We start from the raw sequence: 70,203 nt of genomic DNA on the forward strand, positions 1-70,203 counted from the left end.
ATTTTGGATTTCCTCTAATTGCCTAGGGTGGTCATAGATCAGCTAAAGTTAGGCTTACCAGTTTCTGGCCTATGGTTTGTCCTGGTCATGGATAGGGGAGTCAACCTCTTCGAGTGGCTAGGTTTACAGAGAACTTCAGACAAGACTCATGGGCTTAACAGCACCACTCACAAGTTTCGAGATAGGCTTTTGGGTCTCTTCAGTTAGTAGCTTGTGGGGCTTCAGAAAAAAAAAAAAAGTAACGTAAAATATTAGCAAAAGAATCAAACCTGAAAAGAGATCTGAAGGATTTCAATTAAGGTTGTGTTTGATATGCATTCCAATAATAGATTCTAGGTTTAGAGTCTATTCTGAAATGAAAAAAATAGAAAGCCCCATATACTTCTTTAATTAATTAAAGAAGATAAGACACAACATTATGTCAGGGTTAACGGAGTTAATGTAGAACCTATTGTTTATAGCCCTTTTGTCTAAGCTGTGCATATATCTTAGCGGCCCATGTTGCATACACACAAGAAATACAAAACCATAGATCTTATAAAGCCAATATTTCTTTTTGGCCATCAAAACCTTTAACTGATAGCTCACCTGCTCTACATTTGGAATTCTCCACCTTGACACCAAATTGTTAGTGCACCAACTGTAACTGCTGTTGCTCACATTCCCTTCTGGATCCAGTTGAGTATTTGGACTTGAAAGTTGAAACTCTGGGCAGATGAGAATGGTTATGCTCAATAAGCAGGTAAGCTTCCAACTATAGTTGGTTGAGGATTGAACCCCGATTAGTCCTCAAAGTTGAATATGATATAGGATGCCAGAACTTTGCAGATGTGGATCATCTTATTTTACAAGTATTTAACTGAAAGCTCTCCTCCCTCTGTGCCCTTATTGAAGTTCAAACCCAGGAAACCTGGAGCTTTCCACTGAGAATCCAAGACCACATTAAACTAGAGGGAAGCTGCTCCAGCAAGCCCTTCAAAGAGGGAATAGGCATGCTCAGCTCCACAGAGAGAGAGAGAGAGAGAGAGAGCTGTGTATTCTTACTTCATCTGCAAGCCCAAACCTTTATGAGCAATATGCTCTTCCACACTTCCCCTGCTTCTATACAGCATCACAATAAATGTGTCACCAGGTAGTAAAACCTTCAGAATGCAAGAAAAAGAAGTCAGCCAATTGCGTTGTAGGAACTGGAATGGGACAATTTAGTTAGTCAACTCACACTCAAAAACACTAAAATTCATGCACCACAATACATGCTAGATGAATTTTCATCTACAATAGCCTTCCAAGCCTGGTTACCTACCCCTAAAGGACCAAGACCATTATGCTTATCGGGTTTACAGGGACATTGTAATGATGGAAGATGCATACACTTTCATGGTTGTAGAAAAAATTCAGGAAACAAACATGGCCAGAGTTCCAAATGTAAAGTCCAAATGGAATTTCAAATTCACAGAGATCAATTCAAAGTGCAATTTGTCTTAGTGCATGAGATCTCCCAGGTTGGAGTCGATGAACGGTCCCCCCTGGCTGACCTGTTCAAATTGTAGCAGTTTATATAACCTTACCACTCCTTAGATATGCTTTCACTGCATAAAGCTAAATAAAAAGGTTCATTGTTAATGACCTCTTTTAGTTAATTTAACATATTATATGATCCTATGACAGACACTCACTTGATGCTTTATGACACTTGAGCAATATTGTCCATAGTTAACACCTACAGGATAAGAAATTATGCAAACACAACACCAGGGCTCCTGCAATATGACTCTTAAATTGCTGCCAATCAAAATGGTTTCTCTATCTATATCACCTAGTTTCTTCACCTAATTTATTTTACAGATATAAATTGCACTGTTTGAGGTGCTAACCCATGCTGCTTTGCATAGATTGATGGCTGTGCAAATGGCACCATGTGACCATTGCATCAATTTGTCCCTTGGATTCCCTTCACTCAATCGGTAATTGCCGCTGTGTGGGAACCTGTTCCTCATCCTATGCCTAACAGGCGCCCTGACATCCTCATAATCTTCCCTAGAGAATTGGAAGTGGAGTAGAATTTGAAGGATTCCAGCAAGACCATGGGCAGGAACCCAGCTGCCTTCTCCCATGCCACCGATACATTGGTGGGCTGGACATCCACACCCTAAGCCCTGCCAGGAAAGCTTCCATCATCATTCTAGAAGGTCCTTGGGAAAGGTCCTTGGGAAGTGTCTCTTGGCTAAGATGCTTATTTGTGATCAACGCCACCCATAGAAACTCAGTTCAACCATGGAGAGAGGCTCAAAGTGCATCCAAACCCATCAACCTCAGGTTCACTAGAAAGACTCCTTTATGCCACCTGAACATGGGTTCCAATATCATTAGGACACAAATATGGATATTTTTGAACAGGCAAGCAAGCAAATTAGATTAGCAAATCGACATTTCATTGTCAAGGCTGAAAAGAATTTTCCAAAAGGTAGCTAATGACAGAAGCAATACTTCTTTCATTGTAAATAGGAAACTAACAATTATGATCAGAATTGAACATAAAATTTACTTAACACATAGATGAACTGAACCTTTAGTTTTCAGGTCCATTTAGATTAAGCTTAAATCAAACCTTTTTTCTAATAAAATGCACAATTAGTTAACCTGTAAAGTAATAACCCCACCACCTACCAACAACTGGCAGGTCTCGGCAAGGACCTAAACACCAGTTGCTCATAGCTTTCTTCTCTCCTTCTATGTAGAGATCTTACGCAATACAGTACAAGTCCTCTCCTTACTCCTCTCATTTCCCTTCCCCCCCCCCCCCTTTTTTTTCTTACCATCCCAAGAATGTGAAAGATACAGATGTCAAAGAATTCCATATCAGATAATTATCTAAACTTGAAAGGATAAGCGAAAATCACCTGCCCCCAGCCTTGCTTCTAAGCTTGACATGATAACAGAAGTTTCCTTGAACCTACTATTGAACAACAAACCAGCCCCATCCATGGAATCACCATCAAAGCTACCATACATGGCAAAAAGGAAAATATTGAGAACAGCAAATTCTTCTAGTTGTTCAGAAAAAAGAGTAAACAAGATTGAGGATTTTCTATGAGGTGAAGCATAAGAAATCTCTTGATGAAGAAAAATCATATTGATGATCAGTTGAATGAGAATAGAGGTGGTGAAATATACAAGGAACCTTTGGGCCTATATAATGAAAATCTAGATTTGGTGCATTGTCCGGTCAGATTAACTTCTCCAATTATGAATTAATTTTGAGGCTGGACCTACTTTTCAGTTAAATGAATGGGCTGTCAAACAGCAATCTGCATCTCTTGAGGCTGGATGGTTGAACTCTTATGTTTAAGGGTGTAAAATTACATATAATAAAAATTAAATGTATATTATTTTGAAAACCCCATTTAGTTGGGATAAGGCTGAGTTGTTGTTAGTTTGGAAAATGTATTATAAGGAGTTTGTATTCATATTAGTAGTATAAGTATAAAATAGAGTAATAATATTATAATGCTACATATAGAAGACTAAGGGGACTTTAATCAAAAGTGAATACTGTCAGCATTATGATGAAGGACACTCTATTCAATACAATAGATGTTAAGATTATCTATGTCCATTCATATAAAATTGATACTTTGAACAATGTCAGAGTAGATTACATCTCCAATAGGACCTATACATGCTATTCTAAGAATGAACAAAGAGAAAGGAGCTCAAATAGTCTAAGAATTACCAAGGCTAAATCTAGACTATCGAAAGCCAAGGATATCAGGATAATAGAAGAATAATAATGCAGTCTTTCTTTTTCATTTTGCTTCATAATTTGACTTGGCAAAGTTCAGCATCAAAAGACCATCTTAATGGTGGAAACCTTCAAAAGCATGTGTTAGGACGTTTTTAGAAAGTAAGGAACTGCTGTGAACCACTAAGTGGATAAAATTTTGAGTTAATTCGGCAATCCAATGGCTTGCTAAGGGGATTAGAAAAGAAAGAACACTGCAATTGCATCCGGATACACTTGATTTATTAATGTTGTCACCAAGTAACATAAGTGCCTTAGTACTTACCAGGACATACTCCATCAGTTGTTCTCGATTTCTGTTTTATGCTGATTATTAATGCTGGATGTTTACGTCAAGTACGTGAGCTATTTTAGGCCAGTCTTCCCGACCTTTTTGGCACCGAATACTCAGATCAGGGCATCTAGTAATCGTTAAACGACGAAGGCTGGTGGGAAGCCCCATGTCTGGCAAGAACTTGATATTCCCACAATCATCGATTGCTAATTCTTGGAGGTTGTATAGGTCTTTCAGTCCCCTGGGAAGGAACCTGAAGTTCTCACATAGATGTATCGTTAAGCTTTTAATGGCCAAGGATGTGAGACTATTACAACAACTAATTCTTAGCCGTTCAAGAGAGATGAGCCTGTGCAGTCCCTTCGGCAAGGATGTGAGACCATTACATCCACTGATTATTAAATCCCGGACAGATACCAGTTCTTCTAACCCAGCATCTTCCAATGTCAAGAGCTTAGAAAAATTATCAATCTCAAGCCTCTGAAGTGTCGATGCTAGAGGATGGAACATTGCTTGAGGCAAATTAATTGCATTTTGAAACTCAGAAATAAGCAAAGAAGTCAGGGAGCTGCAGTGTTGCAAACAATTCAATATCCTCTCATCACAATTTGCTAATATTAGGTCTTGGATAAATGGAAGCCTCGGAAGAGAAGTTAAAGCATCACAGTGCTTTATTTCTAACTCTTTGAGAGTAGGAAGGAATGGGGGCAGTTTCCTTATTTTTGGACATTCTTTAATCACAAGTTTTTCAAGGCAAGGGAATTCACCTTCAAGTGATCCACACCATTCTCCTAAATTACTCATGTTTTTCAACTCTAGGTGCTTCAACTTTTGAAATCCCTTCTTACCACCATCTTTCACGTCGTCTCCATAGAACTCATGACTTAGACAACTCAATTCATTCATTCTACTGATACGAAGGGATTCTAGTGATGGGAGTTGCCAAAGAGTTGGAAGGACCTTGCATATCTTACAAGAAGATAGAGACAGTGCAACAAGCTTATTGTAAACACCCATTTCCATCATCCAATTCGGAAATATCAAATCATCATAACCTTCGATCTGAAGATGCTTTAGTGCTGTATGAGGTTCTAGGCCTTCAAGAATTACAACATCTCTCTCATTTCTCAAATCTCTAGTTCCCTCACCCCATTGCAAGTATATTTCGTCAAGCTTCTCCTTATTCTTCATATTGGCTTTCGTGGCCTCAAAAACATTGGGTACATTCTCCAGTCCCAAAATATGAAGCCTTCCTTGAAGGTTCCGTAACTCCTTAAGCTCACCGATCTTAAAACCATCCTTCTGACCCACCCATAAACGCGGCAATGTTTTAAGTGAACATAGTCTTCCAATACCGACTGGAATGTCAATCACATTCGTTTCAACGTTCATCAAGATGTGCTGGAGGCTGATTAGGTTTCCCAAGTTCTTTGGCAACCGAAGAAGAAATCTGCAATTGTTAAGAATCAATGTTTGCAAATTGAAAAGGTTACACACTGAATCAGGTAACTCCTTAATATAAGTGCAACTGAGATCAAGATATCGCAAATGCTTCAGCATGCCTATAGATTCAGGTAGCTTCAGGGTATTACAAAAACTCAAATCCAGCACACGCAAGAATCTAAAGTGTTCAAATAAATCAAAGGGGATCTGTCCACGAATACACTCAACAGAAGGGTTCAGAATTTTTAGTAAAAATGTGCATAACCTCTTACATCCATAGATCTCTTCACTAGTTGAATCCAAATCATCAATAAGTAACGACATGTGGCGAGCCATTTCCATAATTTCACATGATTTATCACTCTCTATTCTACAGAACACCTCCCTTGAAACTGATTGTGCTAAATCATGCATGAGGTCATGCATCACAAATGTCTCTCGGACCGATTGAGGAGTATTTTCCTTTTGAAAGAAAGATCTTTGTAACAAATCATCGAAGTACTGGTTGCCTATGCCTTCCATTCTTTCTACTTGTTTAGATGGAACAAATCCTTCTGCCATCCAAAGTAGAACTAATTCATCCTTTCTAAACGAATAGCCTTTTGGAAACAAAGAGCAATATACAAAGCATAGTTTCAAATGTGCTGGGAGGTTATGATAACTCAATCTTAGAGCTGGCAAAATATCATCTCCTTCCAAGTCCCATAAGTCACTTTTAAGGATGAACTCCCACTCCTTTTCATCGATCTTGTCACGCAAAAGGCCTCCTAATGACTTCAATGCCAAAGGCAACCCATTACATTTCTTAATAATTTTCTCACCAATTTCTATCAAGTTTAGATGTGTGTTGCAGTTTTCATCACTAAATGCCCATTTCTTGAATAACAACCAGCAATCTTCATCTGATAAACTTTGCAAGGTAAGAGTTTTGGCAGCCCCCATGATGGTTGAAACCCTTTGGCTCCGACTGGTTACCAAAATTCTGCTTCCCATCTTTGAGACTCTAAATGGAACTCGTAAGGATTCCCATTTGCTGCGGTTCACACTCCAAACATCATCCAAAACGAGTAAAAATCTTTTCCCATCTAGTCTATCTTGAAGTTCACATTGGAGTGACTCCAATTCATTGAGATCACATGCTTTCCTCGTCTGTATTTCTAGAATTGCACTAGTTAACCTACCAACATCAAAATCTTCAGGAACACAGACCCATAATTTAACATCGAAATGTTCTTTAAGTTGTGGATCATTGTAAGCAAGCTGGGCAAGTGTGGTCTTACCCATTCCTGCCATGCCAACAATGCAAGTAACAGGAACCTCTCTTTGATCATATTGACCCGACAACAGAAAATCTTTTATACAACCTAGATCATCTGCCCGACCCAGTACAGAGGATTCGTCAACCAAAGAGCTACTGATTTGCCTTAATAGATTAGTTTGAGGCTTTCTTGTCATTTGATGCAATTTAGTTTCACGTAATGCATTCAAGTAGTATAGTTCCAGCTTCTTTTCATTGAGAACCAGTTCATCCATGATTCCATTTATCAAATCCTTAACATCAGCAGGACGAACAATTTGGGTACATGAAGAATATAAGTAAAAAGTGCGCACCTGCTTGCCCCTTATGCCATGGAATCTTTCAGTCCTTGTTTTAAGAACTTCATAACTTAGCTCGTCTAGCACATCATCAATGTAATAAATCGCAGCTCTGAGATTTCTTAAGACAATCTTCAGCAACTGATGATTTCCTTGCGCCTCCTCTGCAAAGCCAAGCATAGCAAAGATTCTCTCCAGTGTATCTAAAAGTTCCTTCAGGTATTTTCCAACGCCCCATTCCGATCCAAATTCACGTAGCAGAGGGGAAGCTAATTTATGTAGCATCTCCTGCACCAGTGGGGAAACCACTACATCAGTTGTGTTCGCCATGATTTTTATGGAAACAAAACAAACCAACTCTGATGAAGATTTAAAAAGATATATCCGGCCTCCTTATGTGAGGAATTGAAGAAAAAAAAAATTGACATCTCCGGCTATTCTCTGTGAGGAATTGAAAGCGACATTGTTGAGCCCAAAAAAAGTCAAGAGGTTACGTCTTCGATTGAATATTTGAATCACTGCTTTGAAAGAGAGAGAGAGGGACGCTCAAACCGTGTTAGGTCGGGCTGGAGACTATAGGAGCGCTCGTTTGTCGCTTTGTAGATAGCTGAAAGGTTTTGCTGGATAAGATCCAGAACCAGAACGTTCGTTGGTCGGTTTTGTTTTGGGGTTGGTATACTCCAAACCGAAGTCGAACCAGTAAGGCAAGGCTTGATTCGGTTTTGTCTGGACTATAATCTGTGTTCGTCCAATTTGACCGATTCAATTTAGGGTTTGACACACTAGGGCATATGGAGGAGAGGAGAGGGCAGACGGGGCAGGGGATGGAGAGGCGTAGAAGGGAAAGAGATCACCAGCTTCATAGGACATTTATTTGGGAGAATTACATGATTACCCACTTTTGGGTTTCCCTTTACAAAATTACTCACAAAAAATTTTGGTCAACAAAAATACCCAAAATTAGGTTTGGGTTTACAAAACTACCCAAAACAGTGATTCTCCTTCCTCTGCCTATTTGTTTTGTCATTTTTACCCCTGTCCAAGGTTGTAGCATGGTCTGATGAAGGCCGAGGTAGCAGTCCGGCCTAATGGAAGCCGAGGTGATAGCGCGGCCTAATGGATGCCGAGGTGGAGCACGGCATTACGGTGGCGAGGTTTATCACGGCTTTACGAAGGCAGATGGGAGCGCGGCCTGATGGAGGCCGAGGTGCAAGCACGGCCTGATGGAGGCCGAGGTGGAGCACGGACTGATGGAGGCCTAGGTTCAGCACGGCTTTACGGAGGCAGAGGTGGAGCGCGGGCTACACCCTCGGCCTCTATCAGGCCTCGCTATCACCTCGGCTTCGATCAGGCCGGGCTGCCACCTCGGCCTCCATCAGGCCGTGCTACAACCTAAGCCAGGGGTTAAAATGACAAAACAAATAGGTAGAGGAAGGAGAATCACTATTTTGGGTAGTTTTGTAAATCCAAACCTAATTTTGGATATTTTTGTTGACCAAAACGTTTTGTGGGTAATTTTGTAAAGGGAAACCCAAAAGTGGGTAATCATGTAATTTTCCCCATTTATTTTAGGCATTGGAGTTGTAGAGATCACTGAGACCTTCCCTTCATGACCGTAACCGCCGGTAATAAGTTAATTCTGCGTAAAATAATGAACGATTACAATTGTCTTTATAAAAGATCAACCGCTGACAGAAATGAGGCTCTTAAAAGTTCTCAGTGCTCGTAGCCCCAACACCGGCGGAACCTTGGGGTATTGCACACTTGAACTCAGTTCTAATCTAATCTGGCTTAATCGGTGGCCATCAATTTAGGATAATCGGGCCATCAATTTAAGATAATCGGGCCTCATAGCTTGAGCATAGACATGTTTCTATTTAGTTAATCTGATCCATAATTGGGCTCAATTACTAATCAGGCTATGAATGATCCTTAAACAGGTTGTAACTGACTAATTGGACTATAAAAGATTGATTATTAGTGGTGATCACAGTATCTGGGCGACTGTCGAGTCACTACCTCGTATCAGGAGCGCTCGATTATTAATTGATGAGTACTCGAGCTCCATTCATTTAGTAATCAATCAGGCCAGTCTTGGGTTTTGACACTTAGGTTCAGGTCGGACCTACCAGTGTAGGCCAAGTTCGTCTGCATTCGAGAATCAGGATCAGGCGAAAGTCGCTCAAGCATGTGATATGCAAAACCTGCCATCAGTGACCTCATCCACCATGAGAAACAGATACCATGGTCCTCACTCAGCGAGTTATTGAACAAGTAGGTTCTAAAGTGGGAGTGATTTGAGTAAAACAGAATCCCATGATCATGACTAGTGAGATGGAAAACCCAAAACTGGAAAGGTTACCTAAGAAAGTCAACTTTCAATAGGAACCTATTCGCCATTGCAGCTCAACCCAGCTCAGCCTAAAGTGGGTTACGTGATGCCAACACCGTTCCTCTGCCACGCTGAAGCTTGAAAGCTTTGTGCTGTCTAACCCTGTGATTAGTGTTTTGACATAAAAATTACCTGCCAAAGAGATGCAACTGAACTCCACCCAAATAAGCATTGCTAGAAGGTTTAGCTAAGTTTTTACAATGCTGGTTGTCAACCTGATGCACCAACCCTCCTCCATCCAGAGGCTTGGGACCAGCAGCACATAGACACTGGCAGAGTAACCCAGCAAAAGAGATCAAATCAGTAATTTTACACAAAAAAATCAAGTTGTTAGTGCACCAATTGTAACTGCTGTTGCTCACATTCCTTTCTGGATCTACTTGAGCAGTTGGAATTGAAAGTTGAAACCCTTGGCAGATTAGAATAAGCAGTTACGGTTCTAACTATAGTTAGTTGATGAGGATTGAAATCCTATTAGTCCTCAAAGTTGAAAATGAGATAGGCTGCCATAAATTCCCAGATGCAGACCTTCTTAGTTTAACAAGCATTTATCTGAAAATCTCCTCCCTCTGTCCCCTTATTAAAGGTCAAAGCCAGGAAACTTGGAGCTTTCCACTGAGACCATATTAAACCAGAGGCAACCTGTTCCAGCAAGCCCTTCAAAGAGGGATTAGGCATGGCCAGCTCCACAGACATGACCAGCAAATTCCCCGGCTCTCTCTTCGTAAATTGTAAATGCTCTCTCCTCCCATTAAATAGAGTGAGGGAAATGGATGTGCATTCTCATTTCATCCACAAGCCCCAACCTTTCTCACCAATCTGCTCTCCCACACTTTCCCTGCTTTTATAACTGCATCACAAAGTCACCTGAGAAAACCTGCAAGAAAAAACAGCCAGTCATTTGTGTAGTAGGAATTGGAATGGGAAGTTTTAGCTAGATAACTCACACTCAAACACTAAAATTTATGCACCATAATCCATGCTAGATGAAACTGCATTTAGCAGTAGCCTTCCAAGCTTCGTTAGCTAACCCTGAATGGGCCAAGACCTTGACGATATATCAGGTGTTCAGGGACATTGTAATGATGGTAGACACATACACCTTCATGGTTGGAGTAAAACTCAGGAAACAAATATCGCCAGAGTTTCAAAATTAAGTCCTAATGGAATTTCAAATTCAAAGAAATCAATTCAAAATGCATTTGTCTTGGAGCAGGAGAACTCCATCATTAAGCGATCTCCCCTGGCATACCTGTTCAACTTGTAGCAGTTTATATAACCTTAACATACCCTGGATATGCTTTCACAGCATAAAGCTAGATAAAAAGATACCTCTATCAAATGGCACACCTCTAATGACCTATTTAATTAATTTAAAAGATTTATTATCCTGTGACACTCATTTAATGCTCTTTATGACCCTTTGGCAATGTTTTCCATAATTAGAAACCTACAGGATAAGCAATGGTGCAAAAACACCACCAGTCCCCTGCATTATGATTTTCAAAGCTGCTGCCAATCAACAGGGTTTCCCTGTCAAGATCACCCAGTTTCTTCATCCACTCTATGTTACAGATATAAATTGAACTGTTCGAGGTGCTTAGTCATGCTAGTTTGCATAGAGTGATGGCTATGCAAGTGGCACCATGTGACAATTGCAACAATTTGTCCTTGTATTCAGTTCACTCAATCAGTGATTGCCGCTGCGTGGGAACCTGTTTCTCATCATATGCCTTAAAGGCACTCTGACATCCTTGGCATCTTCCCCAGAGAAGGCAAAGTGGAGTAGAACTTGAAGGATTCCAATTACCTTGTCCCATGCCACTGATACATCATTGGGCAGGCTGTGCAGTTGGATACCCACAGCTTAAGCCCAGCCAGGAAAGCTTCCACCATCAGCACAATAAGGTTTTTGGGAATTGTCTCTTGGCCAAGATGTTTGCTTATGAATAATGCCACCTATAGGAAAACAGTTCAACCATGAAGAGAGGCTCATACTGCACCCAAACCTATTAACCTCAGGTTCACTAGAAGGTTCTCTCTCCCTTGTACCACCTGTACATGGATTCAGATATCATTAGCACACTAGTGTGGAGATTTTGAACAGCCAAGCAGAAAAAATAGATTAGGTAATCAGCATTCTACTGCCAAAGCTGCAAATTTATTTTCCCAGAAGTTACTAATGATAGAAGCAGTATTTCATTCATTGTAACCAGAAAACTAATAATTATGATTAGAATGAACATGAAAATACTCAATACATAGATGAACTGAACCTTTAGTTTTCAAGTCCATTTCGATTAACCTTGAATCAATTCTTCTTTTTTTTTTTTAATAAAAAGCACAATTAGTTAAACAGCAAAGAAGTAACCCCACCATGTACTGTGTCACATACTAATTTACTCACAACAACAGACAGGTCTTGGTAAGGACCTAAACGCCAGTTGTTCATAGCTTTCTTCTCCTACTTTGTACAAGCTACCTCCCAGGTATCAACATGGGTGGCCAATGGCCATGAAATTATTTGTGCTGTAACTTGCATCTTGAGCTTGAATCTGTAGACTCCAACAAGTGGAAGTACTACAACCACTAGAGAAGTGGGCTTTCCCTGACTGGACCCTCATCATCATTTTCTTCTTATAAATATCTGGGTTGGTTTAGACTGTTTAATAGCAAATAGGATTTCTTCTCAAGTTAATATGTCAATATCTCCCAAGGAAACAACGAAAGAGTAAAACATGCTCTATGCTTCTTTGAAGATGGATGCCTAAACCACTACAGACAGACCAAATGGCCTCAATAAACAAGTAGTGATGCCCACAAAACATAAATTTAGCTTTTTAAATAGGAAAAAGGTTCTCCACAAAAAGATTTTCCCAAATCCATGAAAACATGCAAAAGGGTCAGGAAATGCCAACTTATTGGTGCACATAAGAAATAGGAAAATTAACTTGTACCACCCCTATTTTTAAAATTTATCTGAGAAATCACCCTAAAAAATCAAAAATGGCAAACGTACCCCTAAAGTCTAACACCGTTAGTTTAGAAATTGAAATTAATTTTTTGACCCTAAAACCAAATATGAAAAAAAAAAACCACTTTTCATCATTTTCACCTCTTTTACTCTGTTTAAACCCTACAATCAGAATGCAGCAGCTATCCGGCTGAAAACGTTTTCATTCAACAATCTGGCCACATCATCCTCACTGACTTCAATCTCTGCCAAACTCGAACACAGATCGGCTGCATCCGTCTGCTGGTCTCCCGAACCTGCATTACAGGGGATAGCAGCGGGCCAGCGGCGGAGGGTAAAGGGAAGCACCGAAGGAACTTGACACGGATTTTCAACGTCGTGTCAGAAGTAAGCAGGAAGGATTTGCTGACGAACCTGTTCAGAATTCAAATCATGGTAAGGCATTCCCAATGAGCATTAGAACCAAATCGCAATTGGCAAAGCTGCAAAGTGCCTCACCTTGAGAGCATTTTATGATCTTCAAATTGGTTCATGAGAAAATTTGTGATTTTCCACCTGAAAAGCCCCATCCAGCTGCAACCCAACAGATCACAAACACAAAATCATGATGAGATTAAACATTAATAAAGAGAGAATCAAAATCTAACAGTTCTGAAAATGCTACCTGGTTGTGGGTTCTAGTTCTTCACAACTTAAACCCTCATCGAAGTTCCGGGCATAACTATCGGCATCGTAATTAAACGTTAATAGCTTGGGACTGTACCCATCATTCCATTTTCTAGCTAACCTCCTGATAAGGATTTGCCACTTGTTTAGGGTCTTCTGATGGACTCTGCTACAACCTTTGTATTCCAGTAGAGGAACGTGAGAATATTTTTTGTGAATCAGGAGACACGACGAGCACATCATGAAGCCAGAGGTGTGCATTAAATGTCGTCAGCGGTTCAGGTTGCTCTCCATTCAGGCTACTTTCAAATGGGTTTCTGAAGGCTTAATTTCTCTGAAGAGAACATATAGGTTAAGCAAGGAGAGGACAACGAAGGTTCGGAGATGTTTGCCGAGCAAAGGAGGACAGAGGTTGGGACAGACATTAGGGAGTACTGCCAGAATCTTAAGGCTCCGCCATCAGTTCCTCCATCTCCGTCGCTGGAATCAGCATGCCGGAACCAGGTAGAATTGTCGTTGATGGAGGTAAACAAGGGTAAACTTGTCATTTAAAATATACCAACAATGACACATCATCACTTGATGCTTGTGAGCTAACGGAATGGATTTAAGAGTAATTATTTTTTAAAAAAAGGATGTATACATGCCATTTTTTATTTTTTAGGGTGGTTTCTCAGATAAATTTTAAAAACATGGGTGATACAAGATAATTTTCCTAAAAAATATTGTAGCCGCAAGACAGATCCAATAGATAACCCAATAAATCCAGTACACTGATCCCTTACAGACTACTCAAGTAGTTCTCTCCCTTCTTCAATGTAGGGATTTTACAAAACGCAAAACAAGTTCTCTCTTTTTACCCCTTCATTTCCCTTCATTCCCCCCCACCCCCCATTTCTCTTCCTTATTTATTTTTTTTTTTCAATTTTTACCTTCCCAAGAATGTGAAAGATCGGATTTCAAAGAATTCCCAATCAGATTCAATTACCAAAGTAACCTTGAAAGGAATAAGGGAAAATTACCTGCCCCGGCCTTGCCTCTAAGCTTGACATGATGACAGAAGTCCCCTTGAACCTGCTCTTGCTCATTAAACCAGACACTCCACGGAGTCACCATCAAAGCTACCATACATAGCAAAAAGTAAACTATTTTGAACATCAAATTCTTTTAGTTATTAACTAAATAGTGAAAAAAAAATTGAGGATATGCTACAAGGAGAAGCATAAGCAATCTCTCAATGAAAAAAAACAAAAAAAATCATATTTATAATCAGCTGATTGAGAAAGAGGTGGCAAAATATATAAGAACCTTTGTGTCAGAACAAACACCAACAAATACGAAGAAAACAAACACAGATTCACACAACACAAAGATTTAACAAGGTTCACACACCGATGCGATGTGCTGCGTCCTTGGGCAAAGAAAAAGATGATTCAATATGTTGGAAGAAAACTTACAATGGAGTTCTCTTAAGAACACCCAAATTCACGGCAAGAAAAATCGCCTAGAAACCCTAACACGAAAACCCCCAAATTTTACACTACTTGCTCAACAAGAAAATAGTACATATATACTCGTCCAAGTTGGGTCAATCCATTAGGTCACGGTCGGTCGGGTCGGGTCGTGCCATACCCGGGGCTATGCCCCCACAACCCCGTATCGACCCAACTCCTCTGCTACCATCACAAATCTCAGGAAAAAAAAAAATTCGCATTCGGGTTGTCACCAAAATATGTTGGAGCGGGTCAAGAATTCGAAACAAAACATGATGCTCTTCACCATTTATGAATTTATTTTGAGGCTGGACCTTCTTTTCAGTTAAATCCATACATCATTTGAATGGGCTGTCAAACTGCAACCTACAGCTCTTAAGGATGGACGATTGAATCTGATTTTTTTTGGGTGCCGGGGGGTGAGAGGAACATAGAGAGAGAGAGAGAGAGAGAGAGAGAGAGAAGAAGAAGAATCTATATGATTATTAAAGGTAGAAAAGTCCATATTAAAACAACTAAGTGTATATTAGTTTAAACAAAATGTACATAAATGGTTTGTATTCACATTAGTAGTATAGGTATAATAGGAGTAATAATGTTATAATGCAACATAATGGAAGACTAAGGGCACAGATTAAGTTCAAAGAGTATTTCATAAGAAGTTAAATGTCACATAAAGAGTTAATACTTTGAATAATTTTACGTAAATTGCATCTCCAATAAGGACCAATAATTTTACTTTTTGGGTTAAATCCAGTAAGGCCAATACAGCTATTCCAGGAAAGAACAAAGAGAAAAGAGCAGCATATACAATCTAAGCACAACCAACGGCTAAATCTAGACTATCGAAAGAAAACTAATACAGCCTTTCTTTTTTCATTTTGCTTCTACAGGTTAGATAATTGCAATAATTTGAATAGGCAAAGTTCGGAATCAAAAGATCATCTGAATGATGGCAACCTTCAAAATTTTGTTAGGCTCTTTTTAGAAAGTAGGGATTGATGTGAACCAGAGTGGACGAAATTTTGAGTCAATATTCTGCAATCCAATAGCTTTCGTAGGGATTAAAAAGAAAGAACACTGCAATTGCATCAGGACACACTTGATTTATTAATAATTTTCACCGAGTAACATAAATGCCTCAGTACTTACCAGGACATACTCCATTGGTCGTTCTGGACTTCTGTTTGTCATTAATTACCAACGCCGGACATTCACATCAGGTATGTGTGCTATCTTAGGCCAGTCTTCTCCTCCTTTTTGGCAACGAATGTTCAGATCAGGGCATCTAGTAATAGTTAATCGGCGAAGGCTGGTGGGAAGCCCCTCATCAGGCAAGAACGTGATCTTTTCACAATCATAAATTGTTAATTCTTGGAGGGAGGATAGGTCTTTCAGTCCCCTGGGAAGGGACCTGAAGTTCTCACATAGATGTATCTCTAAGCTTTTAATGGCCAAGGGCTTCACTCCATTGTCCACTAGTGGGAACGATAAAAGTTGCTCACAACAACTAATTCTTAGCCGTTCAAGAGAGATGAGCTTGTGCAGTCCCTGGGGCAAAGATGTGAGACTATTACATCCACTGATTGCTAAATCCTGGACAAATACCAGTTCTTGTAACCCAACATCTTCCAATGTCAAGAGCGTAGAAAAATTATCAATCTCAAGCCTTTGAAGTGTCGATGCCAAAGGACGAAAGAGTGCTTGAGGCAAATTTATTGCATTTTGAAACCCAGAAATTACCAAAGATGTCAGGGAACTGCAGTGAAGCACAAAATTCAATATTCCCACATCACAATTGGCTAATATTAGGTCTTGGATGGATGGAAGCCTCGGAAGATAAGTTAAAGCATCACAGTGCCTTATTTCTAACTCTTTGACAGTAGGAAGAAATGGGGGCAGGTTCCTTATTTTCGGACAATCTTTAATCACAAGTTTTTCAAGGCAAGGAAATTCACCATCTAGTGATCCACACCATTCTGCTAAATTACTCATGTTTTTCAACTCTAGGTGCTTTAACTTTTGAAAACCCTTATTGCCACCATCTTTCATGTCATCCCCATAGAATTCTTCACTCAAATGATTCAATTCCTTCATTCTGTATATACAAAGGGATTCTAGTGAAGGGAGTTGCCAAAGAGTAGGAAGGACCTTGCATTTTTTACAAGAAGATAGAGACAATGTGACAAGCTTATTGTAACGGCCCATTTCCATCATCCAATTTGGAAATATCAAACCATCATAACCTTTGATATGAAGATGCTTCAGTGCTGAATGAGGTTGCAGGCCTTCAAGAATTGCATCATCTCCCTCATGTCCTAGATGTCTAGTTTCCTCACCCCACTGCAAGTATAATTCGTCAAGTTTCTCCTTATTCTTCAAATTGGCTTCCATGGCCTCAAAAACATTGGGTACATTCTCCAGTCCCAAAATATATAGTCTCCCTCGAAGATTCCGTAGCTCCTTAAGTTCACCAACCTTAAAACCATCTTTCTGACCCACCCAAAAACGTGGCAATGTTTTAAGTAAACACAATCTTCCAATACCAACTGGAATATCAATCAAATTAGTTTCATTGTTCATCAAGATGTGCTGGAGGTTGATTAAGTTCCCCAAGTTCTTTGGCAACTCAAGAAGAAATCTGCAATTGTTAAGAATCAATGTTTGCAAATTGAAAAGGTTACACACCGATTGAGGTAACTCCTTTATATAAGTACAACTGAGATCAAGATATCGCAAATGCTTCAAATTGCCTATAGAGTCAGGTAGCTTCAAAGCATTACAAAAACTCAAATCCAGCACACGCAAGCATCTAAAGTATTCAAGTAAATGAAAGGGGATCTGTCCACGAATATACTCAATAGAAGGGTTCGGAATTTTTAATAAAAATGTGCATAACCTTTTACATCCATATATTTCTTCATTAGTTGAATCCAAATCATCAATAAGTAAAGACATGTGGCGAGCCATTTCCACAATTTCACATGATTTATCACTCTCTATTCTACAGAACACCTCCCTTGAAACTGACTGTGCTAAATCATGCATGAGGTCATGCATCACAAATGTCTCTCGTGGTGATTGAGGAGTATTTTCCTTTTGAAAGAAAGATCTCTGCAACAAATCATCAAAGTACTGGTTGCCTATGTCTTCCATTCTTTCAACTTGTTTAGATGGAACAAATCCTTCTGCCATCCAAAGTAGAACTAATGCATCCTTTCTGAACGAATAGCCTTTAGGAAACAAAGAGCAATATACAAAGCATAATTTCAAATGTGCTGGTAAATTATGATAACTCAAGCTTAGAGCTGGCAAAATATCGTCTCCTTCTAAGTCCCAAATGTCACTTTTAAGGATGAATTCCCACTCATATTCATCAAGCTTGTTACGTAGAAGGCTTCCTAGTGACTTCAACGCCAAAGGTAACCCATTACACTTCTTAACAATTTTCTTACCAATTTCTATCAAGCTTGGATGTTTGTTGTAGTTTTCATCACTAAATGCCCATTTCTTGAATAACAACCAGCAATCTTTATCTGATAAACCTTGCAAAGTAAGAGTTTTGGTGGCCCCCATGATGGTTGAAACTCGTTGATTACGACTGGTTACCAAAATTCTGCTTCCAATCTTTGAGACTCTAAATGGAACTCGTAAGGATTCCCATTTGTTGCGGTTCACACTCCAAACATCATCCAAAACGAGTAAAAATCTCTTCCCTTTTAATCTATCTTGAAGTTCACATTGGAGCGACTCTAGTTCGTAGAGATCACATGCTTTCCTTGTCTGTATTTCCAGAATTGCACTAGTTAAACTTCCAACATCAAAATCTTCAGGAACACAAACCCATATTTTAACATCAAAATCATCTTTAATTTGTGGATCATTGTAAGCAAGCTGGGCAAGTGTGGTCTTACCAATTCCCGCCATGCCAACAATGGTAATAACAGGAACCTCTCTTTGATCACACTGATCCGACAACAGAAAATCTTTTATACAATCTAGATCATCTGCCCGACCCAATAAAGAGGATTCATCAACTAAAGAGCTGCTGATTTGCCTCCCGCCTCTTAACAAATTAGTTTGAGGCCTTCTTCGAATTTGATGCAATTTAGTTTCAGGTGATGATTTTAAGTAGTACAGTTCCAGCTTCTTTTCATTGAGAACCAATTCATCCATGACTCCATTTATCAAACCCTTAACATCAGCAGGACGAACAATTTGGATACTTGAACAAGATAAGGAAAAAGTGCGCACCTGTTTGCCCCGTATGCCATGGAATCTTTCGGTCCTTGCTTTAAGGACTTCATAGCTTAGCTCATCTAGCACATCATCAGCATAATAAACTGCAGCTCTGAGATTTCTTAAAACAATCTTCAGCAACCGATCATTTCTTTGCGCCTCCTCTGCAAAGCCAAGCATTGCACTGATTCTCTCCAACGCATCGGAAAGTCCCTGAAGATTTCTTCCAATGCCCCATTCCGATCCAAATTCCCGTAGTAGAGGAGAGGCTAATTTATCTAGCATCTCCTGCACCAGTGGGGAAACCACTACATCGGTTATGTTCGCCATGATTTCGATGAAAGAGTAAGATTTTTCTCTCTCTTTGTTCTCTGCTAAAGATTTGAAAAGATCTCTCCGGCCACCCTGTGTGAGTAAATGAATTTGTCTTTAAAGCGACATTGTTGAGCAAGTGTGGAGAGAGAAAACCCAACACGTTTTCAATTGAAAAGGTGGGACAGAAGAGGAGAGGAACGGGGGAGCAAGACTCAACCACCAGTTGACCACTCGTTTTGGGCGTCGAAGACGGTGGGAAGTCCATAAGGTGGGGTGGGGCAGCAGACATAAGAGTTCGTCAATTACTTATATACCCTCCGACTTTGGTCAAATTTATAAGAGCATGCCATCCGGCCATCTATGATCTCTCTCTTCAGTTCAGCTTTCCTTCATTATTCGTTTCAACTCCCAAGTAATTCCCTTCCGCATGACTCCAAAGTCCGAACTATGGAAATGGAATAAAATCCTTCATTTTTTCTTATTATCATTCCCTATTTATTTCTTGATCGGCTAATCATCAAACCATTGTCATAATATATTATTGTGACCGACAAGTGTTTTCTGTCTTTGAGAGACCCCTAATGCCCACACACGGGTGTACACCCCAAGCAGGGCACCGTGGTAATTACACATCCCTATGTCTATAGCATGGGGACCTCTCATGGCAAAAAAGCTGTCCCTATTGTGATACACATGGAGAGACTCAGAAATCACAAAAAATGAGATATTGGATTGACTTTTTTATTTTTATTTAAAACATCTAGGTTTTCGACCTGTCTGGTCCTGTGGGTCTGTATTGATCGCACAACAGCATGGATTAGATCATATCAGAGTTGAACTATTCAACTTTCATCGAAAACAGTAAAAAACACTAAACACTCCGTGTGAGTGACCTTAAGAGGTAAAAGGAACTGAACTCAGAATGTAACACACCACATCGTTTCTTGCCTCGAGTTTGAGTGTTCTTGAAAGATCTCAGTTGCAATCTTCTTCCAATGTAGTGAATTACTTTCTTCTTTATCTGATGACGTAACATACCACATCGGTCTGTAAATCTCGTTAAATGTGTTGTGTGAATCTGTTTTGTTTTACTTCATGTTTTCTTTGGAGTTTGTTCTAACAAGTCATGATAATAGTCCCAGGCCGAAACCCTCATACGACAAACACAGCATCTTTGCAAGACCAATGAATGATAATGGGGCATGCAAACTCGAATCCACAACCAGCCAACTCAAGCGGTGATGAGGCAAGGACTTCCTTCCCCTAGACTACCAACCATGTTGGCTTCTATTCAGCGCTCCAGTGGCCCCTTTTCGCATCTCAAATCTCAATTAGTACGCAAAGATCCCAACTGGAATGCAGACACTCGTAGCCAGAGCTCCAAGAAAGTCACAGATCACCGGCTGCTAGAAAGAAAATTGAAGATGCGAGGAATCCGGGACCTTGTTTTTTCCATAGAAAGCAGATTAAAGAGGCGAGGAATTGCCGTTTACCTTAAAATATATATACTAATAAACGCCAAAATGTGTAAACTTTATTACTAGACCAATTAGATGTGAAATAGTTAAGCCACTGCCTCATTACAAAATGAGATATGAATATATACATCTAAGGTTTTACAATCCTTTTTAAGCTAGAAATTCCTATTTCCCACTTATTAAAGCTCAAACCCAGGGAACTTGGAGCTCTCCGGTGAGGTCATATCAAACCAAAGGCAAGCTGTACCAGCAAGGCCTTCAAAGAGGGAATAAGCATGGTCACCTCCTCGGACATGGCTAGCTGTTACGAGTTTTCTAGCATTGTAGTACAAGAAGCTAGCAAATGCTTTGGCTCTCTCTCGGTAAATGCTCTCTCCTGTTAAACGAAAGAGTGAGAGGAATGCATATGCATTCCCACTCACTCCATCTGCTAGTCCAACCCTTCTCACCAACCCACTCTTCCACACCACTTCACCTGCTTCTATTGCTGCATCACGGAACTCTCTTTCACTAGAGTACACCTACAGAAAACAAGGAAGAGACAAAAGAGTTTAGGTCATTTCTAAAACCCAAAATAAAATATTGGGAAAAGAACGCTCCCTGGTAATCACGGGGCCAATGAGGGGTGCATATGGGCATTAATAGTGGGTGGATTTTTTTAGTTTCACAGGAGTGAAGGCGTCATTCGCCACCCTTTATGTCCAGACACAGGGGGGCGCTTGACCAAGGAGCATTCATTTCCCCTAAAACATTGTACTATGCAGTTCATTCCAAAATTTTAAAAATCATCCACCACAAGGGATGCTACTAGTTTAGATAGCTAGATTAAAAAGTAAACTAAGAGTTAATGGATTCTAATATCCTACAGCAGAACCTACTCACAATGCTTTATCTGACCTTAATCAAAGGAGGCCAAAATTAAACAACTACAGGGCAAGAAATGGAGTCAGAACAGATCAACTCCCTGCAATTTCCCACAAGCACCAAAAAAAGAAAATCCCTTTTTTTTTTATTATTACAATATCTTATAGATAATTGGATATAGATAAGAATTATAATTATTTTCAGACTTACTGACCTGTGCTGCTTTGCATAGAGTGATGGACATGCCAGTGGCACCATGTGACCATTGCACAAGCTTGTCCCTTGGATTCCCTTCACTTGAAGGGTAATTGCCACTATGTGGGAACCTGTTTCTCATCATATACCTAAGAGTCCCCTTGACATCCTCCTCATCTTCTCCAGAGAGTGGAAAGTGGAGTAGGACTTGAAAGATACCAGCAAGACCATGGGCAGCACCCCAGTACCTTGTACCATGCCATCTATACATCAGTGGGCAGGCTGTAGTGTCAGATACTCCTGCCCTTCCCCCTGCTAATACAGCTTCCACAACTGGCATTAGAAGGTCCATGGGAACTGTCTCTTGCCCAAGATGCTTGTTTATGAACAACGCTGCCCATAAGAATCCAGCTCGACCATGAAGAAGCTCATAAGGCATCCCAAACCCACCCTCGTCAGGTCCACTTGGAAGTGCTCTCTCCTGTGCCACCTGAACATTGGTTTGAATATCGTTAGAGCATGAGCACAAAAAAAAAAAAAGATAGAAAGAAGAAATAATGATGCAATAGCTTTGGAGTGGATGGATGGATATGATCCAATATGGAAGCTTAAAAGCAAGAATTGGAGGTCCAAAAGGGGATGGCAGCAGTCTTATGGGCTGAAAATATAAGTTATGAGTATTTAATATATAATTTTCATGAGTTTTATTGTAATGGACTTAATTTATAAGATTATATTTGGACTTTTAAGTCAGTATACGATTCTAGTAGATTAGGAGTCCAAATATGAATTTATTAGGAATTCTGAAAAGACTATTTATATGCAATCAATCCCTATCGATCAGACATTTAAGTAATTGAACCTGATTTTTTTCTTAGAGAATGGTTCTGGTATGTGCCTACATGGTTAATTGTGAAGCTCTCTTCAATGACCAATAGCTTCCCTCTTTCAATACTCCTAATAGTTGTAATTTTGCCAAAAAATGATATTTCTATTTGGGAGAGGATTACATAAGCTGCTAGTATGAAAAGAAATCTACACGACACGTTAATGATTCTTAAAAATGATATCATTCACATGGACCTAATAATAATAATGGGAACATGTGATTACCTAAAAAGAAATAACGAAAAAAATGTCCAAGTAACTCGCATCACATCAGATAGATTAAGGAGAGAAGGCGCTTGGAGCGGCATGCCTCATGGATATATTAACCTACGGGGTCTTGGTTACATTGATTCGATTTAATGGCATTGCTAACTCTTCCACCAAAGCCTAGTTGGACAAGATGCTGCAAGGGGGATTTGATCCTCTATTACACCCATTATGTACTTTGTTCCAACTTTCCATGTAGTGTGTTTAGGTCTCTTGTACAACCCCTAGCTAGTGTGCTACTTGCGTCGGATCAAATTCCTCTGTTTTTCCCATCTATGTTTTTTCTTGTTTTGCTACCTACAGAACGCGACACGTGGACAATAAGGAGACCAACGGTCAAGATTGGATGAGGATTATTATATCCGGTGCATTGGTCTTAAAGTTGTCCACGTATCGTGTTCTGCAGGTAGCAAAACAAGGAAAAACAGGGATGAGAAAAACAAAAGATTATTTTTCACTTTCGTCCTAAATAAAATAAAGAAAAGCATAAACAATTTTTGTGGGGAGGGTGGAAAGCTTTGTCACCATGCTTGCAGGCTTAGCAAAAGGAACACCGTCATCATTCCTTTTTCTTGTGTTTTCAAGGAGAGAGAGAGAGAGAGAGAGAGAGAGTGGTCGGTAGTGTCTGGACCACACAATATGAGATTCCAGTTGCCATTTATCATTTATACGGGGACATATAAAACAACTTCTGTTTTTTTTCGACAAGACCTTTTCCTTCCTCATTTATGAAAGAAAATGAATAGTTCAAACAAAAATCATAATATTTTCTTTTGGGTTTAATTTTTGGCAAACCCTTAATCTTTTGGTATAAAAGATTCTCTTTTTCACATGGTGATTTAATATTATGATTTTTAATATATAGATGTCTATACTAAAGAGGGGGTGGGGAAAAATAACAACTAAGAAACTCAAACTCAAGACCTCTTGGTGAACATGGATTTATCACACTACAATCTCATCAATTGTGTTAGGTAATTGTTATTGATTTAATATTATGATTAGATTTTGAAATAGTGAATTTTTCATTAATTCTGATTTTCTTATTGTTCGAGGCTCAAAATACCTCTTAAGGTCAATTCCAATTAATGAAAATATTCTTTCTTTGCCATGGATTAAGAGATACTGGATCTTTTACTCATGCTGACTGAAACAAGCAGTGGATTTTTACGAACTTCAAAATCAAATATTTAAAGATAACAATCAAAATGCCATGTGGACTAAGCAAACAAACGAATGTCTTTTCTTCTCCTTTCTACATTGACAAAAGGGAAAATTCATTATAACTATTTAAAGGATGAAGTTATGAGCACCACCGATACACTTGCACTTAAACATATTGTGCCTCCCGTTGGACACACTTTAATAAATAAGCTTTCTTTCTATCAAACCTTTTTTTTTTTTAAGGTATTAAAAATATTGTGCTTACTGCAAGACAAGGGTACTTATGTCAACAAATATAACACGTGTCGGATAAACACCATAAAATGCAACGTGTATGTACATACAGGTATGATCTGGACTCTAAAATTACAGAAATGATAAGTGAATTTTGTAACCTAGAGTTAGCTATGAAGTCTGCAAAAAGGTTCAGCATATCACAGTCAAAATGTCGAGCTTTCACACACAAAGAGGATGAAATTCCCATCCTCCTACAGGTCACACTGGCACTAATCATGCTTAGGATGGTTGAAACTTTAATTACCACCTTAATGACCGGTGTTATGCAAAGGAAGATGTAGGGGTGTCAATTCCTAAACCGAACCGGTAAAACCGGCCGGACCAAACCGATAACAACCCGGACCGAACCGAACCGAACCGAAGCCTTATTGGTTCGGTTCGGTTTCGAGTATTGTAACCCCAAAACCAAACCGAACCACACCGAAAACCGGATGAACCCGAAACCAAACCGAAACCAAACCGGTAAGAAACCGAAACACTCCAAAATTCATTAAAAAAAATCAAAATTTGCATAGTTTTGTATACATTTGTATGGAAAATCGAATCCAAACTAGACCAAAAACCAAAACCAACCCGGTTACAAATCGATTTAAAAAACCGAAGTTCAACAATTCATCATTTGGTTGTTTCCTAATGGCTCCATACCGGTTTAAAAAACCGATCCAAACCGAAATGAACCTAATAAATCCAAACCGGTACCAACCCGAACCCAAACCGCACCGAAGCCGACACCGGACCGAAACCGATAAATCCTTAATGGGTCGGTTTCGGTCACTTCCAAACCTCACCGAAGCCGACACCGGACCGAAACCGATAAATCCCGGACCGTTGACACCCCTAGGAAGATGTTTAGAATATTTTGTGGTATACACACCATGACATGGAATCTTAATCATTAATTAACCTTCGAGTCACATGGTAATTAAGGTTAAATCACATATTCGGTTCCGAACTATTATTTATCTCACCATCATTAAATCTAATTAATGTTAAATCACATGAAAATGACTGATTAGTATTTATCTTCTACTCGTACCTAGATATTGAAAGAGTCAAAGAGTTGTGGCCCAAAAGGGTTCCAAACTATGGGCTTGGTAAGATTATCGCCCACAACAAATGGGTGATCACGATAGATGTTGACATTCAAGCCTACCCAAAAGGGTTCCAAACTATGGGCTTGGTAGATTATTCCCCACAACATATGGGTGATCACGATAGATGTTGGCATTCAAGCCTACCCAAAAGGGTTCCAAACTATGGGCTTGGTAAGATTATCGCCCACAACAAATGGGTGATCACGATAGATGTTGACATTCAAGCCTACCCAAAAGGGTTCCAAACTATGGGCTTGGTAAGATTATCGCCCACAACAAATGGGTGATCACGATAGATGTTGACATTCAAGCCTACCCTAGTCTCTTTTTCCCTTCTTTTTTTCCTCTGTTAGAACCGTAGAACGCCTACCCTAATCAAGTTTATTTTATTTTCCAGACCAAGATTAGGTTTTGCACAAGGAATTTCCATGAAAGCATCTGACAAATAAAGCATTAAAGTCGAGATTTACCTAACTAATGATGGTTTAATAGAATACCATCAGAAAAAAACAGACTAACAAGTAGCAGGATTAATGGTAGTAAAGTTAGTTACCTCAAGGAAGAGGTCCACGAAGTAATCACGCCTTCTATGTTCCCCTCTGAAATTAGCAACCACAGCTCCCAGTGCGTAGACCCCACCTATCCCACATAAAAACGTTGGATTCCTGCATTTCAGATCTAGAAAATTTAGCCGTTGTTTGGCTGGTCCGGTATTTGCTAGATAAAGCGATACCACACAAGAAAAGTTATGCAAAATGGGAATAAGTACGCAACCAAATAGCGATAACCGACTTCACAACAAAAAATGAAAACAACTTTCCGTTCGCCTAATACGTGTAAACGGTATATATTTCGTTCTCTCCCTCTCCCACACACACACACACACACACACAACACAGCTCTCTGGCCCCTACCCTGTTTGTTCCAGAACCTTCTTAAAATTAGGTCATAGTTAAGAACTAGATTAAATCCAAAAGTCCGCAGAGAGAGGGAGATTCTGATTGAGAATTATAATTACTGTCCTGATGTAGATGGTTGGCTTCAATTCAGATGGTGAATTCTTACAATTTGGTCAGAATTGAGGACTAAAATTGGATTCAAATGTGACTAACGAACCTCATGGATTCAAATTTATGCCATTTTGAGAGAGAGAGAGACCGACCTGGTGAAGGTTGGTGCGAGAAGAGCGCAAGCGTTGATTATCTCGGCAGACAATAGCAGGTCTTGGTGGTTACCAGTGACTTCGTAGGACCTCAAGCAAGTGAAAGCAGTCCCCAGCAAGCCTTTGTATACCGTAATGTCTATGCTCTGTCCATTGCCTATTCCTCCTTTCCATGTCGCCTCTACCACCTACGCAGAGAGAGCCAGAAAGTCCATAAAAATAAGCTCAACAGCTTCAATAAATGCTTCAGAATCTAAGAAACTTGGCAAAGAAAGAACTAAAAGAGTTGAACAGAGAAATTCAGAGCAAATTAAACTCCATGGATCTCATCTTGAATTCCTAATGCAGAGTTTAAATTCATACCTGGTCTTTGAGAGAAATGGCCGCTTGGAGAAACTTCTCAGTGGAAAGCGAAACATTCATAGCCGTAACATCTGCGATGTGGTTCGGATCGATCAGTTCGTTGCAGTCCTCATGACCTTCTTTAGACGCTACCTCCACTACTGAAGACATTCTCTTTCTCTCTTGTGCTACTTTATCTTATTGTCTTTTCGATGTGGTGGAACTTATATAAGCAATAGGAGGGAGGCGCCGCATTTAAATCAAAAGGCGCGACAAACCTTTCTGGCTTTCCGACAATTCACGTGTCGTGTTATCGATAACAAACGGACGAATAGGATTCGCTAAAATCCTCACCGTTCATCAGAAGCAGAAGTCCTTTTCAGATCTGAATTTATTGAAGAAATTACACTCCCCTCCCCTCTACTTTGAATTCTATCACCACCCTCCCCTAAACTTTTAAAATTCTCACTTCCATCACCTATTTGGTGAGTCATGTTAAATGGTAGGTTAAAATGATAGATTTACCTCTTAACAGATTTCAAATACCAAATATAATAGATGAAAGGTCAATAATAACTTCGTCTTTATTAATTCACTTGAAATAGCCTATTTGATCGGATTTAGGGCTTGGAAGATATTTGGAAGCTGCGACCAGTGGCGAACTGAGTTTGACAACAACTACATTAATAGAGGCAGTCGCGACCTATGCTAGATAAGGGCAACCGACCAAGATCCCGTGACCTGTGCAAGGTAGTGGCAACTGACTAAGAGGCTCCCACGTCCTGTACGAGCTAGTGGCAACCGAACAAAGGCCATCGCAAGTAGTGGCAAGTGGCAACCGAACAGAGGTCACCGCCGGTAGTCGCAACTGACCAAAAGTCACTGTGGGTATTGGCAACCGATTAGAGGCAGCCACTACCTGAGTGTGGCATTTGCTGCACACGTGAAGCGATTGAAGCTTGTTGGGCTTTTTGAAACAGGTTTCCCATTTTTCCTTCTGTGTTGCTTGCTTAAGGTTTGTTAGACTGAAACAATGCCCATTCATTCCCTGCAGAATTGGTACATTCCCTGCAAACTGGTACAATTTCCTTGCTGGACCAAGGTTTGCTCTGTATTTCTACACTTAATTTTCCATTTTAATTCTTATTATATTTACTTCAACTACTGACTTGGGAGTGTTGTCGTGTAAATTTGGTAGCTTAATGTCTATATCAAGTGTTAATTGCAACAGTGCTAATCTACTAAAGTATAGAAGCGTAAAATGTAGATGCAATCGAAAAGATGCCATTAGGATCTCTGAGACGGTCGATAATTCAAGCAGACTCTTTTACACATGTCCTAATTTTAATGGTTGTATCTATTTCGAATGGTGTGATCCCATTAATATCCCAACAACTGAGCCCTCGGCCATAAAATTTGACGAGTTGAATGAGAAAGTACATGGACTGCAAACTGATGTATAGGCTTTACGAGAAGAGGTGTGGAGATTGAAAACGATATCTCGAAGGTTGCAAGATGAATCGGGAACTAAGAATGTTAGATTGGAACAAGTAAAAAGCATAGTTGGATCAATGAAGCATGTTTGTCAGTTTGTATTAGTGTTCTTTGTTGGTGTATTTGTAGCATGTTTTATGAGCATGAAGTTATGAAAACCTTTAATACATGAGGTTCTTAATACACTTGAACAGATGTAATCTAGTTTCTCTATCAGTAATGAAATGGTTTTTCAGCTGTAACTATTTTCTCATACCAAATCCAATTTCCAATTCAAAGTAGGAGAACAATTCCAATAGTCCTCTAAAAAAAAAATTTGGCAGCATTCCACTACTAAAAATGCCACTATATATACCTGCTTAAATTAAACATAAACACGCTATTGATCATAATTGTGCTAGAACAACCACATCTAATTTCAAGTTCAAGTACATCCACCATCAAAATAACATCATCCATAAAACATTAAAAATGACACATAATCCATAAACTTTTTCCACATCAAAATAACCATTACATCCAACTAACATTAAAAAAAAAAATGAGTACCATCCATAAAACATCATCCATATCTAATTGTACTTAAAGTTAAGACCAAATCCCAAGCTTCTTTGCTATCCTCTCATGTCCTGCTGTTTAATTCTTCTTACTTCTCCCTGTCTTCTTTGCATTCTTCCTTGCTTTCCTTTTATCCTCTTTAGCTTTCAATTGGGCTTTAATCTTGGTCTATACATTCTCATCAACTATGCAACTTAAAGAAACCTGTGAAGATTTTGTTTGTATTTGAGACAAGTTGATCTCAAGTTCACTTCCGCTCATTTCCTTTCTCTACACAAGCATGAAAATAAGTATTATTACACTGTAAATAAAAGTGGTAATGGGTTTTTATTGAAAATTTTTTGCTTACCTTCACTTTAGAAGAAGACTTTTTACCCTGAACTGGAGGTCCTTTGCAAATGCGGATGTTATATCCTTCACCTTTGCATCTTTCACATCTAAGACTTAAAGAATTTTTTCTAAATTCTCCGGATGGTCCTTCACCAGGTTCTTTCTTCCTAACTGTGTTTGGTCTTCCTACTACCCTCTTCAAGGGTGGAGGCTAAACAATGCCCATAGGATGTTTTTCTGGTAACTCATCCAAATCAGGAAGTGGATGAATTATGTCTCTATACACTTTCAAGTATTTTTGTACACTGTAGTATTCATCACAATAAGTTTCCAAGCCTTTTCTCTTATTTTCAATACAGGCAGCCGCATGCTTACATGGTAGACCTATAGTATCCCAGACTTTGCATCCACAAGAACATTTCTTCAAATTAACCACATATTTACCATTGCAATCTATTACTTCAAACTTATCTAATCCAGATGCAAGTACTATACACCATCTAGATTCAGTCCTTATAATTAGGGGTGTCAACCGATTGGGTCGGTCTGATTTCAGTCGGGCTTAATCGAGCTTGAAGACTTTTAAAGGCTGCACCGTGTCTACCCATTTAACTAATCAGCATTAGTCATTGAGGGCATGGTGCGTTTTATATTCGGTCGGTCGGCCTCAAGCAATAATCGGGCTATCTTAATCGGGCTTTAGTCGGGCCTTTACCGAGCTACGGATATGTTTAATGTTAAACGAGCTATAACCGATTTTTAAACGGGCCATCTTTAAAATGTGTTCTTATATTCAAGCCCACTCATGCAAGCCCAAAAAAAATGACAGTAAATCAATAAATGATACCAAATATAATCATTATTTAAAATGTGAACATGTCTTTACTTTTTAATTATTACTCTTTAATTTGGGGGGTAAAATAGGTATTCTACAATCATTAAAGGGTTGGGTCAGGCCTGAGCACAATAGGCCAGTCTTGGTCGGGTGTTATTCGATCGATCTAGATCGGGCGTCGGACGGTCCAAGTAACAAAATCGAGATCGACCGTTTGTAAATGGGTCGGGCTCAAGCCCGACACATTTAATAAATGGTCTGGGCCGGGTCGGTCTATAAATGGTCGATCCCAGTCAATTAGTCGGGTTGGGCCACGAATTGACACCCCTACTTATAACAGTTAGCATCTTTTGAATCCTTGGCGTGACTTTCCCCATATAGGTGCAACATCATTTGTGGCTATAGTATTCACTGCCCCAGTCCTCATAATATCACCACCCCTTCGAACTTGATGCTTTTCTATACTAATCCCAAATGTCTGAGTTTGTTGTAGTCTACTAATCCCATATTGACTTTGTTGAATATAAGTGCCAATTCCACATTGACTCTGCGTAACATTATCTCCAAATCCACTATGACTTTGTTGTATGATACTATCTGCCTCCATATTTGTTTCACCCCCGAACAATCAATTTTACAGGGAAACCATTAATTGTATAATTGAATCTTGGGTGCTCCTCATAATAAAGGTCATAGACGTATAAGTTAATCGTATCCAGTTGTTCACATAATGGAAACATCTCTAGCAAAGTTGAATCATGAATAATTTTCATATCCAAATTGTTTGGAAGTACACACTTAACCTTGAATTTCACTGTGTGCCCTACGGGGACATGCCTGATCGTTGTGTTGTATATGTCACAAACCATTTCCCTGTAACTATATCTGCCAGGGTCTACCAATGTGACTCCTGAGGTATGCACGTAGTAATGATAACATATTTGTACCCTTATTTCCATTATAGAAGAGGTCATGGTTGTAGATAAATGTAGATAGTAGCAAATGTCAGAAACAAAAGTCACCAAAGTAGGTAAAAAGGATTTCATTGTGAACAAGCCTAACATTCACTGCATATAATCAATAAGAAAACTCTTAACGAAAATCAATATGGACAGTATACACTAAGTTAAACACTTAGTAGCAAAAATCAACAGGAAATGTGAAACTCTCATTCCAAATCAAAAGGAAAAAAAAAAATCAAACTACAATTGGGCATCACAGTAAGAAAAAACTCCTAAAAAACAACCGATTGAACACCGAGAAGCAACACAATAAGAATAAATCTACTAAAAAACCTACTTTGTACAACCGATTAAACACCCAGATAGCAAACCCCGTCATGAAGTAGCACAGTAAGAATAAATTTACTAAAAACATACTTTGAACCCCCAGATAGAAAACCCATCATGAATCAACGAAAATCGTACCTATGTTTAGCTGGTTTCTCTATTCAGTTTCAAGCTCACATTTTCTCTCCTTCGATTGCAGGCAGGGCGCAGGAACAATCGCACTCTTCTAGCGAATATGAAACCCTTTGAAACCCTTCCTATGTCTCTTCTCCTTCGGGGGTTAGAAAGAGACAGCGGGAAATAGTGGGGAGAGTGAGCGAGGGAGATGAGACATAGCTCCTGGTTTCTCTGTTCTCTTTTGAAGCACTTTGCAATCGCTCGACTTATTCTAATCTTTTACTTTAGAACCCAAGAACATCAACTAAGGGTATTTTAGGGAAATAATAAAATATAAGGGCAGTGTAAGTATTAGAATTCTACTGTGCAGATGATGTAATCACTTAACAATGATAATTCACGTTTAGGTGATGGAATTGAGAATCTTGAAAGTTCAGGGGAGGGTGGTGATAGAATTCAAAGTATAAGGGAGGAGATTGATATTAGGTCAAATCTCAGGGGAAGGGAGTGTAATTTCCTCTAATTTATTTTCTCGGTCACGTAGAAAAAGTTTAAACTTTAAATCATGGGATCCATAGTCCATACATGGTTAATGGTTTACCGTTCTTTTAATAATCGGTATCGAAATGGTATCTCTACCCAAAAAAAAAAAAATCATGCGATCCATACATGGGGGACGTCCATGTGTTGGTGCTTGTTTGGATTTTCTCAGTCGTTGGATGTCATATGGGTGTTCACTGCGTTCAAGAAAAGTTGAATCCTAAGGTGTTAGAGTCTAGTTGGTGGAGAGATCTCTTGAATGGCTCCAATTGTCACTCTCACTATGGTGAGCTTGTGAATTTGGTGGGTGTTTCACCCCCAAAAAAATATGTTCTCAGTGGATATTTATTCGTATGTCATTTTATATATTTTGATAAAAAAAAAAATTATATCTATCATTAGCATAATTGGAAAATCAAGTTTTTTATTCGATTCATTCTTTTGAAAACTCGATGATTTTGATTAGTCAAACTGAAATTTAGTGAGGCTATGCATGTTTTGTAGATGAAAAGAAAAAAGAGGGAAGCAGGCCAAAGGGAAAGGATGGGAGGTGGATGAAATATGGAGTCACGCTAAGGAGCAAGGGAGCCTTCTCTTAAATGATGATACCAAATCATGGCCTTATAGCGTCATTCTCCTCTTTTTGTATGTTGCTAATTTTTTGTTCAAACCAAGTTTTTGTCTCAGACCTATAACTACTTGGTACTCTTGTCAAGGAATATAACCAACATGGCTTTGAACAAAAAACTTAAGATTAGGAACTCTAACCTCAGTATGCTGAACATTTTCATTTTAATACATTTCTTCTTTTTTCTGTGAAAAAAAAAAAATCCAATATAAGAAATTAAGAATGGCTCAGTAAATAGTTAAAACTCTTATGCAGTATGGACTATGGACCATATAAGGTGAACGTCAGCTTCAAATTTAATCCATGCCTAATTTTTCTTTTTGGGGTAGAATTTAACACATGCATACATGGCCTATCTAAGTCATTTACAGAAAGTGGAACATGTTACTGTATATTTTGTTACTCAAATGGGATAAAAGTTCTGGAATAAAATAAAGTGAAATCAAAACAATACTAGAGTGGAATTTTGTGATTATCACCGCATATAATCGTGTAATTAACTCTAAAACGTATAGAATTTGATCACTAATTTTACTTTTACTTTGCAATCAAATGCCTTAGATTTAAATACTAAAATAAATTTTGGAGGAATTTTTGTCTCCATCTATGAATCTATGTCATAATTACTTCTCTTTGACATGTTGGAAGTCGAAAATGCCCTTCATTATTCCTAGAGTCCAAATCCATAGTAATGATAGGTATCATAGTCAGGGAAAATGTAATCGTAAATTTTAATTGAAAGTATAGTAACTAAATATAGTAAGAGTTTTAGGATGGTTACACAACCAAAATTACAACACTTTCCTTTTTTTTGTTCCTTATTATGGCTTTGTCGATTACATTAGAAAATGCTTGAAATTTAAATTAAAAGAAAACTAGTCATTCCATACTTCTCCCTCATAATGAATTTTCGATATGTTTTCTCTTGATTTTCTTGATGTAACCAAATAATTAATTTCCTAGCTCGCTAAATAATAATAATAATAATAATAATAATAATAATAATAATAATAATAATAATAATAATAATAATAATAATAATAATAATAATAATAGTAATAATAGTAATAATAGTAATAGTAATAATAATAATAATAATAATAATAATAATAATAATAATAATAATAATAATAATAATAATAATAATAATAATTCATTTCCTTCATTCATGCAAATAAGCAATCAAACACACCCTTAATTTTACCCTAAGAACATGAGACATGCGTCACATTTAACAAGCTATTCATGATTCATGAGGAGTCGAGAACTCTATAACTTCTTAAATTTAAAGAAGGAAGGAGATCATTGCTAAGCTTTGTGGCACCATCACCAGTGAGGGAGCTAATGAGAGTATGCATGGGGCATCCAATATGGGTGGGATTTTTCATTTCATTGGAGATAGGATAGTCATTTTGCCTTTCCTATGTCTAGTGCAACCTCCATGCAATTTGATAGCCTTCTTTTTCCATTTATAAAAATATAGTCCTTTAAAAGAAAGTTTCTCACAATAGAAATGCAGGGTAATCTCCAACATCACATCAGTGGTAATATGAAAAATGGCATCAACCACATGTGCTTAACACGTCAAAACAAGAAATGGGAGACAAGGGAAAAAAAAAAAAAAAAATTCCCAAGATGCAAAAGTAATAGTATGCTAGCATTATGGAAAACTTTTCATAATTCTTTATTTAATTTTGAAAAAATGGTTTTCTATAGGAGAGTGTGGCCTGGTCTCATTCACATTAATTGGAGCCGTAATGATTGTCCCCTCCTTCAAAAATGTAAAATGATGTATTTATTGATGCTTTCTCATGTGTTTTTATTAGCCCTTACCACATGAAAAAACCACGCTCCCTTGTATGAAATTCTTCCTCATAATATTTAGGGACCAAGTTATCCTCCAATCACAGTGGAGTTCCGGAAGAGGAACTCCCTCACCAATAGTCATCATTCTGCTAATGGATGCCTGGAATAATAAAGGGTATTTCGGACTTTTAATATATAAGAAGAGATGGTCGTTTCCTCCACCAAAATTAGGAAACCTTATAATCTAAACCGTTCGTTAACTCATCGTTAGCTGTTGTCCATCGACAGAAGGGCAAAGGTTCCACTTCCCTGATCGGAGAGACCATATGATCCGTCAAACTCAAGTGTGTCGCCTCCGCGTCGTCTAGGAGCTTAGGATCCCAGGCCATGAGTGGGTCCCAATCCTCTCTGTACATAAACGTCCGGTCTTACAAGTTGCCAACTTGGCCCAAGGGACCGAAACCGTCACCTTTTCATTTCCGTCTATTTCTTTGCCGCATCGCCTCTTCAGTCCTCTCTTTCTTTTCTTTCTTCTTCTCTTCTCTCTCTCGCCTCTTCATCTTCAACGACTGAAACGTAACAAATCTCTCTCTAGAGATATTGTCAATGGCAGCCGCAGGAGGACTTCCCTCTCCTCGCGAGGAATATGTTTACATGGCGAAACTCGCTGAACAGGCCGAACGGTACGAAGAGATGGTCGAGTTCATGGAGAAGGTCACGGCAACCGCTGAGTCCGAGGAGCTCACCATCGAGGAGCGAAACCTCCTCTCCGTCGCTTACAAGAATGTAATCGGCGCTCGCCGTGCTTCTTGGCGTATCATATCGTCGATCGAACAGAAAGAGGAGAGCCGTGGTAATGAGGACCACGTTGTTACGATCCGTGACTACAGATCTAAGATAGAGTCCGAGCTTTCCTCGATCTGTGATGGAATCTTGCGTTTGCTTGATTCTAGACTCGTTCCTTCGGCTTCTTCTGGAGATTCCAAGGTCTTTTACCTCAAGATGAAGGGTGATTATCATCGCTATCTAGCTGAGTTTAAGACTGGTGCCGAGCGCAAAGAAGCCGCCGAGAGCACCCTCTCTGCTTATAAGTCAGCGCAGGTTTGTTTCTTACGGTGTGATTTCGTTTCGTCTTTGTTTTTCTCGAATGTTGCGGCCTTAAGGTTAGGGTTTTGTTAATCCTCCCCTTGTTTCCTTCCTTTTTTTTTTTTTTCTCCGGGAGGGGGAACGAGTTTGAATAGTTGATCTTATTATTAGATTTTCTTATTATTTCTTCCCTTTTTGGTGATTTAAGGTTTTGATGCATTAGTGTTTGCGATTTCTGGCGTTCTTCTTTTTAAGAAATTATATTTTATTTATTATTCTTTTTATTCTAATAATTGGTTTTCGATTATCAAATAAAAGAGGAAAAATGTTATATTTTATGCGATCTTCGTTTCTTGTTTTCTGCCAGCGGTTTTGTTGAATTCTCTGTTTCATTTTAGATTCCTGCCTCTTGTATTTGTCACCCCTGTTTTTGAATGAAAAGTTTGCGTTCGCAGGATATTGCAGTTGCAGAGTTGGCTCCAACCCATCCGATCCGGCTAGGACTGGCTCTTAACTTCTCTGTCTTCTACTACGAGATCTTGAATTCTCCTGACAGAGCCTGTAATCTTGCGAAACAGGTGGGGTAATTAAAATGTGAAGCTTTACATAGTTTCATATCTTTCCTTTCTTTTTTAATGATCTTGATACCTGTATTATACTCTAAACGTTTTGCAGAATTTTGTTCTATACTAACTGGAAGTGTTTGATGGTTAATGTTGTCTCCTGTGGCCTTTATTTTGTCGTTGGTATAATATGTTCCATTGTCTGATTTCTTTACTTTGTTGAAATTCATTCTTCGCTTATATTTGTTTTCTTTCGTGTGTATAAATGTTAAACAGGCCTTTGACGAAGCAATTGCGGAGCTGGATACGTTGGGAGAGGAGTCTTACAAGGATAGCACTCTGATCATGCAGCTTCTTCGTGACAACCTTACCTTGTGGACATCTGATATGCAGGTATGTGATATTATGTCTTTGAGCATATGAATGTTTGAGTTTTCTGTTTCTATGTTGTTTCTTGAAAACCCTCTTGCTGATTTTGAATTGTGTTTTTTGGGTTTTGATTTAGGATGATGGTCCTGATGAGATCAAAGAAGCACCCAAGCGTGAAGATGAACAGCAGTGAAGTAATTCATGTTCAGATGATAGTATCTCTTCTCCTCCATCTGTTTTTTAAAGAGAGAAGGGGCTTGGTGCTAGCTACTTTTGAGTTTTTAGTTTCAACCTTTCATTTCTCTGACCTTTTGAGGTACCAAGTTTGTTCATTTGTGTTTTTTTTTATCTTTTTTGATATGTTTTCTAATTGTTTTCTATCTTTGAAGAGATTGGAGTTTATGTTTGCATTAAACATATCAGAAGCTTGATTTCTAAGTAGCTTGGTGACTTCTCTTTTTTTTTTTTTTCCTGAATGGAAATTAGTAATGCATTACCATCTCCATCTTCTGTATGTCCTGATTATTATCCTTTATTTCCATTGTTTCCTATGGTTCTTTTGTATTTATGTATGGTGTGAATCGTGTTACGATACCAAGATTATAGCCAAAGGACTAACCGTGAGAAGGGAATCGATTTTGGGTTTAGGTGGCTTAAAGCTGTGTTGAGAAGGAACTTTTGGTTTTGAGAAAGAATGGTGTAATAGAATTGAAAAGTGACTTGACGAGTTAATTACTCTGGTTCGTTTTGGACTGGTAGACATCTCTGTTTAGGGTTTGTTTGCCATTCTAGCAAGAGTTTCACTCGTCGGTCAGGGTGATCAATTGTTGTCTTGTTTTAGGCTTCATTCTTACAAAGACATGGTCAATAATGGATTATTTTTTACATTCACCGTGGCTTGATAGCCTATTAGCCCTATCGTTTTCTCATTCACCGTGGCTTGATAAATCCATTCATGTCTGTCATACCAACCCTGTTCATGTCAAAGTAGGGATTGAAGACTAGAAGGTGGGGAGTAACGTCATCCTCCGGCCTCAAATTCAGTTGGTTATAGAGTTGTAGTGCATTTCCCCCGGACAAGGCTCAAGGAAGTTACAAAAAAGGTGGGCATTGAGGGGATACAAGTCATTTCTGTTGGACCTAATGAGTGTCTCGACTCTCGGGCTAGGTGGGATTGGGAATGCATTTCAAACTTTCAACTTGACCACCATTCCTCTCTCCCCTCTTCGATGCTTTTACTCCTTTCGATTTTGTCCTTTTCTTTTTGTGGACTGATCTTTTGTCACGTCGATATGAACTGTGATTTCACTGTATCAAAATCAGTTACTAGAGGGGTTCAGACTCCTTTATTCAATGTTTTAATTTCTACTACCTCTGGTGGCTCTGAATGGTAGCTTTTGGAAGTTCTCTCTCTCTCTCTCTCTCTCTCTCTCTCTCTCTCTACAGAGTAAGGGACAGACATGTCTTTTCACATGGGAGGGGACAGTGAAAGATGGGGGAGCTTTGACGTAGGCCATGATCTTGGTTTTTTTTTTTTTTTTTTTTTTTTTGGTAGAATCCTGGATAGAGTTCATTTTCCATAAAGGGCAAGGGTTGTCAGTTCATTTTTTTTATTGATTTTATTTTGAAAAGAACAAATAATAAATTAATCATATGTGTCTGGGTATACAAATACAGTACGCCAGTCGCCATAGACTCAGAGACACTTTTCCCTTCCATAAATTCATACATAATGGATATTTTAGTCATCTGGCCTTCTTGGTGGGCTGGGGTGGGGCCGGGGGGGGGATGTTCATTCTTTTTTTTTTTATTTTTTTATGGGGTCCTAGATGAGAGTAGAGGAGGATTTGTAGCTGACTGATTTCAACTAATGAGTTGTACCAATGATGTGAGGTTTCTTAATTGTTTTAAAGTTTGTTTGGTGAATGCTGACACTGCATCAACTGTGCGCTCTCCATTAGCCTTATCATTTTTGCCGAAAGCCCTGGTGGTTGGCACTTCTTTAGGAGAGTGCTTTAGGGCCTTGTTCAGGGGATTAGTCCCCCCACAGGCACAGCTTCTTCTGAGTCACAGAACTATTAGGATTTTTATTGTTACTAAAAAAAAAAAACTATTATTATATTGCTTTCCAAGAAGCTCTCTTGGGCCCCATTTTGCCCCCCTCTGTTGGTCCCTATCTTGACTCTTCTGTGAGTCCTCCTAATGGGCATCTTGCAACCGGGGGCAAAAAAAACAGACATTCATATGAAGGGCATAGATAAAAGGTTATATTCCATATAGGTTAGCTGACTTTTTAGACAAGGATAAAGAATTTGTACCCTTTTGATCTAAATAAGGTGGGTAAGGATAAGGCCATTGACTGACCCTACTTTCCCTTTAGCTGCCCTTCTAATTATCTAATGTGCGCGAGAGAGGGAGAGAGGGAGAGAGGGAGAGAGAGAGATTTGGATATCTTTCCAGGGTTTGTCATCTAGCAACCTCGTAGAAACTTTAGACACAACCATGGATTTTAATTCACGGAATTGGAGACAAAGTGACAAAATCGGGTGCTGCAGATACCCAGTGTCAGCCGTATCGGCTCTTTTTTAGGGGAAAAAAAAAAACTATTTCCGTGCTGTATCGGATAATCCTTATCGGTGTGTATCAGTATTGGTCATGGCTTATGCGGCCGATCCTATACCAATGTGTCCAACTATGATTTTAAGTATAGGACATTATTATTGTTATTTCAATTTTTTTTTTTACAAATGACTGCATAGATCAGATCATATCAAGGTTAAATGAAAATAATTCAATTTTCACCAAAAGTAGTAAGGCAAAGATCCTTTACTAACTAGATTACCTGTAAGAGATTCAAATATGGATCAATTGGATAAGTCAAAAGGTAGATCAAATGCCATAAATCTGCATTCCACTTGATCTGATATGGGATCTTGACCTAATTTGCATTGATTGAATTCCTCTGTGGCATAACAAGACATTTGGTACGCATCTAAAGGCCAAAATCGCTCAAGCATGGAGTTTAAGACACACACACAACTTGTATCACAAAGGATCGAAATATAGTTTGCATCAGCCGTCCAGAAAGAAGTAATTCTTGAGAAACTCCTTTCAGCCCTTGATGGGTATTTTTTAACCTATGTAGAGGATATATTGCTTTCACCCAAAAAATAGAAAAAAAAAATTAAAAATAGAAACAAGAAATATTGCCTATCAAAAAGTAAAGAAACGAATCAAATGGAACCAGCCAAACCAGTGGAATCTTTAGATTAAGATATTCTCTCTTCACCTTCCGTGAAGAAAACCCCATCCTAAATTAAAAGGACTAAAGTTATTATACTACCAACAATTTAAAATTCTTTTTTCATTTTTCTTAATAAAGATTGATCAAGTATGTTATATAATTGTATTGTCATTTACGAGATAAATTGGCCTTTATGCCTTTTTATCTTATCACCAACCCAACTCCTCTACTTTTCATTTGCAACAACACATACATAGTAAATGGGAGTTTAAAATGGCACAAGCGTTTAATCCCATGGACAAATCACTGTTGGTGAGGGGATTCTTCCATCTTGACTGGTGAAGAAAAACTTAGCTCAGATGCCACCCCATGGAACATGTGGGTGGCAAGTCAATTCTTTTCAAGATGATCAAATGCCATTGACATATCAATGCAATAGTCAATGATTTCAGCAATTGGCATTCATCTTTCTCTTTAGATATATGCTGATCTAAGCTCACTGTAAAATGTGTCACCTTAATAACGACAACTATCTAGCGCAATCGGTAAAGCTATTGTGCGCTAAGCCCTCTCACTCACCCAGAGGTCACGAGGCCTCTTAGCCATCACCTTCGTCCCCCCTTCTATAGAGTAGGTACTGATGCAAAAAGGTTAAATAAAAAAAATAATGTCACATAATGTCTTACCATTGATGTGAGGATTTAAGTAAAAGAAAGGATGATAATTTAGATCCCCACCCCCCTTTCCTTCAGAAGAGATTATTAGTCTTTCTAAAATGACTATGTAAAATGGAGAAAGTTTTCCTTTCATCCATTATCCTAGTGTTGACTGATGAAGATATAACGAAGTTTTGTCAACACTTTCAAATGATTAGAGAATACCTGTGCTCTCACAGGACCAAGGATTTCAAAATCAGGATTGAGTCAGCCAATTTGGATTGGAATCAATCGAGACTGATCCTGATTCTGGCCAGCCAATCCCTGTATGGAAACTAGGGTTAGGGCAGTTTTATACTGATTCCAATCTGATCTGAGCTAACCATGATACCAGACTTCAGCTGCTCACAGAAAGCAGGTAAAGGGTGGCAAACTTAATAGGTTGCCTAGTTTTCTAGTCAGTGTTATGTGATTATATATTAATAGATGTGTGATATAGAAGTATAGAGCTGCTTTGTTGGATAAGAACATATGCTTACCACGATTAAAGCTGATCCCTGCAACTTATTTTGGATTCGGCCATGAGTATCATCTGACCTTCTTTTTTTGATATTTTTTCAATCAATTAAATAACAAAAAATCATAGATCTTCTTATAGCAAGATCTACCCTTTGACCTTTTTTTTATTTTTTTTTATTTTTGTTAATCAATTAAATAACAGAAAATTATAGAACTTCTTATAAACAAGATCTAATTGTCTTTCGAATCAATAAAATCCAAGTCTATGGAAATCTTTACTTCTTCCTAATGATCGTATAACTTCTTATAACAAGATCTGCTTGTCTTTCAAATCAACAAGTCAATAAAACCCAAATCCATGGAAATCTTTGCTTCTTCTTCCTAATTCCAATTTCTAAGGTTTCGGTCAAATTTTGACCAATTCTGATCCAGTGGGAATCGAAAGGTATCTCCATGAAGAAACACATTTCTGTGATTAGTTCATTAATTATTTTCTTAGCTAGTTTAGTAGCTTTTAATATGCCCTCAAGGATTTTAAACTTGGAATTGGAGATTGAATCAGTCCCTACTGACTTAGGAATCCAATCTAATCAAAATCGGCCTAAAATTGGTCCCAAAGGCCCTAAACTTGGCCCCTCAGATATGAAAACCCAACGACCTAACGACCTAGTCCCAGAAACCCTAGAATCGGCCGCTCTGAAACATCCAGAATTGGGGTCAGTCATAACCAATTCAACCGATCCAATTCCGATTTTTAAAGAATAATGCCCTCCCCTATATTATCAAGAATAACTTTGATTTACTCAAATAAAAATAAAGGAAATAATCTTTCTATTCTTAATTTCAAAGCTAAAATATATTCATAGATGAAAAGGTCAAAGGATGGACCACAGAAGACCAATGCACAATAATCTTGACTTGGAAGACATGGTTCACATGCCTGGCAGAGAGCTGAATGGCATGAGTCACACAATTGAAGGGTACTTTCCTTGAAGAAAAGTCTCAGGGATATAGCAGTATTTATTTTATGAAATTGGAGTAATACTAGTAGTAATCTGCACAAAGTCGCAATGGTGAAGAATAAAATAACATAACCTGTCAAGTGCATCAAGAACAGTCAAAAAAATGAGGCATCCTAAAACAACAGATCCTGCTCTGAAGGTCCCAATGTTGACTTCTCTACATACAACAAAGCTTCTTGCACAGACCAGGAAACCACTTCCCATTGATTAAAGAAACTTCTTTGAAGTTCCAAGTTTATCATCAATAATTAAACTCAAAACTGTGAACAAAAGAATCAGAGCCATCAACTCTCTCTTACATGTTTTGCAACATCAAATCACATAATCTGAATAAGATAATAAAATGTTCAAAACTAAGTAACATGAAACTGTTCTCTTTTTAGTACATTCACTCTGTAATTTAAACATGAAACTTTTCTCTTTTTTAGTACATTCATTGTCTGTAATTTAAGCTAGGTTTATCTTCAAAAATTTAAGTTCGGTTCTTCCATTGTTTTGTAATGGATTTGTGCATAAAGTCTGCTGGTTCTCAATCAGAGAAAGATAAAAACTCAAAAAAGACATACCCCAAGAAAACCAAATACAAGATATGGCAATTGCTTGAATTCATCAGACAGTTCTTTATCATTCCGGTAAAATTGCTCGTAGAGCTGATGCAGGCAAGGAATCCAACAGTTCTGAAACAGGATGCAATTAACGGATAGAAAAAAAGAAGCAACAGATAATGTATTGAATTAGCCAGTGGTGAAAAAACAGGCTTGAAAGCAAAACCAGCAATAAGAATGCCTAGTGACACAGGCTGTGACCTTTGAAATACAGCAATAAGCAAGGAAAAATCCCCCAAGATTTTTACTCTATTCCAAAACCAATACCTTTCGGCTCAATTTCATTAACTCCATACAAATCTTGATTTTGGTTCTAATAAAGGAGTGAAAATATGTCCAATAGCCAAAGCAAGGTCTACCACAGCCACCCAAAACTTGACTCTCTATCCACAATGGCATGTACATGAACAAATACAAAAGAAAACTACCATGGCAAAGGAAATGAATACCCAAAAGTACACATTTGTCTCCCAACTCTGTGCTTAGCCAAAAAATATGCCATGTCATTCCTCAGTTTTCACTGGAAAGAGCAGTTCGCCTGTGAAGCGAGGGAATTATACCTGTGCTAGGTGAAAACAAGAACAAGCAAGATACCCAAGAACATCCAAGAACCCAAAGGGAAACAGAAGACCAGAAGCAAAACAAGCTATCCAACCTGAGTTGACTAAGAAACTCCTGCCACCAACGCAACAGCTCCCAGTACATGGAAATCATCCTCATAAGAAAAGAGTTTTAAGAGCATCAAACACAGTTAAATTTGGTCATCCAGTGGTTTGTTAAAGAAGCCCGTTTTTCACAGATCAGATTTAACACAATTCGTCATTCATGACTTGTTGTACATACCCATGAATGGGCATATGCTCCAGCACTGAGCATAAGCTGGATTCCCTTTCTTTTTCCCAAGGATCTCAGCTAAAATACTCACTCTAATATAATTTAAACTGTTCTCTGAAATAAAATATATAATTAGCTTAATAAATGTTGCACTGGTGATACTTTAGAACAAACATACAATTACTCATGGTACAGGATTTATCCAAAGCCCAAACTCAAAGCTCTCTAGAAAAGTAAAAAGGTTGAGCAAAATCTCCAAGAAGCTTACTCATTAGAAGATATTCTAGCAATGGTTGTCACCGAATCACCCTATACGGCTATACCATGATGTCGCAAAATCCCTCACTTAAATCTAAATCCAATTCTAATAAAGAAAACCATCTCTCTCAACTTCCTTCACAAATTGGACCTGAATACACCCTCCGTATATCTCCTGCCGTTGGTGTGATGACTCCCCCAACCCTGGAAAGACCCAAAATTTTCATAAAGGAACCATCAAAATTCAATCTGACATCCCATCCAACCATAGCTCAGCTATTCAGTTCATAGAAATGTTTGAATAAATCACATTTGGCCAATCTGTGAATTAAAAAATTGGAACATCTCCAAAGAGTGGATCAGCCATAGACCAATGTGCCCAATCACAACCTAATTTTCTCAATCATCTTCAACTCAGATGCCAATATGACCCAGGGAAAAAGGCATGCCTCTCCTCCGACAACGACCATAGTGCATGTAATAGTGTAGCCCTCCATGGGAACCTACCCCTTGCCCCAAATGGAATGAGTTGCCAAAACCGCATAAGCCCACTACATCATTGGGGAAAGTCCAATTGGAACTAAAATTTGTTAGGAAATGAAACAACACCTGCTTTGCAGAAAAAATAAATGTGATCAACCAACTTCCCTTCATCCTTCACAAGATGCATACCAAGGGAGAGACAACACCTTGTCCACATCTAATAGATATCCACAATCATAATTTTCCACTGGCCCCTGAAGCCTTGCATTTAAAAGAGGTGACATGAATGTTCTAGATCTTTTGGTTATTTTTTTTTTTTAAAGAACATTGAAAAAAGATTTTTCTCAGTTGTCCAAACAAAGTCTCAAACTGCAGTTATTTTTTTTTCCTTCTAAATATATAAACAAAAAAAATTCCTGTTGCAACTTGAACCAAGCCCCGAGTTGAAATCTGAAGTAGTCACAGATTATCTAGGTGTTACAGAAGGATCATTGTAGTGGAGCAATTACTGGACAGATTTTTCTCCTATTTGATCTGACACCACCTACTCACAGTGTTGATTTTCACTTCTATAGAATGAGATGGGCAGGATTTAAAAAATAGGATTGGATCAGCAAAGGCCAACCTGATTCTGGACAATCCGGATTGGACAAACCCCAACAGAATTGGTAGGGTAGATCCTCTACAGGCTGATTCTAGGGTTGACAAGGACGATTCCAGCCAATTCCAGTCCAGATCAAATTGGAATCAGCCAGGACCAATCTGGATCCCGGTTCTGGGTTTTTGAACCCTGGATGAGCATCACTTCCTAATTGAACATCTTGTTCTAGGGAGGCCTACAGTCTGCAAACAATGCCACAGACATGGACAAGGGTGGGTAGTAAGGGATCAATGACTTAATAGGGTGTTTCTGGACCATGCTAATCAAGGTTTAAGTCTTTCTTCTGAAATAGCCCCATTTTCACTTGAATATAATTCTAATGCTAATTGGATTTTATTTTATTTTTTTGGTGGGGGGAGGTGGAGGGGGAGGGGGAGGGGGGAGAACCAGTCAAGAAAACTTCATATCAAAAGACATAAGCAATGATGAATGAATAGCTAGCAAATCCAAAATGGCTATATCATGTCAGATATCAAGCCCAAAGGGGGAGACAAGTCATCCTGGAGTAATAGAAGGTTAGGATGAAACACTAGAATCAAATGTAGATAAAATTCATCTTAAATCACAGGGGGCTCCCGTTACCAAATTGAAATGCTTCCACAACTATTCATTGAGATTGACAGAATTCACAACAAAGTTAACAGTGATCTCAAAAAAATAAATAAAAATAAAAATTTGCAGAAGTATATCAGTTTTGGCCATGACAGAAATGAAATTCCTTGCAGGAGACAAGTATCAATCTGGACAAAAGCTCTCACTGCAAGCTTATCTCTGCTAATTTATGCCACCAAGGACCTCAATTGCATATTCTTTAAGAACTCATTATTGGACTTGTGAGAGAAGAACAATACTGGCAAAAGAATCCCATTGAAATTTCATAAACTATGAGTTTAATTTGTAAATTGTAAGAGCCTTTATCAATAAAACAACAAATGCAACATTCTGAGTTGAATTTAAGAGAGAAATTCCAATCAACCGAAACTCAGAAGAACAAAAATAGTTTCCTACGTCTTTCACATTCATTTACACAACAAAGTTCGAATTTTTAACCAGTGTCAGATCTCCTTCCTCCCGACGACCGGCGATTTGAATAAGAATTCCCTCCTTCCCAACCCAAATGTACAGTAACAAAAGAAAAAGGAGAAAAACAAAACCCTAACTTGAGCTCCAGCAAGCAATGAAGGCTTACCTTCTCTGCTTTGTGATGTATTTAAGCTCATATATCTCTCCACTTTGGACTAGCCACCGGAAACCTTGGTGACAGAGGGAACTGTGAAAACCCTAATTGACCGGCAGTAGGTGAGAACAGAAACGTCGGGGAAAGCAGAGGGTACGGCGACTGCGGCGACGGAAGTTTCCCAAACGGCAGAGGCGACGAAGGCATCAGAAACTGTGATGGAGACATAGCCGATGTGGGCGAAGGAAGAACCTGGTGCGGCTGCGGAAGAGGTGGTGGCGGCTGTAATGAGCCAGGGTGGTTGTTGTTGTTGTTCCACCGAGGCGACACCAGAGGCTGAAACGAATTAGGGTTATTCCACCGTGGCGACAACAGCGGCGAAAGCCCAGTGGGGAATCGCTTGGAATCGTAATCGACAGTCGAGATGGAGCCCTGGAGGTACCTCATGTAGGCGGAGATGGGTGATTCCGCAGCGGCATGAACTGATGGGAAAGGAGGAAGAGGCGATAAAGGAGACACCGACCGTCCATTGTTGTTGCCCACAAAGTTGCCGGTGCTACCGTTGTTTGTCAGGCCACCATCGTTGGCCGCGGCGGAAGCGGCGGCTTTGGTGGTGGGGAGGGGAGATTGGGGTCGAGGGCTGAGGTGGGCAAGTGGTGGTGGACGAATACGCTGGAGGCGAGAGCTTTGGGGCTTAGGTGGGTGGATGGGTGGGGGTGTAGAGAAGCTTCGTTCGTGAGCTGGGGAGCCAGTGAGCTTCTGAACTACGTCTCTGAAATCGTTTTTGTTGATGTTATACACTGGAGGCTGATGCTGTTGCTGTTGCTGTTGCTGCTGCTGCTGCTGCTGTTGCTGTTGCTGTTGCTGTGGTTGCTGTTGACTCTGCTGATGCAGTGGTGGTAGTTGCTGCTGTGGATTGTGACGAAGCTGGTCAACAGGGTATTTTCTGATGGGTGGGGGTTTTGAATCTTTAGCTATCTTGTGAGAGATCTTATTGAGCTGCTTCAGGTACTGATCTCTGCTATTGCTGTCGCTGGTAGTGGTGTTGTTCTGGTGGGGATGGTATTGCTGCTGGTGAAAGTTGCTGCTGTTGTTGCTGGTGATGGATTCACCAGATGAGTGACAGCTTTTTTCCATTATACCCAACCTCTCTCTCTCTCTCTCTCTCTCTCTCTCTCTCTATCTACCCACTATTGATATCCTCTTCTTCTTTATCTAAGATGATGCTTATCTGGGTTCATGCTTTTAACATGAAGAAAATGGGATCAAAACTGCTAAAAGCTGCACAGAAGAATTGAGCAGGAGACAAGAGGGGGACATGAAATCAATGGAAAACAGGAACCAGATTTGTTTATTTCAACTTTGGGAGGCTGTGAGCCCTTTACCCAAAATTAAGATTTTATAACTTCTCAGTTTTTGAGAAAGATCTTATTTAAGAACTAGAGAGAAAATTAAAGACTGAATCTGGTGCTTTCAGTGTCTCTTCCTTTGCCTTTCCTTAACCCATAGATTAATTACAAATTGAGAGAGAGAGAGAGAGATGTCATATTACCCACGAAAGAAGGCACCGCGCGTCCAAAGGAAGAATGCGTTTGAAAGACGTCCGTTTTGAAAAAGACGTCTCTGACGGGCTGAGTTATTAAACTAATGGAATCCTAAATTAAACAATAATTAATACTACTTAGTTAGTTAATTAATGATGAAATTCTTTCTTTTTCTGACCCGTACAATTGATCCGTGAGTAAAAGATTCAATTTATATCAGACCGTATCGGTTTGAATCATTCAAAAAAATTTGAAAAGCACCACGTATCGATATCTATCGGTATCACACGGATCAACTAATACAAGTGATCCATGCAGGCCAATACGATACTGATTTATAGAATCCAGAGCTGCATAGTAGAAGTGCCAATTCCTAACCATTATATGACAGGTCGGGCCGGGCAAGGGCGATATGGTGTTAAATTTTAACCGTTTTTGGTTTCTATTAATTAATTACTACAATTACCAAGCGTGACAGAAGGGGGTGGTCAAAGAAGTTTGTTGACTATAAAAGGACCCTCATGATTTGCTGACTCATATGAGAGAGAGAGATATTAATAGAATAAGCCCAGCCCACATGTGGCTTCATGGCCGCCGCAAAGAGGAGGAAATGGGCTTCAATGTTTCAGTCCCAAGACTCCCAGCAACCACCAAACAGTCTGAACCATAAATTGGTAAGGAGCAAATATCTAATCTCCTCTCCTCTGTTTTATTTAATAGGGAGAAGGGTTTGATTGTGTTGTGTGGGGCTTCTAGATGGGAATGGGGTACCCCAAATGGCCCAATGACCCAATATAATATAAGAGGATGGACCCAGTCTTTGATGCTGTAAAGTCCATTAAAAGACAAAGTGGAAGTGAATTCCGGTCGGAAGCAAATGATGGTTACATTAACTTTTGGATTCAAAAAGGATGAAAAGAAGGAGTCGGTAGAGAGAGAGAGAGAGAGAGAAAGAGAGGGAGGATTGCCCAATCAACTTTTGTTTTGGTGCTGTGCTCCCCTCACTTGAGGGTGATGTGGCAGTATCTCTATATATGAGAAAAGCATGAAAAGCTTGCTTTGAGCCATTGTGGGCAATGAGGTAGGTAGCTCATTTATTTTTCTTGTGTCCATCAAATCTTAAATGATTTAATTAATTTAACTGCTTATAATGGTTATTATTGTCCTTTATCTTTTAAGTTAAAAGGAGTTCACGAGTATGAAAAGAATTGTGCACTATGTTCACATTCATATATTGTATATTAAATTGGATCATATGAGTTTTGAATGGATAAATTTTAGTTGTATAAGAAATAAGATTTTCATCAGTGGATCATAATTTATTCCTATATTTGAGAGTTTCTTATCAATGCAATTGGACATTATGGGTTTTCATCTATCAATGGTTAGTGTCTTTTAGATTGTATATTAGTGTGTTAGATTCATAGTATTTACACGTGAACGAAAAAGACGATCGACAAAAAATTTGCTTTCCGTATTGGATGAGTATCAAGAGAGACAATGTTGTTTCATAATTGGATGAAGTTCCGTTACTAATGGCCCCGATTAACTACAAGCTCCACAAAAGTCGTTTAAAGTGGTATAGTCATGCTTAAAGGAGGTCTAAAGACACCCAATAAGGATGAGTGATTAGATTCATATTGAATGAGCTAAAAAAGGTGAGGGTAGGCCTAAAATGACAATAAAAAAAGTGGTGAGGAATAACATGCATAGTTTTCAGTCTTGCCCCAAGTATGACCTTGGATCGGGCCTATCGGAGGGCAAGGGTCTATGAAGCCGATTCCATCTAACTGAGATTTCTTGACTTGTTGGATTGTGCCTCTTTCCTCTTAGTTGCTTGTCATCTTTTTACTCTCAACTTTCTATTTCTTCCTTCACCTTTTCTTGTTCGGACTTTTTTTTCTTTCCTATTTTGTTTTGTATGGATCTATGTAGCCGATCCCATTAAGTTGGGCTAATGCTAAGTTTGTTGTTGTAATGTTGTTTCATAATTGGACAAAATTACGTTCCTAATGACATGATTTGTAAATTATTTACAAAAGAATTTTAAAAATAATAATAATTTCTAAATGTTTGGAAAATATTTTGATGTACAATCGATAAATTGGATCTTCAGGATAAGATGACAATATAAGGTGATGCTTGTAATTATTTTTATTTTCATAAATTCTTTATGTGATATCTTTAAATTGATATATTTGATTGTAATTAATCTATTTCATTAAGGATATACATGTCATATCATTTTAAATTGTCCTTATGTGCCAACATCTTTAATTAGGAGTTAAAAATATTTATAATAACGAAATTAGATAAATGAATTATCTCATGACTCATGAGATCTCTTATCAATTAGAGCAACATCCTTTTTTTTGGGTAGAGGAAGGTAGGTTTGTTGCAACATCTTTATTTATTAATTAAGAGATAAGGATGGATGGGAGAGATCCTTCCAACCGACACATACTATCAGTCTCTTCTCCCTTCCACTGCTTGAGGAATCGAATTAGATTGGCCTGAATCGATCACATTCGATCCTGATTCTTGGCTAATATTGTATCATTGAATTAGTGTAAAATAAGGGTAATAAAATAAATAAATAAAAATAAATTTTTAATAACAACTAAGGGTATTTTTATCTTATCTAGATCAAGATCGATATCGGCCTATTCCAAAATCTTAAACAATGCTTTCTCTCTCTCACTTTTGTACCTGGGGTCTTAAACCATAATCATATGGAGAAGGTCTCCTCTCTCTTTGTGCAAAGAGTTTCTTCAAAAATTTATTGCATCCCTACTATTACTGGATTAGAGAAAAGTCATATTTCCTATGAGTTCATGCCTTTGTGGTACATTAGGTAACTCTTTTCCCTTCCATGGGATGGTTTGAATACTCTTTTTTTTTTTGTAAAGTGACGGTTTGAACACTCTAAATCATACATAAAGCTTGATCTTAGTTTTTTTTTTTTTTTTTAGAAGAACATCACCAAACCAACACAAACTACTTAAATATTTTTTTTAATCATATATAGTAAGGATGCTTTTGAAATTTAATTTTTCTAACCAAATAAAATAAAATTTAATAACCAATATGTAGTATTTTTTTTTTAACCAATATGTAGTGATTTAGAGTTATTAATGTAATCATGTGGGACCTAGTTACAATTTTTTTTTTTTTAAAGGTTTGAAAAATTTCTTTTCCCTAATTAGGGCCTGTGTAATTATATCATTGGGTCTTTATTAATTGAATATTCTTAAAAAGGTGACATCATCTTATAAGGATTATATAAGACAAAGTATAATTATGAAAATACCCACATGCTTTTGGACGAAAGCAACACGAGATTGGCATGTTTTTTTATCCCTACATTTAAAGTTAGACCAAGTTTCTCTAAAACCATGGCGACGAGTGCTTTAAATGCACACATAGGGTATCATAAGGGGTTTTTCGGAAAAGATACTAAAACCCTATATGGGTTTATGAACCTTAGGATGGAATAATGAACTCTTGATGTAAAAAAATTGTCCTTTAAAAATAATTTTTTTTGGCATTATCAATTACTCCTCGCTCAATACAAAATGAACCACCCCTATTGTATGAAGAAGAATAATTTTGCTTTCAATACGTACCATTATGATTTCTAATTCAATATAATCAACGATGGTTACGCCAAGCAAGACGTTTCTTTTTGTATACTATATGTGTTTTAGCCTTTTGGGTAGATTTTTTTATATTTATTTATTTTTTCTATGAAAGAAATTTCCATTGTGAGTACCCTAAAGACCAGAAGAATGGGGAAGAATAGAAGACCAAGTCAGATCCTTATGCTGGGCCCTGTCTTGGTCCTAAGGCCCATGGGTCTTAGACCCAGCCAATATATAAAGAAACAAGTTTTATGTTTCAATATGGGCTTGAACTTCGAACTTCACACATATGGGTTAGGCCGAACTAAATTGGGTCTTTCTACATGTCACAAGTTTATTCGTGACTATAGGAAACTGCCGCAGGACACATTCTGTCCTTGGTCACACACAATTAGGGTTGTCAACCGGTCGGGCCGGGATGGTCTTGGTCGGGACTAATCGAGTTTGACCACTTGAAAATCTTGCACAGTAAACGTCTATTTCAGTAAACGGACCTAGCTTTGAGGGGCATGGTACAGCTTATAATTAGACCAATTGGTGTCAGGCTATCTTAAACAGACCTTGGGCTACAGACCTATTTAAGTCTACGTGGGCTCTAAATGTGCTTACCTTAGAGTTATTTTCTTAAGTGGATTGAAGGTCCATAGTTGTTCAATTTAAACATTAAATCAATATAGTTTATACAAAAAATCATCATAGTAGAATGTGACAAAAATATTTAATAAAGAAGAAAAATGATTTGAGATCATGGTTGTTCTTTAATAAAGGGGTCGGGCTCGGTTGGGCTACACCGAGTCTGTTCAAGTCGGGCCTATAATCACTCGGCTTGGTCAGGCGCCCGACAGACTAGCTACATGCACTATGAATGCCATTTAGCCCGACACGTTTATTAATCGGACTTATCCAGGTTTGACCATAAATATATCGAGATCAATTGGGCCTATCGGTGCAGGCTCATAATTGACGCCCTAAGCACAATTACGGAGGTCAAAGTTCCCAGTCGGCTGATCCAAACCGATCAATTCCGTTTGGATTGAATCGAATTCTTATTGGTTTGGTTTTGAAGTGGTGTCTGTGAACCAGTAGAAATTGAAACAAAACTGGACCAACTGAATGCGCGGGTCAAAGCTGAAAATTGGACCAAACTTGATAAAACATGAGACCAGAACAATAACCCGATATGAAACTGAAAACCCCTCAAAAACTAGGATTTCCTCATTAATTTCTTTATGTTTACATGTAAACCTGAAATCGGACCAAACCAAATCTGATAATAGTCTAGTTATGAACCAGTAACAAAAAACCAATAAAATTGGATCAAACTAACTGAAAACGAAAACTTCCTTTATGGTTTGGCTTTAGATTGTCACAATAACAGACCGAAACCGTTTCAACCTTATCAGAAATGGACCAATTTGACCCAACTTGGCCCAATTTATTATACCTGAATAACACAAGGCATGCATATGTATTAGTATATATATTTACATACATCATGCGTGTTTCTTCTTTTTTTGTAATGTAAAAATAAGGATGTGTTTGGTAATCATTCAGTTCCAGAAACGATGTTTCATGTCAAAAACAAAATTTTCAATTTCTGTGCCTAAATGCCGTTTTAAAAAAAAAAGTGTTTACTGAAACCTGTTTCAGGAAAGATTACCATAGTTTTCACTTCTTTTTTTGTGTTTGGAACAAAACGGAAATGACGGAACAAGGTTTTGTTGTTCCATCATTTTGCGTTTTTAGCATTTTTTTCCCCTTTCGTTCCAAAAAAAGGGAAAAACACCAAGTTGACACCAAACGCTTTATTCCATTTTTTTGTTCCCATAGAACGAAAAAACGGCAGAAATATTTTTCTGGATGACAACCAATCGTAGCCTATTTTTTTTCCCAGTTTTACCATACATTTGTTGGTACACAAATACTCTAAAATACCATAAAGGCAAAAAAAAAAAAAACATTTAGAAACAATAATTTGGAACATAAACATTACCATACACACCCTCGATGTAAGTTTGCTTTGGAAAATGCCTAGAGTTTTTTTTTTTTTTTTGAAGAAAATCAATTTAACACTTACAATGAAGAAAAACAGTTCCACAAAAATCTAAAAAGAGCTAATTCGAGAGAAAGGGTGGGGGAGAGGAGTAGTCCCAAATGCTATGATATTGTGTTGAAGCTCCTGTAGATACTAAAAGATCCGCTACTGAATTCCCTTCTCACAAGACGTGTTGGAAAGTGATGTGTCTAAATTCATTCAAAAGGTGCCAACATTCATTGATAATGTGCCGCACTCTCCATGGAACCGATTGACAAGAGTGACTGAGGATATTGATAATAGTGAGATTATCCCCTTCAATAACAAGGGATCTATGTCCTTGAGAGGCAGCAATTCGTAATGCCAACAAAACTGCCATAGCTTCAGCCACACCTGCATGAGCATAATCGATTCCAATCGAGAATCCCCCGAGAAACAAGCCATTGTGATCCGAAAGACTCCCCCAATTCTTGCTGCTCCTGGATTTCCACTAGAAGCCCCATCGACGTTTACCTTAATGAGAGGTGAGGGAGGGGGTTCCATTAGACAAAAGAAAATCTCCTGGTATGTAATAGAATTTTGTGAGAGACTTGATTTGTAAGAAGTTTGGCTTTATGGAAAATCGTTCCCACAGGAATTTGGGTTGAACGAAAGATCATGTCCAAAAAACCAACCATAAATTCCACAATATATTCAGAATGAGGGATAGCTGAAGATGATAAGCTCTGGTGTTAAATGATTGTTGCAAGATAGTGGAAATGCAGGAAGGGAAGTCATTCCATGATATACTACATGTGAATCCAACCATTATCCACACAGTGTTGGCAAAAGTGCAATCAAACAAAATACGCTTAGCCGTGAGTCCTGAGGCTTTGCACCAAGGGCAGATATTTGGAATTGAGAGACCTTTACTTCTGAGAAGAGTTGGAGTTGGTAATTGTCCTCGAAGGAGTTTCCAGTTGAAGAACTTGATTTTAGGTATTGTATATGAATACCAAAGATATAGCCAAATTGGATTTGAAGAATTACATGACTGGGCAACCAACATGCGATAAGCTAATGAAACTGAGAACATACCAGAAGCAGTACCAAGCCATATATATTAATCTGGGGTGTCCCATGGGGGTATTGGAATGGACAATATACTCCAAGCAATATCGGGTGACCACAAGTGAAAAATAATGTGTTGTTTTCATGTGCAAGTGAGAGGACAAATCAGCTCCTTGACCAATCTGGGTGCGTCCTCCGTAATAGGAAATGGTGCCAACAATGGAGGGTTATTGGGAATCCAATAGACTTGCCATGGATTTCTAGACTGGGCATTACCCACTTGGTAGAAAACACCTAGAGAATTCAATATAAGCAATCTACGCATGGTATAAATGGTTCATGCAAAAATGCAATAGACAAGGTTCATCTATGGGAACTCTTCTCATCTTAGAGTAATGCTCCAAGAATTCTTCTAAGGGTGCCTTAACACAAACATTTTCAATTCACACCATGGATTTAGGTATTGATATCTGAATCGGATCGGACCAATTCATATTGGTCAATTTTGCCCTTTTTTTTTTATTATTTTACCTTAAAAACAATACAAATAACTGATATGACTGTCACTTTACTGATGCTTGAAACCATGGTTCACACTAATATCCTCTAATATAGTCAAAACTATCACATTTAAAAAAGACATCTGATGAGAATACCCTGTTGGTATTCCAAAATCCAAAGAATCCCAACCATCAACGTGGATTAAGAAACTATTATATTTTTCATCGATGGTGAAAGAAAATTTAGTCAAAAAAAAAATTTATATCATGTGAAAAAATAAGAAAAAGTCAATATTCAACCATCGTGGTATTATATTATTATATTAATCAAATTAGAAAAAGGTCCACAAAACTAAATGCCATAGACAAAAAGATGACATCTGATGAGAATACCCTTTTGGTATTCCAAAAGCTAAAGAATCCCAACAAACAATCGACGTGGATTAAGAAATTATTATATTTTTCACCGATGGTGGAAGAAAGCTTAGTCAAAAAAAATAAAATTTATATCATATGATAAAAAATAAAAAAAAAGTCAATATTCAACCGTCGTGGTACTATATTATTATATTAATCAAAATAGTAAAAGGTCCACAAAACTAAATGCCATAGACAAAAAGATGAATATAATAGGTGTCGTTATCCCTTAATCCTTTGAATTCAACCAAGGTGATAGTCCCATTGAATGATTAAGAAAAACCTAAGATATTTTAAAAAATCACTGGAAAAGTTAGAAGGCTGGTAACAAGTCTATTTGAAGATGTCATATGGGATTATCAAAATCCGAAATCAGTATAATAGAGGGTGGATAATAATAAATAAGATTATTTTTCCTATCTTGTGATTGTATTATATTGACCATGGGGCTAAACGATCAATGTTGTTAGAATTTTTATTAACCTCGTGGATCCAAGTTCTAATTTTAACTGCTTTTATCTTTTTGGGATTAGTCACATGGGGTATTTAGTGTTTTTCATCATTTTTGGTGAAAATTAAATGATTCTCATTTAACCCCGATATGATTTAGTTTATATGATCAGGGAGAGGGGTGGGTTGGTATAGGTCCACAGGACTAGTCAAGCCGAAGGCCTAGAAACCAATCGTTAGCCCCCCGCCCAAAAAAAAAAGACTCAACTTTGTCTTGACACGCGAGAGAAGTTAGCATTCCTCTCATCGGTGAAGAACATCCACCCTGAAGAGAGAGGAGCATAACTATTTTTTAAGCCACCTACATGATGAGTTCTTAACTCTATTACCATGAGTATTGTTAATATAGTCATTGGTTAAGTTTCAAACCAATCAGACTCCTCAATGTGTTATTATAATATTTTATAAAGTTTAGGATAATTGTTTCCTACTTGGTATGTTAAGAAGCATTTTTTCAACATCCCAAATATTAACCACATGGCATATTAAATGGGTCCCAAAGCTTGTGGACAAATAGATCCAAGGACTCCTACTCATATATCAAGTTTCATCACTCTTGAAGTTTGCAAGCGAAAAATAGAGTTTTGAAAAATATAATTATGAGAGAATACAGTAATAGTCAAGGTATCTTAGGCATGTATTTTAGAAAATAGTAGAACGAAAAGTTAGAGATGATGCTTACCCAAAGGTTCATATGTGAAAGTGATTGTGAGCCCAAGTTAGATGTTTGCACATCGAGTTTAAGGATATGAACAAGTAAATTGATGCCTCCTATTGAGCGATTGTTGTTTGTGATAGAGGTATGGCTGAAGACAATGTTTTCGAGGCTGAACCTGATCATGACCGATTTAGATCGAGTGATCTCTATATGAAAGCTTGGGTTAAGGCTTATAAAGAGTGATTTTTCACTGATATGTATAAGAATTGCTCAGGACTGATCTTGATTTCAATTTCAAGTTTTAAATCTTTCGTTGAAGAAAAATTTTTTTTTGGGGGGTGGGGGGGGGGGGGGAGAGAGGTTTATGGAGTCTTCTTTCTCCAATAATGAAGAAAGAACCTCTTAATATTCTACAAATCTTAACTTCAATTTGATTTTTTTTTTTTTTTTGCTATTCTATCCTATTGTGTGCCATTGGCTGATGGCTAGTCTACTGGCCTTATAGGGCTAAAGGACACCTACTCTTACCCACATCTATCCTCACACCATAACCTCCCCCCTACCGATTGCCCTGCCATCATTGTCAAAATGGGGGAGGTGGTTTATGATATCATTAGCAATTGAGAGTCTAATCATAATGTCATGTCACCTTGGATGGGGAGATTCTCTCTTCACTCTAATGAATGGTAAAAATAAATATATCCTTTTAATTGATTAGAAAGGGAGCAGGTTTCTTAAGGTTGTCAGTTGTTACTTGTCGTGATTGGAAGTAGGGGTGTCAATTCCTAAATCCAACCGGTAAAATCGGCCATATCAAACCGATAACAACACAAATCGAATCGAATCTAAGCCTTATTGGTTTGGTTTTTTTTTGCTATTCTATCCTATTGTGTGCCATCGGCCGATGGTTAGTCTACTGGCCTTATAGGGCCAAAGGACACCTACTCTTACCCACATCTATCCTTACACCGAAATATGACTAGTTTTGATGCCATAACCTCCTCCCTACCGATTGCCCTGCCATCATTGTCAAAATGGGGGAGGTGGTTTATGATATCTTTAGCGATTGAGAGTCTAATCATAATGTCATGTCACCTTGGATGGAGAGATTCTCTCTTCACTCTAATGAATGGTAAAAATAAATATATCTTTTTAATTGATTAGAAAGGGAGCAGGTTTCTTAAGGTTGTCAGTTCTTACTTGTCGTGATTGGAAGTTAGAGTTCAATAATAAACACTAGTCATGCCCGCATGCCTCGTATTCTCAATTTCTCATTTGATCCCCTCGAAACTTTGATTGCTCCATTGTCATCATCATCAATTCTATATTAATATTATTGAAAAATGAATGCTCCCTGAATTTAACTATAGAGGATGGAAAAATGATGCCCCACTCTTACGGAATTCGAAAGTTTCACCTCTTGTTTATGTCCATGTGTATGCCCTCATTGCCCCTTCATCTTCATTGATTCATTGATGCATTGATGCAAAGTTACATGACTAATAAGTGTTCTTTCTTTCTCCCATTAAAAAATTTGAGCCCTAATCTATGGTCCCATTAAATGAAATGGATTCAAATGTATCACACACAAATTTTTTAGTTTATTTTTATAAAGAAAAGTAAGATAGAGACCACATAACCACCATGGAAAGCAATAACAGCAACTGAATGAAAAGACAATACGGCTGTGTTTAATAAAGGTCTCAACTGTTTTCATATTTAATGCTTTTGTTGTTTTTTACCTGATCAAGGTTGTGTTTCGTAAAAAGGTCTCATCTGTTTTCTTATTTAGTGCTTGTGATTTAAAAATAAATAAATAAAAAAATTTGAGTTTAAATTTGACATTTGACTAATCGAGATCTTGATTTATCTATTTGAACGGTCAAAATAACCATATTATGCTATAGGGTAGAATAAGGTGGACTGTCGAGGGACTCCCTTGAGTGTAGAGTGTAGAGTGTAGAGTATATAATAGCATTTTTCACTTATTTAATTATAGTAAAGGTTGCCCACGATCTAAGAGAAGGAAATTACACCAACAAGAGAGAAGATAGATTTATTCGTAGGGAACGCACATTTTGTGTGAGTAGAAAAAGTGTTAGTATAAACCCCATGACTCACTATGTCAATAGACGTGAGCGGCTTTTTTTATATGAAAAAAGTAGCATTTTTCGATTCAATATCAAACCGATATAAATTGTCCCATTGATATAAGCATCAATTTTGTTGAAAATTTATACCAATGCTAATATCAATCAACACTGATACTGATCTAGATCAACGTAGGTCGAACATTACCATTGAATTTTATGTGGGTATCAGGATCAGATTAATTAAAGCCGATACCAATCCGATCCGAGCTTTAACGGTGAAAATAAGAGGATAACGATTTGGTTGAACTTTCTATAATTGGAGATGAGTCAGACTCTACGGCTGGCACTTGGCAAGCCATTAATAGAAAAGATATCGTATACCTTCTGTCCTTCTGCCCCCATTTCATAATTTTATAGTTTAAAATTCAACTTCACCGCCTTACTGTCTCTATATATTATGAGTTATTGATAGAAGTGGAGGAAGAGATTTCGTTTTACGTTCATTTCATCTCAAAATCATGGATAAGGAAACTCAGACAAACCCTTCAGACACAACAGGGAAACCCATTCGGTGCAAAGGTACTTTGTTCATTCTTCTTAACAAGAATCCCAGATGAGTTCTTTTGTTTAATCTCTTACAGTCTCTGTTCTTCTCTTTGAAATCAACAGCTGCAATATGCAAAAACCCAGAAGAAGCTCTAGTGATTGAAGAAATTGAAGTAGCTCCACCTCAAGCCTGGGAAGTTCGAATCAAGATACTCTGTACCTCTCTCTGTCACAGCGATGTTACCTTCTGGAAGATGCAAGTTAGAGTCTTCCTCTCCTCCTCTGTTTCTCCTCCCCAAAATTTCCAAATAAAAAGGAGAACTTGGGTGGAAATTAACATTTTTATTCAATCTTGACTTGCAGAAAGTCTTCCTCTCCTCCTCTGTTTCTCCCCCCACACCCACCAACCCCCAAACTCCCAAGTAAAAATGAGAACTTGAGTGGAAATTTAACATTTTTATTCAATTTTGATTTGCAGAAACCTTTTGGGATTTTCCCAACAATTTTCGGGCATGAGGCAGTCGGGTAATCCAAAAAAAGAAAAAAAGAAAAAAACCCATTTTGTTTCATCAAAATCTCTGTTAAATATTGTTCTGTTTCTTTCAGATTTGTTGAATTTCATTCCAAAAAAAAAAAACCCATTTTTCTTGTATTTCTTTCAGAGTTGTGGAGAGTGTTGGGGAGTTTGTGGAGGAAGTAAAGAAAGGGGACATAGTGGTTCCTGTGTTCTTGGCAAACTGTGAAGACTGTAAAGATTGCAAGTCAGAGAAGAGCAATATCTGCTCAAAGATACCTTTCAGTGTAAACCCAGGAATGCCAAGAAGTGGAAGCAGCAGATTTAGAGACTCAAATGGTGACGTGATCAACCATTTCTTGTTTGTTTCCAGCTTCTCTGAGTATACGGTTGTGGACATAATTCATCTGGTCAAGATCACTGAACCCATCCCTGTGGACAAGGCTTGCTTGCTTAGCTGTGGCATTTCCACTGGTTAGTTATTTCTGTCTCTTCTACTTTCTTAATGGAATTGCCTACTTTTCTCTTTGGATAAAGTAAAAAAAAATGAAGCTTTGCAAGAACACTGGAATTAAAAAGAGAGTAAAATTTGTATAGATCTTATTGTCTTAAATCTGTGATAGGAATATTAAATTTTTATTTTTTTTGGGTGAAAGAATATATAGGAGTCAATGAAGGCCAGGTTTAGCTGTATCCAATGGGATTTTTTTTTTTTTTGACTAGATCCAATGGGATCTTTTTCCAATATAATAGATTAATCTCTTCTTTAATAAGAGGGAAAAATCTCTTTGAGCCTATTGCATTCCCAATGCCATCTCTTATTGGTATTTTATTTTTTTAGGGCAGGTGAGTTCTGCCGGTCTGGTGCGGTCTGGTGCGGGAACGTCTAGTCATAGTTGGGTATTTTCACACACACAGTTGTGTATGGAGGTTTCTTATGTCAAATCAATACGGTTCTTTTTTTTTTTTTTTTTTAGGAAAATAGTTTTCTGTTAGGGGTAGCGTAGAAACCAATAAGAATGCACACAAAAACATAAAGAGGGTTGTCATTTCGTCCCACATTGATGCCTTTTATGTTTGTCCCTCATGTTGGTACAAGGCTACTTTATTTTTTTTTAATTAAAATATAAATTAAAAATTCAAATATAATGGCATAGAAAAGGTTCAGAGAAAAATAAAATATGATAAAAGATTGGTTTAATACAAGGATCCCATGTGAACTTGCAAGTGTTGACCTAGTTTCACTTGGCGGTGTATGAAAATTGATTCCATAACTAAATAATGAATTTGTGTAATCCAAAAGATTGTCATGAGATATATCAATGTTTTTTTATTCTTTTGATTCAACCAAGTCTCATTTAAAAAATAAAACTTGTCTACCCATCAAATAATAAAAAATTAAAACTTGTTAAAAAAAAAAAAAAAAAAAAAAAAACAAATAGGGATTTAAAAACTCAAAATAGGACAAAATTAGGCCTCCGGTTCTGATCGGACACTATAAATTATAATAGGGAAGAAAATCGCTGCCTTGAATGGGCTCGCTTTCATCCTTTGACTGGGTGGCTACGTCTCTCACACGGGAAATCAACTACCTCTTTAGGTTTTTTTACGTTCATTTGTTTTGTTACATCTCAGAAGAGATCAAAACTCTCTAGCTGATTTCTTGGCCTCTAGAGCTGCAAAGCTTGGATTTTGTCATGTTTGGTGGTTACATCCACCTCCCTTTATTGTAAATCCATCCCTTGTTGTTTTTGGGAGATCTCTCTGGCATCTTTCTTTCAATAAGATATTTGATTTTTTTAGAGTTTTTTTAACATTCAAAAGACCTATAGATTTTTGCTATCAAAGGTAAATTTTATTATTATTATTATTATTATTATTATTTTTTGAAATTTTATTGATTAAAAGAAGAGAAAAAAAAAATGATGAAAATTGAATATCAAAGTGCATTCATGATCACTTTCAAAATAAATTGCAAAACTCGGCATTTATTAAAATCAAGGCTGATTTTGATTCAATTACCGAAATTATAGTATGATGTTGATATTTAACTTCAAGTTTAAATGAAAAGAAAAAATGTAAATAGTTCATAATAGATTGGAATATGAGAAAAGGGATTGAACTTGTTTATGGGGTGCATGTAAGTTATGTAAGTTTTGGATGATTTATCAACCCAATTAGTTGCATACACAGGACGCCGAGCGGTGTGGTGTTTTATTAAAATTTTTATAAGTCTTATCTTAACTAATGCGTGGATTTTGGTAATGAGTTGAATGTTTCTATCAATGGTGGCTGGATTTTGTTATTTTTTATATCCTTGTAAACTACTTTTAATAGATATATATTTTAGATAGAGATGCTTATAAACTACTCAGTTATGTTAGGCCATCACTCGTCCCTTTCCTTATTATGAGGTCCTATTAGTGTTGGGTATTGGATATTGATATTAATAGAAGATAATCTATTTCAAGAATCTGACGCTTTGCCCTTTCAACCAAATGAGTTTGATCAATTTTTTTATTTTTTTGGTAAAAAAGTTTGATCATTGATTAAATGAAAACAGTAAGAAGAAATATATATATATATTTTTTATTTTGGGTTCATACTTGAAATGCAGGTGTGGGGGCAGCAACAAAAATAGCCAAAGTAGAAAAAGGGTCCACAGTAGCCATTTTTGGTCTAGGAGCAGTTGGACTTGCGGTATGTATGCTATGACTTTTTTTTTTTCGGTGTGTTTTGATCGTCTTTATCAAAGGTCTCACCTTCATTTTCTTAATTCCAATTCCAATTTCAAACTATGTGATCTCAGTGTCCCATCATCTATCTATTAAGGTCGGTCTTGTTTTGTGTAAATATGGTATATTTTTGCTTACTTGATGTTTAGCCCTAGAAATTAATCAATCATCTAAAACTCATAGAAGTTATTTTGTTAGTTAGATGCCGAGAATGCACGTTATTACATGAAAAGGGGATTAGGTTTGGTGGTTAGAGATCTTTGGGATGGTTGGTTGGTGACTTGATGTAATGGTTCATCTGTTTTTTTTCTTTTTTTTCTTTTTTTTTTTGGTGCGAAATGTCCAAAGGTCCACAAGGGAGCATTTCATTCATATATTGTTACATCACACTAAGTGGTGATTAGAGATTGATGAGATGGTTGGTAATGAGAACCCATCAAAAAAAAAAAAAAAAAAGTAATGAGATTTTTGTCGCTCTCTCTTTCATCATGACTATATGAGCCTTTATAATAAGGTTCCCCATGCTATCATTGGTATGGCATGGTAGGTGTCAGGAGGAAACCCTCATGGCCACTCCCACAAAAGAAAGAGAAAAAAAGAAAAAAATGGATGGATGAAAAGTATTGCCCAGTCATGTGACCTTTGCACGCAGGGGCCAATGGAGGACTCGTAAGGCCGTAGACTAGGGCACTTTTCAGTTTGTAGAGAGACAAGGCGTCCATTTGTTTGTGAGGGGTTGTATATGGGCACAATCTGCACTCGACTAGGAAACATTCTTTTTTTCTCAAAATGGAAAGAAGAAAAGAAGGTGTCTCTCTTGCTCTCTTCTTTCAAGCCTCAAAATCTCTTTTGATTGTAACCCCAAAAAAAATGCTCTTTTATTTTTAAATTGAAATAATAAAATTTTTTCATCGTAAAGTCGCAATCAAATTATTTTAATTTGACTTAATAAATATTTATTTATTTATTTATTTTTTGGAGAAGGTCTCTACAATGCCGTGTGGGTAGGATTTCTCATGACATGCCACACTAACGGGTATCTAAGTGTTCGGTCTGACTAGTCCCATAGGCCTATAGTGACCCAACAACCACATGGACCGGCATAGTGGGGTTGAATGAGAATCATTTAACTTTCATTGAAATTAAAAACAGTGAAGAGCACTAAACACCCCTGTGTGAGTAGCCTAAGATGTGCCTATTGGGAGTCAAACTTAGGATGTTCAAATTTACTGCTCGTACCCAGTTTATGGCTCACCAACTGCATTACCCCTTAAATTGTATCATCCACACATAAGGGAAAAGTTTCTCCTTTTCTCTATACTTGAATTTACTTGGAAAGAACATCGTAGAAAAAGGGGAAAATATGTGCACAGTTTTTTTTTTTTTTTTTTTTAACACAAAAAGAAACCTGATGCTTACCCCCACTCCCCCTATACAGGTTGCAGTGGGAGCAAGAATGAGTGGAGCTTCAAAAATCATTGGTGTTGACCTCAATCCTGAAAAAGCTAAGATAGGTTTGATACTCTCTGTCCCTAACTTTTGCATTATCTACTACTTAGTTATTCACCAATTAACCAGAATTAATGAAGAAAAAAAGATCTTCATTATTTAATTTGCAGCAAAGAAATTTGGAATCACAGACTTTGTGAACCCGAAGGACTGTGGAGAGAAACCCATCGGCGAGGTTTGTCTCTCTTTCTCTCCTTCATGGATTTATCATTTGTGGATAAGATAGTTAGATCCCATCAGTGTTTTAACTATTAGAGAAGCATGCCTTACAGGTGATTGCGGAAATGACTGAAGGAGGTGCTGATTATTGCTTCGAATGCATTGGCTTGGCTAATGTGATGGCAGATGCCTTCTCTAGTTGCAGACCTGTATGTATTACTACAAACCACACCCTTATATATATATGAACTCTATAACTCTTTTTTTGTTAATGAGGAGTATCTAAGCCTTCAGCTTGACTAGTCCTACGGACCCATATTGACCCCATAATTGCATAGATTGTGTCATACCGGGGTTGAAAGAGAACCATTTCAACTTTCACTGAAAGCAATGAAGAGCACTAAACACCTCCGTGTGAATGACCCAAGGTGTGCCTAGTGGGAGTTGAACTTAGGACGTCCGAGTTTACGGGTTGTACAAATTCGTTGCTCACCAACTGCGCTATCCCCTTGGATTTCTGAACTCTATAACTCATCTCCTCTCACTCTACCAAAATTCCCACTTTAGAAAAAACCCAGAATCAGGTTTGGCTCATGGGATTGGTCCAGGGTTTCAAGAATTGGAATCAAATCTGTTGAATCAGCCAAGCCCAATCTTGAATCCGGCTGATCTAGAGAGGTCATCAATTCTTTTTGGAGTTTTAGGGTTCGGGTTGATTCCGATTGATTTCATGTGAATTGAAACCGGATGGACCCAATCCGAATCTTTTATCGATTTGGTTGGAATAGATCAAAATCAGCCGAACTCGATCAAAATCAAGAAAGAATCTTATTGACAAGAAAAACGAGTGTAAGAAGGATCCGACTCTTCTCCAACTGTTTGGGCGTTCAACCATTTTTTTTTTCATCCATCAAACGGTTGGACACCTATCAACACTTAAGGATCAGTGCCCAAGTCATACCAGCTGTTGGATAGGTGGCAAGTAAATGGTTGACAAGAATGAGTACATACAAAAGCTTCAGACGAACAAAGATCATGAAGCTAAGGACCGAGCTAGGTTATCAGCTTTCTTGTTGATAACCATTTAAAATTCCAAGATTAAGACCACCCTATTTGTGCTCTCGCTCTCTTTTATTTAATTTCTTTGTTAAGTCTGAAAAATCAAGAAAAAAATTAAAAATTAAAAAAGGTGGTGTTGGTTGGCAATTGATGGATAGGGTTGGGGGAAGACGGTGATATTGGGTGTGGAGGTGCACGGGGCACCCATTAGCGTCAACTCCCTTGAGATCCTCAGAGGAAAGAGCATTGCTGGTTCCTTGTTTGGAGGAATCAAAGCCAAATCTGATATTCCTCGCCTCGCTAAAATGTATCTTGATAAGGTACTCTACAAAAACTCTCTCTCTCTCTCTCTCTCTCTCTATATTGTGTGTGTTTTCAATATCCGTATGTTGTCTTTATCATAGTTAGTTAAAACACGTTTTAAACATCGTTTTTTTGTTATCTTCTTTTGTTTATCGTTTTTGTATTGATTTGAAAGACATGACAAAAAATATATATATATATATATATATATTTTGAAATATAGCATCATTTCAAAAACGCTTTTATAATGAGCCTTGAGTTTTTTTTTGAGTGAAAAAAATATATATATATTTCTTTGAAAGAATACTATTATACAGGATTAAAATCACATATCAAATATTAATATTTAAATAATAAGACACGAGTTGATCCCACAATTTATGTCTATATATCGTTGTGATTCTGATATTTTTTAAATATAAATATTTAAAACCTATATCGTTTGTTTTCATTTTTGCTATTCTCATTTTAAATTATTTAGGTTTGGATCGACACAATGTTATGACTGCATAATGTTGGGTTTTCGCAAAAATTACCGAGAAAAAAAAAAAAGAAAAAAAAACTATGATGTTGCTTACTTCATAAAAAATGGTGGGTGATAATTGAAATATTGAATCATATGTGATTTGCAGGAGATTCAATTGGACGAATTCATAACTCATGAGGTGGGCTTCGATGACATAAATAAAGCTTTTGATTTACTCCTCCAAGGGAAGAGTTTGCGTTGCTTGATTTGGATGGACAGATAAATAGATACCTCCAATATGCATGAGCTGCCCAATCTCTCTTAATGTTTTTTTTTCCCCTTTCCTTTTTATATATGATCTTATTAAAAAAAAAATTGTTTGTTACTGATTGGGTATCAATGCTATTCATCCAATAAATAATAAATGATATTTTGGTTTCATTTTTTTTTAGATAATAAATAATATTGTAGGGTCAGAAGAGGTAAATATACACAAACTTACCTCCTGCTTCATAGGAGAGACTATTTCCAAGTTTCAAGTGTTGCAATAGTGCAACTTAACCACCATTCGATTGAAAATAAAAATAAAAAATAAAAAAGGGAGAAGAAGAAGAAGAAGGGGATGATTGCATAATTCAAATTTAGCTGTAATGATAGTTTATATAATACTTTTTAAGGTGGGATAATTAATGTCACAAGGTTTTGTTACTTTTCCAAACTTCACAAGACATGTATTTTACCACATGACAAATGATGTGTCCATTCCTACCAATGGATAGCGGACATGGTCTAGATTAGTTATATATCACATTTCACCCCTGATGCATTAGCATGTTATCTTTTGTGTGTCCATGCATATGTATCAGTACTTTAGCCATTATCATGCACTCTCCCGACTTTGAACAGGAATATACATACTTGTCTTGTGGCTTCCGGAACGTCCAACCCTTGTGACCCCAATAACTACCTTATTTTAAATAATTTTTTAGCATGTTAAATAAATGGCAAACAAACATTGGAAGAAATAAATGTCATTGTATATCAATAAAATGACAATGTTTTCAAATATAACAATTTGAAAAAATGTAAGTTTCTGTCCAAACCAACTACCAAACAGCCTATATACATATATAAAGCTGCAAAATGGATTATGTTTCTGTCATAATCAACATCAAATATATCTGAGTGGAGGGTTATATGGAGGGTTATACTTACAAGTGCTTAGCTGATTGATGACTCCCTCCTATGAAAGATTGTTCTTCAGAAGATGTCCAAATTTTTTTAGTATTGCCCTCTTCTTTCTTTGTTTGTTTACATCATGATCCATATGGTTCCCATCTGCTTCCTTGTACCCATTTGAAACCTTTAGATCCTCAGTATCAACATTGACAACTTTAGCTAGGGTCTTACATTCTTCACTTTCTTTAGAGATTGGTTGTGCAGCTGTTCCTGTTGTTGTTGCTGCTGTTGCTGCTGAAAGCAACCTCTTCAAGTTCTTGATATTCTCAAGAGCTACTGCTCCATTGATTCTCAGATGTTCATTTTCTCGCGATAGATCCAGCGAAGTAATATCTTTCTCTTCTAGGCTATCCTTGAGTTGGTAATTCTCAGCCCTGGCAATCTCTGCAACTTCTTTTGCAACATTAGCCTCATTCAGTGCTTGTTTGAGTATATCTCGCAATTTGTTGGTTTCTCCCTTTGACACCTTAGTCATGTGTTCTGCCTCCTCTATTGATTCTAATAATCTGCTGTTCTCTTGTTTCATTTCATGAAACTCCTCCTCAGTTCCTTTTATACAATTAATAAACCCAAGTTCTTTTCTGTTCCAGGCCAAATTTGATTCCTCAGCCTCTGATCTCAGTCTCTCGGCTTCATCTTTGATCTGGTTGATTTCATTTCTTGCTTCACTTAAGAGCTCTAGATACTTTTCTTCTGTGCTTTTCGTGATCTTCTTGAGGTGTTCTACCTCTCTCATTGCATTCTCCCTTTCAGATTGGCTTGAGATGAGTTTTCCCTTTGCTTCATTGGCCTCCATTGAGACTTCAGTAAGGGCTAATGCTAGATCATCCATGGCCTTCCTATACTTCTCTTCTGTATCTGTAGCTAACTTCAGTTCAGTTCTAAGAAGGTTAAACTCCTGAGCTAAAGCTTGGGCCTTTGATTGAGAGAGGGTATTTTCTGTACTCCTTTTCTCAGCTGACCTTGTCAAGTATTCAACCTTCTCATTAAGACAGGTTATCTCAAGCTTAGACTCTTCAAGCAAAATCTTGGTTTGTTCAAGCTGTTTTGTTTGTAATGTCAGTAAGATTAACATTTTAGATTCTGATTCCTTTGCTTTATCCCTTTCATCCTCAACCATTTGAAGCTTCATCTTGGCTTTAGACTCCGAATCCTTTGTATTGGTCAGATCCTCTTTCAATTTCATTAATGACTCCTCTTTCTTCTCCAATTCTACAGCAAGGTAGTTTGGCTTTTCGAGTTCAATCCGCAGGGCCTTGAGATTTGTGTCTTTGATTTCTAACTGTTCTCTTGAATTAGCCAATGATTCCTTCACGGATTCAAGCTCTGCAGAGAGTTCTTGAACCCATCTAGCATTGGCCTCGGCCACATTCTTCACATCCTCTGCCATCTTGACAGCAGCATCCTTCCTTTCCAATGCTACTTTGAGCTCTTGACGGACCCGTTCGAGCTCTTGGCGAGCAGAAGAGAGAGCATCCACGTCCATGGCGTGTTGCTTCTTAACCGCCTCGAGCTCAAGGTACCATGCCTGAGCCAACAAGCCCTCACTCAGCCTCAAGTTTTCTTCCCCGGCGACCTTCTTCATCCCTCTGATCCCTATTCTTGGCCGACTTGATTCTTGCTGTTTTACCTCCTTGATTTCTTCCTCAAGCAGACCAAATTGCGCTTGCATTTCTGATCCTCTGATAATAAGTTTGAACACAACATATTCAAAGAATTTTGAGATGCAAATAAGAAACAGACCCAAAGATCATTTAAAAGTCACAAGAGAGGATCAAGAAACCGGTTATACTTTGGCAAAATAAAGGAACTTGGATGGTTACTCTCTAGTGAATTGAGTTCTAACACAGCAAAGAGTCCCTTTCCTATGGGCACAGATGCAGGGGTGGCCTTAATACAAATGAAGGTGTACACAGACCCAATCTCTGAAATTCGAGAAAAAGATGAATTAAGCTTAGTTTCAGAAACCCATCTCTGAAATTCAAGAAAAAGATGAACTCAAGCTTAATTTCAGAAAACCCAATCACTGGAATTCAAGTAAAATATGAACTCAAGCTTAATCTCAGAATACCCATCTCTGAAGTTCAAGTAAAAGAAGAACTAAGCTTAATTTCAGAAGACCCATCTCTTAAATTCAACTATAACTCAATCAGAAATCCAATAACAAGTCAATGAAGATACAGAAACTAGATAAAAACAATAAATTACTCAACTCAAATATCAAAAACACCAAAAACAAAATTGGGAATTCAAAATAATCGGAGTATAGAGAAAAAAACACACCAGCATCTGAGTTGGGAAGACAATATCGAATTGAAGCTTCTCTTCTTCAGTTCTTCTATCCTTTCTTTTATGATCAGGAAAAGGAAAGCAAAAAAGACTAGAAAGAGATGTTCAAATTCACAATAGTGGCTCTGCTCAGAATGGAAGAGAAAGGAGGAGGTTCGCGCGTAAGCGTGTTTAGTTATAAGTTGTTTGGGTGAAACGTAACGAATCCATGAAAAGTAGAAAACAAACAAAATTAGGCTTCAGTTATTCCTTATTAAGTTATTGACAGGAATTTTCAACGTTTGTTTTGGTCTTTGAATTAATCCTTCAAAGTTCAAACCTTAAAAAGTCCAAACCCAAGGCGTAACTAATGGATATAGTGATCGGTATCGGTATTACCAATCTTGGATTGGCCCCTATTAGTTTGGTTGGTCAATTTTATCCTTATTTTTTATAAAAAATAAATAAATATTTTGTCCATTTTACCTATAGTCCAATATCAATACTCAATCTCGGTTTCAATTAGGTGTCCAAATTCATAGGTAGAAAAGGGAACGGCAAAAAAAAAGAAATGGATTGCATGGGTTTTAAAGAGTAATTTTTTTTGAACGAAATGGTCAAAAAAACAAAAAACGATAAAAAATGAAAAACTGACGGAACATATTTTAAACGTGTAGATTTTAAAGAAATGAGACAAAAAAATGGTAGTATATTACTATACTCGTATAAATTAAGGAATTATTACATGAATATATGTATCTAATGTTCAAAACAACTACAATATCCAACAATAATGCATATATATCTTATGTCTCATTATAAGTTTTATGATATATAATTGAATATCATCCAATACCAATTCTAAATTTATACACCACACATGTCCAAGTTTTATTGAGCAATGTGGCTTGGCTATGATGTTGTTCATTGTTATTAGC

General features: G+C 37.8%; 7 protein-coding genes and 1 long non-coding RNA gene across 15 annotated transcripts; 3 read left to right on the top strand and 5 right to left on the bottom strand.

Moving 5' to 3' along the window:
• Positions 1–1,449: 1,449 nt before the first annotated feature.
• Positions 1,450–7,917, bottom strand: LOC122090926 (putative disease resistance RPP13-like protein 1). Of its 3 annotated transcripts, none has more exons than XR_006143770.1 (3): positions 7,131–7,917; positions 2,901–3,001; positions 1,450–2,344 (listed from the first exon to the last, which is right to left on the bottom strand). XR_006143770.1 is itself a non-coding variant. In XM_042660695.1 (2 exons), the coding sequence occupies exon 1, from the start codon at positions 7,050–7,052 to the stop codon at positions 4,116–4,118; it is 2,937 nt and encodes a 978-aa protein (XP_042516629.1). In that variant the 5' UTR covers positions 7,053–7,120; the 3' UTR covers positions 1,450–2,344; positions 4,068–4,115. The 3 variants fall into 3 exon arrangements, 1 of the variants encoding a protein (XP_042516629.1); XR_006143769.1 differs by lacking the exon at positions 7,131–7,917 and adding an exon at positions 4,068–7,120; XM_042660695.1 differs by lacking the exons at positions 2,901–3,001; positions 7,131–7,917 and adding an exon at positions 4,068–7,120.
• A 1,734-nt stretch (positions 7,918–9,651) lies between these two features.
• Positions 9,652–19,428, bottom strand: LOC122072115 (putative disease resistance protein RGA1). 6 transcript variants are annotated; one of them, XM_042636672.1, is made up of 8 exons: positions 18,895–19,428; positions 15,793–18,423; positions 14,170–14,268; positions 13,146–13,627; positions 12,980–13,054; positions 12,623–12,895; positions 11,318–11,562; positions 9,652–10,384 (listed from the first exon to the last, which is right to left on the bottom strand). In XM_042636672.1, exons 1-2 carry the CDS (start codon positions 19,207–19,209, stop codon positions 15,838–15,840), a joined length of 2,901 nt encoding a protein of 966 aa, XP_042492606.1. In that variant the 5' UTR covers positions 19,210–19,428; the 3' UTR covers positions 9,652–10,384; positions 11,318–11,562; positions 12,623–12,895; positions 12,980–13,054; positions 13,146–13,627; positions 14,170–14,268; positions 15,793–15,837. The 6 variants fall into 6 exon arrangements, with proteins under 6 accessions (XP_042492606.1, XP_042492603.1, XP_042492601.1 ...); XM_042636669.1 differs by having other exon boundaries at positions 14,170–14,221; positions 15,793–19,428; XM_042636667.1 differs by having other exon boundaries at positions 15,793–19,428.
• Positions 19,429–20,700: 1,272 nt separating this feature from the next.
• LOC122089448 (lanC-like protein GCL1) lies at positions 20,701–27,392 on the bottom strand. Its single transcript, XM_042659201.1, has 5 exons — positions 26,967–27,392; positions 26,604–26,791; positions 25,995–26,106; positions 21,751–22,221; positions 20,701–21,193 (listed from the first exon to the last, which is right to left on the bottom strand). The coding sequence occupies exons 1-5, from the start codon at positions 27,114–27,116 to the stop codon at positions 20,852–20,854; spliced, it is 1,263 nt and encodes a 420-aa protein (XP_042515135.1). The 5' UTR covers positions 27,117–27,392; the 3' UTR covers positions 20,701–20,851.
• A 179-nt stretch (positions 27,393–27,571) lies between these two features.
• Positions 27,572–28,130, top strand: LOC122089455. Its single transcript, XR_006143329.1, has 2 exons — positions 27,572–27,925; positions 28,000–28,130. It is a non-coding gene; the product is annotated as an uncharacterized LOC122089455 (long non-coding RNA).
• Positions 28,131–34,976: 6,846 nt separating this feature from the next.
• Positions 34,977–37,001, top strand: LOC122061905 (14-3-3-like protein). The gene is made up of 4 exons (XM_042625456.1): positions 34,977–35,643; positions 36,084–36,206; positions 36,468–36,584; positions 36,697–37,001. Exons 1-4 carry the CDS (start codon positions 35,149–35,151, stop codon positions 36,751–36,753), a joined length of 792 nt encoding a protein of 263 aa, XP_042481390.1. The 5' UTR covers positions 34,977–35,148; the 3' UTR covers positions 36,754–37,001.
• Positions 37,002–45,763: 8,762 nt separating this feature from the next.
• On the bottom strand, positions 45,764–47,532 carry LOC122061902 (VQ motif-containing protein 9-like). Its single transcript, XM_042625442.1, has one exon. The coding sequence runs from the start codon at positions 47,154–47,156 to the stop codon at positions 46,059–46,061; it is 1,098 nt and encodes a 365-aa protein (XP_042481376.1). The 5' UTR covers positions 47,157–47,532; the 3' UTR covers positions 45,764–46,058.
• An 11,353-nt stretch (positions 47,533–58,885) lies between these two features.
• Positions 58,886–66,199, top strand: LOC122057663 (alcohol dehydrogenase-like 1). Its single transcript, XM_042619855.1, has 10 exons — positions 58,886–59,046; positions 59,137–59,273; positions 59,492–59,538; positions 59,676–60,001; positions 62,145–62,227; positions 63,701–63,776; positions 63,882–63,946; positions 64,044–64,139; positions 65,148–65,309; positions 65,925–66,199. Exons 1-10 carry the CDS (start codon positions 58,986–58,988, stop codon positions 66,039–66,041), a joined length of 1,170 nt encoding a protein of 389 aa, XP_042475789.1. The 5' UTR covers positions 58,886–58,985; the 3' UTR covers positions 66,042–66,199.
• A 634-nt stretch (positions 66,200–66,833) lies between these two features.
• On the bottom strand, positions 66,834–69,122 carry LOC122057514 (putative WEB family protein At1g65010, chloroplastic). The gene is made up of 3 exons (XM_042619637.1): positions 69,069–69,122; positions 68,790–68,971; positions 66,834–68,679 (listed from the first exon to the last, which is right to left on the bottom strand). The coding sequence occupies exons 1-3, from the start codon at positions 69,120–69,122 to the stop codon at positions 67,002–67,004; spliced, it is 1,914 nt and encodes a 637-aa protein (XP_042475571.1). The 3' UTR covers positions 66,834–67,001.
• Between the last annotated feature and the right edge of the window lie 1,081 nt (positions 69,123–70,203).

The sequence above is a fragment of the Macadamia integrifolia genome, chromosome 2 (assembly GCF_013358625.1).
Source record: "Macadamia integrifolia cultivar HAES 741 chromosome 2, SCU_Mint_v3, whole genome shotgun sequence".
Classification (NCBI taxonomy): Eukaryota; Viridiplantae; Streptophyta; class Magnoliopsida; order Proteales; family Proteaceae; genus Macadamia; species Macadamia integrifolia.

What these genes read in the sequence shown, in the direction of transcription:
- LOC122090926 (XM_042660695.1), bottom strand. Translation starts at nt 7,052, where the DNA reads ATGGATGAACTGGTTCTCAATGAAAAGAAGCTGGAACTATACTACTTG.
- LOC122072115 (XM_042636670.1), bottom strand. Translation starts at nt 19,209, where the DNA reads ATGGCGAACATAACCGATGTAGTGGTTTCCCCACTGGTGCAGGAGATG.
- LOC122089448 (XM_042659201.1), bottom strand. Translation starts at nt 27,116, where the DNA reads ATGTCTTCAGTAGTGGAGGTAGCGTCTAAAGAAGGTCATGAGGACTGC. An exon ending in TCGTGGACCTCTTCCTTGAG is followed by an intron (nt 22,222 to 25,994) that starts GTAACTAACTTT and finishes ACCAATGTTCAG; the next exon opens with GTGGCACAGGAGAGAGCACT. An exon ending in CTCTATGCAAAGCAGCACAG is followed by an intron (nt 21,194 to 21,750) that starts GTCAGTAAGTCT and finishes TGTTTTCTGTAG; the next exon opens with GTGTACTCTAGTGAAAGAGA.
- LOC122061905 (XM_042625456.1), top strand. Translation starts at nt 35,149, where the DNA reads ATGGCAGCCGCAGGAGGACTTCCCTCTCCTCGCGAGGAATATGTTTAC. An exon ending in CCTGTAATCTTGCGAAACAG is followed by an intron (nt 36,207 to 36,467) that starts GTGGGGTAATTA and finishes AATGTTAAACAG; the next exon opens with GCCTTTGACGAAGCAATTGC. An exon ending in TGTGGACATCTGATATGCAG is followed by an intron (nt 36,585 to 36,696) that starts GTATGTGATATT and finishes GTTTTGATTTAG; the next exon opens with GATGATGGTCCTGATGAGAT.
- LOC122061902 (XM_042625442.1), bottom strand. Translation starts at nt 47,156, where the DNA reads ATGGAAAAAAGCTGTCACTCATCTGGTGAATCCATCACCAGCAACAAC.
- LOC122057663 (XM_042619855.1), top strand. Translation starts at nt 58,986, where the DNA reads ATGGATAAGGAAACTCAGACAAACCCTTCAGACACAACAGGGAAACCC. An exon ending in TTCGGGCATGAGGCAGTCGG is followed by an intron (nt 59,539 to 59,675) that starts GTAATCCAAAAA and finishes TATTTCTTTCAG; the next exon opens with AGTTGTGGAGAGTGTTGGGG. An exon ending in TAGGAGCAGTTGGACTTGCG is followed by an intron (nt 62,228 to 63,700) that starts GTATGTATGCTA and finishes CCCCCTATACAG; the next exon opens with GTTGCAGTGGGAGCAAGAAT.
- LOC122057514 (XM_042619637.1), bottom strand. Translation starts at nt 69,122, where the DNA reads ATGGGTCTTCTGAAATTAAGCTTAGTTCTTCTTTTACTTGAACTTCAG. An exon ending in TACTTGAACTTCAGAGATGG is followed by an intron (nt 68,972 to 69,068) that starts GTATTCTGAGAT and finishes CTTGAATTTCAG; the next exon opens with AGATGGGTTTCTGAAACTAA. An exon ending in AGTTCCTTTATTTTGCCAAA is followed by an intron (nt 68,680 to 68,789) that starts GTATAACCGGTT and finishes ACTTATTATCAG; the next exon opens with AGGATCAGAAATGCAAGCGC.